The 72089-nt window shown below is 47.2% G+C and overlaps 1 protein-coding gene across 1 annotated transcript; it reads right to left on the bottom strand.

The window, feature by feature from the left end:
• Positions 1 to 24858: 24858 nt before the first annotated feature.
• STK35 (serine/threonine kinase 35) lies at positions 24859 to 67629 on the bottom strand. The gene is made up of 3 exons (XM_049779354.1): positions 67074 to 67629; positions 50152 to 50902; positions 24859 to 26066 (listed from the first exon to the last, which is right to left on the bottom strand). The coding sequence occupies exons 1-2, from the start codon at positions 67612 to 67614 to the stop codon at positions 50190 to 50192; spliced, it is 1254 nt and encodes a 417-aa protein (XP_049635311.1). The 5' UTR covers positions 67615 to 67629; the 3' UTR covers positions 24859 to 26066; positions 50152 to 50189.
• Positions 67630 to 72089: the final 4460 nt, after the last annotated feature.

Genomic DNA, 72089 nt, shown 5'->3' with positions numbered 1-72089 from the left:
CTAGCGCCACCTTCCCGGCCCCACTAATGCGATTTTTATTGCGATTATTTGGTAAGTGAATAATCGCAAATACTGTGATATTTGAAGGCCGGCCGCGAGCCACAAAATGTACAGAGGGCCGCAAATGGCCCGCTGGCCACGAATTTGAGACCCCTGTGCTAGAGGATGGGAAATGAGGAAAGACATCTTCCTCAGTTGAGAGTCTCAGACCATCTATCCTGTCCACTGTCAGGGTATAAGGCTTATCTAGGTACTGAGCCCCACATGAACTAATCCTGGTCAGAATGTCCCTGCAGACCCCTAGCACCAAGAGAAAGAAAAGTTTATTGTTTCCACTTAATTCTGGGGGGTATTTTGTTTCACAGCACAGCTCACTGATACATCAAACCTTCAGCTTGGACCTAAGAGTTTCATTGGTAGTTGAGCCAAAGAAGAATTTACTGGGAGATGGTTGGGAATCACCTATCTGAGTTGAAGTCTGGAAATATGCATTGTAGGCAGGTACAAACTTGTGTTTTGTCCATGGCCAGGGACCTGATGTGGAGAGAATGAGCACTTCCCACCATTCTTCTATCCTCTTACCATTCCACTCAGGAGCCCCAGTCCCAGGTGACTGAGCAAGGTCTCACTTCCAGTCTTGGATGTTTCACTATGATGAGAGGAAAAGGTGGCACTTGTTCAAAAAAAACTTGAAGAGGAGGGTGTAGAGAAGGCCATTGCTCTTCACTGCATTATCCATCAGCAGGCCCTTTGCAGTAAATGCCTGCTGTGTGACAATGTGATGTCTGTTGTTGTGAAATGCATCAACCAAATCAGATCCAGGGGCTTAAAGCACAGGAGGTTCATGCTTTTTTAGAGGAAATGGAGTCAGAATATGGAGGTGTGCTCTATTTCACTGAGGTACATTGGCTCAGCAGGGGAAATGTCCTGAAAAGATTTTTGAGTTGAGAAAAGAAGTGAAAGCCTTCATGGAGAAGGATGGGAATGCTGTTTCTGAGTTGACTGATCACAAATGGCTCATGGACTTAGCTTTCCTTGTACACATAAGCTGAATATACCAAACAAGATGTTACAAGGCCCAGGGCAGCTTATCAGTGCTGCCTATGACAGCGTGAGAGCATTCTCCACAAAACTTTTGTTATGGAAATGCCAGCTCTCTCAGACAAATCATTGCCATTTCCCAGCATGCAAGAAACTTGTGGATGCAGGCATATCATTCAGTGGTGAGAAATATGTTGATGCTATTTTTAAGCTAGAGAAGGAATTTGATCACAGATTTGCAGACTTCAAAGAGCACAGAGCCACTTTCCAAATTTTTGTGGACCTCTTTTCCTTTGATGTGCAAGATGCCCCTCCTGTGCTTCAAATGGGGTTCATTGACCTGCAATGCAACTCTGATCTCAAAGCCAAGTTCAGGGATATTAGTGGAAAAGCAGACATGCATGGGCAATTTTTGAGAAAATTGCCCCCCAGCTTCCCTGAGCTTTCCCAAATGTTCAAGCGCACCATGTGTCTTTTTGGGAGCACATATTTGTGTGAAAAGTTATTCTCCACATTGAACTTCAATAGGTCAAAGTACAGGTCTAGACTTCATGATGATTATCTTCAAGCTATACTGAGGGTCTCAACTGCTTCCTCTCTAAAGCCAAATGTGGTTTGTGAGAAGAAGCGCTGTCAAGTCTCTGGCAGCAAGGAAGAGGCAAAAGATGCCATGTTCAGAAGAACTGTTCATGATCTTCACTCAATGTTCTATTCATGTTCAGAAGAAATAATTAAAACTGTTAATAATGACGTTTGAGGACTTTATTTTGGTGAAATCCTTTATGCGGCCCTGCCTCACTCTGACTTTGCCTCCTGTGGCCCCCAGGTAAATTGACTTTGAGACCCCTGCTCTAGCACAAGGGTGGCGAACAGGATTTTTACCCTCACTCAAAATGGCAAAATGCAATATGTGTTGAATATATTATTGTTAAAATTAGATGCTTTTGTGTGAGTGTTTGTCTGTTTTGGCAGGTCACTGCAGGGTGTGGCTCTCTGACTCTCACAGTTTAAAATTTTGGTTCTTTGTGTCAAACTTGTTTGCCACCCCTGCTCTAGCAGCTTAGTTGGCTCTACACTCAAGGCTTTCAAAGCTCCAAAGGAAGCAAGGGCTCACCTCAGCTTACATGTCATTCTCTACTGTCCCATTGGGCCAAGAAAGTCACGTGGTGGTACCCTAGGAACACACCCAGGAGTGACTGATGCCCATTAGAGTTGGGGGTTGTGATCATTCTGGTTGTCCAGAGGAAGGGGTAATGTGGCAAAAAAAGAAGGGGTTCCAGGGCCATGCCCTTCCAGAGGCAGAACAGAGCATAATCTTTCAGACTTGGAAATCTGAAAATCTCTCCCCACAGCCATGCATGGTTTAAGGCAAGGCTTTTGATTTTTCTTTCCTGATGTGAAATAAACTGATATTATCATCTTTCTTGCAACAAGGAAAAGCTACAGTAAAACATTTGTTGTGCCGAATTAGCGAGTCCTATTCCCCGTGTGGAGCACTGACCTGGGATAATTGCCTTTATGCACAGAAAAATAAGAAAGCGACCTGAAATCATTTGCCAGCGCCCAGAAAGGTCGCCTGCTTTAAAAAAATCAATTACCTATCCCCACTTCAGAGCAAACACTTCACAGATGCATTTTACATTTTAAGTAGAGTTGGGTGCTCCTGACTGATAGCTACCTGAGAATTCTTTGTGGGGACCGGCAGCCAGACAGAGGCCCCCCAATTACCTCGGTTGTGGACATCCCAGGAGGCCAAATGCAGCTACCATCTTCATAAGGAGCACTATTTCCATCTAGACCGCTTCCCCAAAAGTTCAGGGCTGGAGAGAAAGTACAGTGGGTAGGGTACTTGCCTTGCACATAGCTGACCCCTGGTTTAATCCCTCACTTCCCTTATGATCCCCAGAGGATTGCCTGCATTGCCTGATTCCTGCATGAAGAACCAGGAGCAACTCCTGAGCACTGTCAGGGATTGCTTCTCCCCCCAGAAGTCTAAGAAGCCTTAGATTTGGTGCCTCTTCCCTGAAACTTGTCTGCTAGCCCCAGGAGTCATCTAGCACCACCATTCCATGCCCAGCCAGCCATACTCAGAAGTCACTATAAAGGCTTTGAAAGATCATAGGTAATGCGAACCTTGTTCTGCCATTTTCTAGTTATGTTGAAATTGACTCATTTCCCAACAGCTCTGGACCTTGGTTTGTGCATCTATTCAATGGGAGCCATGAGGACATGTCACTGAGTCAGGAAAAGGCTGTTGTTGTAAGTTGTCATAATTCCCAAAGTGGATAGGTGATGACATTTTTAACATAGCCCCTTTGTTCCTGGGATCTGTCTCCTCCCAGCTCTGGCTGAGTCACCCAGAAGAGATTTAGGTTTTAGAACAGTACAGCTTGGGTTCAAATCCCAGCTCTGCAGCCTACCAGCTGGCTCACATAAGGCAAGTCAGTTCGCTGTCTCTGGTTTTTGTTGGGGGCCACATCTGTTGGTGTTCATCTGCTGTGCTGGGAATTTGAACTTGGGTTGCAGTTTGAATTGCTTTACATTTTTGTGCCTTTGTCTCTTCCCCCCACCATACAATAGGGCTGTCCCAGCCACCTTGTTGGAGAGCAGATTTCCTAAAATAGTACGTGAACTTGGGCCCGGAGAGATAGCACAGCGGCGTTTGCCTTGCAAGCAGCCAATCCAGGACCAAAGGTGGTTGGTTCGAATCCCGGTGTCCCATATGGTCCCTCGTGCCAGCCAGGATCTATTTCTGAGCAGACAGCCAGGAGTAACCCCTGAGCAACACCAGGTGTGGCCCAAAAACAAAAAAAAAAAAAAAAATAGTACGTGAACCAGGCCCAGGAAGGTTCTGATTCCTGGGTTGAGAAGGCAGAAGGAAGCTATGGAGGGTGATTTGAGTGGGGAGCTCAGAGTCTGCTCAGCCTATGAGTGGGAGGTGTCCATGGGGGTGTCACCAGCCCACTAGCAAGAAGGCTGAGTTTTAATGAGTGGCTGTGCTGAGTGGGTTTCATGCACAGAGACTTGACCAAGCTTGTAATGGGATTGAGAAGTGGTGCAGGGCAGCCATCTCCAACGAGAAAGTTCCAGAGGCATCTAGAAGGGAAAGTCTCCAAGGCTGATAGGGGAAGAGCCCTGGCTAGGAACCAGAACTTTTCTGAAAGAAACTGCCTCTGAGAAAGGGAGGGGAGCCCCTCTGTGTCCAGAAACCCTGGTTCAGGTTCTCCTTGCTCTTTCCTAAACCCCAGCTCTTTTACTCTAAATTGAGGGTGTCATGTGCAGCTCTGAGGGACCGTGTATCTAGAGAAATCCCTGTAGGGGAGGGCGTGACCAAGAGAAGGTGTCAGGAGCTCATAATTGTTCTACAGGCCTGGGTCACACACACACACACACACACACACACACACACGCACGCACGCACGCACGCACGCACACACACACACACACACACACACACACACACACACACACACACACTTCAGCCTCTCCCTATCTGCAGAACCAGCCAGGGTCTGGTCACTTCTCACACTGTTTCTCCCAAGTTGTGGCCTCCCTCTTGCTCCCTGCTTCTCCCAGTGCCCTCTTTCCCCATCTAATCCCAACAGGGAAGACCAGAAACCCTTTGACAATGGAAACTGGACCAGGTGAGCAGCTCTCCTCATCCCCAGAACATTCTCTTTATTTTATTTTTTTGATTTTGGGTCACACCAGGCAGTGCTCGGGTTACTCCTAGACCTGCCCTCAGAAATTGAATGTTCTCTAAATCCAGGGAAACATTTCAGGGCAGACTCCAGAATAGAGACCAGGGTATGGGACTATTCCTGCTACATTTTTAGGGTTTGTCTACATGTTAAGACTCTAAAAAGGTAGTTCAGCAACAATAATCTAAAAATAAGCACCTTGGGGCCAGAGAGATAGCACAGAGATAGGGCATCTGCCTGCACTTGGCCAACCCAGGATAGCAGTGGTTAGATTCCTGGCATTCCATATGGTGATCCCCAGAGGCTTCCAGGAGCTACCTCTGAACACAGAGCCAGGAGTAACCCCTGAGCGCTGCCAGGTGTGACCCCCCCCCAAAAAAAAAACCAAACAAATAAAAAATAAGCAACTCTTTTATTCTCTTGTTGTATAGATGACTTTTGCTTATTGAAAATATTTTAAGTTTATTTTAAAAGAAACTTTATTAATTAATTGGTTTTTAGGCCACACCCAGTGGTGCTCAGGGGTTACTCCCAACTCTGCACTCAGAAATCACCCCTGGCAGGCTCAAGGGACCATATGGAATGGCAGGAATCAAACTGGGTCCCTCCCAGATCTGCCACCCCCCTTCAGCCCTGTACTGGGGCCTCCCTTTTCTTGGACAGTCTCAGCTCTCCCCAACTCAGATGCCCCCCCTGAGAGGGGCAGCCAGCATTGCTGCGTGGTCCTCCTCCCTCCTACGGTGGCATTTGTCTCTTTCTAAGCGCTCACTTGCCACCCATACTCGCCTTCCAGTGTGTCTGTCCCTGAGCTGGGCTCCAGGCAGCTTTCTAAGATGACTTAAGTTCCCAGGCCTGACTCACAGGGGCCCATCTCCCTTGTCTTCTGTAAGTGGGGTGGAGTGGGATCCTCTTAATCCTGCCTGAGGTGTCAGAAATGAAGATAATTCGAGAAATAAATGAGTTTAGCTAGAGTTTACAGTCAAAGGAGAGGTGTAGATGAAGATCTGAGGGCTCTTAATGTGAATTACTAAACGCAGGCAGCACAGACGCAGAATGCCCTATGGGTGGGAGTCCCGCATTCAGTCTTATCAGTCACCCCTCAATCTTCAGAGATTTTACCTTAGTTTTCTCTTTCCTCGAACATTCCCTTCCCAAATATAAAACTCCCCTTAGGCTTAGTTAGCATTGGTTAGGAATTTGTTGGTTATCCACCCTGCTTTCTATGATTATTTATTCCTGAACAATAAATGTCCTCTGTGGAGGACAATCCCGGCTTTCAGTCCACAAATTGTGAGCTCCTTGACCCCATGCTCTTATGTCTGCCTTGTTTTCTTTCTTTCTTTTTTTTTTTTTTTAATAATATCTTTATTTAAAGGGCCGGAGAGATAGCATGGAGGTAGGGTGTTTGCCGTGCATACGGAAGGACAGTGGTTTGAATCCCAGCATCCCATATGGTCCCCCGAGCCTGCCAGGAGCAACTTCTGAGCGTGGACCCAGGAGGAACCCTGGGTTCCTGTGCTTTATTTAAGCACCATGATTACAAACATGTTTGCAGCTGGGTTTCAGTTTTAAAAATAGAACCCCCCCCCTTCACCAGTGCAACATTCCCACCACCAATGCCCCCATCTCCCACCTCCCCCACCTGAAGACCACTGCTTCAGGCTTGTTCACTGTGGCTGGTCTCCAGCACTGAGGTACTGCAAGGGTCCCTCCAGGTAGCTCAGGCTGGAGGCCCCACAAAAGGTCAAGTGGCAGATTTGGGCCTGGGTGAGCTTCACCTCCTGGGGTCCCCCTGTCCAGACAGGGCTGGGTGTCCAGGCCTCACACCTGCAGCCTTCCATATTAGGGCAGATGACTGTCTGGTCCCTTCAGAGATCATGAGCAGGGAGAGTGGGTAAGGGCTCTGTCAAGGTGATTAGGCAGCACACAGCTGAAGGGCTTATAGTTGGTGGGGGAGGAAGGATGCCCTTTTCTCTGGACAGTGAATAAAGGCCCTGCCTGCCCCTTTCACCCCTGCCTATGTGAGGTTATGCAACATGGGGATGCTGCCACCCCGCATTCTGGCTACAGCCCAGAAAGAGTCTCAGGAGAATAACCCAGGTGGCTCAGCACTAACACATACTGTCAACATACATACCATAAATATGCACACACAGTGAACACACACTGTAAACATACACACCATAAACACACATTGTGAACATACACACCATGAACACAACACGCATATACTATGAACACACAGAACCATGAACACATATTATAAAAACATCCACATTGTTAACACATCCACATGACAAACACACCTCGTAAACACAAACCATGGATACACACACAGACCATGAGCACACACATGAACACATATACACCGTGAAAGCATACCTCATGAACACACACACGAACACTCATATGTGTGTACATATTATGAAAACACAAATATACCATGCACGCACCAGGAACACACATAATACACACATCAGGATAGCAGCAACCCAGCATGGAGTCAGTCTGTAGCCCCCCTTAGCACCTACTCCAGATGTGGCAAGTGTCTTCTAGGGGCTGTGAATGGGGCAGACCCCACAGCTGCCAGTGGAAATAGTGCTTTCAGGGACAGACAGATGCCAGACAGAAGCCTGGAGATGGTGGCAGCCTGAGGAAGAGGAGAGGAAAGGTTCTGGACAGGCAGTGGGGGGAGAACAGCACAGCCAACAGGCCTAGGGCAGGAGAATGCATCCTAGCATATCCACCAATGTCACCAAAACAGGGAGACTGGTGGGGCCTGGGCAAGAGGTTGTCCCCAGTCTGTGAGGGGCTGGTAGGTCAGTGGGGACATAGCTACTTCTCAGTGCTTGACATGGCAGCAGGAGTGGGCACCCCCAGGTCTGGAGTGTAGTCTGATGCTAGAAGAGGTCTCCTGCCTACAACAGAAGCTGTGGCCTTAGAAGAGACCCTGCAGTGTGGTCCGCCATTGTACCCCTTCTCCAGTTTGCACTTCCTTTCTCTGTGCTTTATGCTGAGTTTCCCTAGGGTTGGCATGGAATGGGGGAAGGGGGCTCAAGGAGAGAAGATGCCAGAGGGCATTATAGGCAATGGGTCAGGAGAGGACCCGTGCTGCCCAAGGAACCCAAATCTCAGGCTATCAAGATCCCTCTCACTGGGACATCTAGGGGCATCCGCTTCTTCAAAGTTTATCGGTTTACTGTTTTTTGGGGGGTTGGGGGACATCATACCTGGAGTTGCTCAGAGAGGTTACTCCTGGCTCTGTACTCAGGGATCACTCCTAGAAGGGCTGGAGGGACCATATGGATCTCTGGGGATTACACTCAGGTCTGCTGTGTGCAGAGAAAGTACCCTATCCCTGTATTAAAGCTCATTTACTTGCTGACAAATTCAGAGAGCAGCTTATTGAGCATGAATTTTTCCACCAGATGGGGCATGGAAGTACCTCATCCTTCACTACTTTCCTCCTTTCTCCTTCCTCTTAACCTGCCCTCACCCCTGCACCAAAGAGAAACAGAGATGGAGTATAGGTATAGCTCTTATGAGGTATTCATCCCCTCCCCAAATATCTGCCTGAAAACAATCTATACTTTTCTATACAACAAAACACCCAACACAGGAACACAACAATGCAGTTACCATTGCTGCAAATGCACCGTTGACAACTGGGTGATTAAGATCCAATCAGCAGGCACCCTCCACATATAGCGCCCATTTGTGGAGGGCTTCCATGGCTTTACAATCCCCTTTTGCACTGTTTCACCTAGAATATTTTTCAATGCAGGATTGTCTCAAGGATTGGGAACTTAATTTGTTATGTACCAATTAGCATCTGTTCTAGAACAGTCCTTGTATACCTCCCTTCTTTTTTGGGGGGAGGGGCACACCTGGTAATGCTCAGGGATTACTGTTGGCTATGCACCCAGAAATCACTCCTGCTTGGGGGATCATATGGGACGCTGAGAGATCGAACCGTGGTTCGTCCTAGATCAGTGGATGTAAGGCAAACGCCCTACCACTTGTGCCACCCCTCCGGCCCTTTATACCTCCCTTCTGCCTTTTTTCCCCCTGGGGGAAAAAAAGGGCTTACTCCAGGCTTTGTGCTCAGGGATCACTCCTGGACAGACTCAGGAGATCTTAGGGAGTATCAGGAATAGAACCCAAGCCATTTTCATTTAAAGCAAATGCCCTACTCATTGTACTATGGCCCTCCTCTCTGCTTCCATGTGTATTTGAGAGAGGGAGAGGAAGAGAGAGAGAGAGAGAGAGAGAGAGAGAGAGAGAGAGAGAGAGAGAGAGAGAGAGAGAGAGAGAGAGAGAGAGAGAGAGAGAATGAGTGTGTGACTTTCATGACACTAACGTCTTTTATGAGGCAGCTGAGTTGTCTGGTACAATGCCTCCATTTGGGCATATCTGATTGACTCCTCGTGTTTAAATTGGGGAGGAACATTCTGGATCCTGACACTGCAACAGTGAGGTCGTGGCTTTCTGGGCCATTATGTAAAGAGGGCGTGCACCAGCTGTCCTGTTTGTCAGCGATGGTCAGAGTGATCATCTGATGGGTGCTCCCAACAGATCTCTCCATTGTAAAAGTCTCCCCCTTTGTAAAGAATAATTCATCTGTGTAATGAATGTTGATGCTGAAGGCTGTTAGACTATCTTGCTTCCCCACAAATTTTCAAACAGCGATTTTAACAGTGCCGGTCCCTGGCCCGAATCACTGGTTGGACTGGCAAAAACTGCAATATAGAGATTTTCCTGGATCTGTGATATTTCCTACATTCTTCTCAGAAGAAAAGTTTTCTCTCACCCTCTCTTTTTATTACATTGTCACACATGTAAAAAGTTCTTTTCTTCTCGTTGCTGTACAATGTGTTAAAAATTCAGTATCAATGCTGTTCTTTCCCATGCTCAAATTTTCTGACATTTATCCCATAGGAATTTCATCAAACTGACTCTTATTCTTAAGTTCCCCTACTTTAAAAAAATCAGAGCTAGAGAGCTAGTACAGAGGGTCTGATGCTGCCTTGCAAGCAGCCAACCTGGGTTTGGTCTCCAGCACCTCATATGGTCCCCTAAGTACCTCCAGGAGTGATCTCCAAGAGCAGAATCAAGAATAAGCCCTGATCACAACTGAATCACTAAAAATGTCATTTTATTGACATAGAATAAACTGCACCTATTTAAAGTACTCAATTTATCAAGCAGTGACGTCAGCATATAACCATAAAACCATCAGATAATGATCATGTCCACCCCCCCCCACTCAAGACTTCTTGCTCAGGTTTCTACTCTTCTCTCTATCCCCACACCCCTCAGGCGGCCACTGATCTGCTTCCAGTTACTCTAGGCCAGCTTTCATTTTCTGTTCTATTTATTGAAATAGAACCACACAGTATATCTTCGGGATATTTGCCTAACCTTGGGCCACAAAGATTTCTTCTAGAAGTTTTATTGTTTCAGGTTTTACACTGTGTCTATGGCTCATTTGGTGTTAGTTTGTATGCCTGACAGCTAGAAGCGTAAATTTGTGAAGATTTGTTTAAAAGCACCATTTGTTTAAAAAGCTATAGTTACTCTATTGTATTACCATCAGTTGCATAGGACTGAAGAACTAGCTTGAAGGGCTGCATCATGCTTTACATGATGGAGGCCAAGTTTAAGCACCACCAGTGAATGGTCCCTTGTGTACTGACTAGGAGTAGAATCCTTAGCACAGGGCTGGAAATAATTGCCTGAGCACTACTGGGTGTAAAAAATTAAGATCAATGGTCTAAATATGTGTGTTTCTATTTTGGGACTCAATTAGTCTCTGGTGGTCTATATCTGTCTCTGAACCAATACCATATTATTCTGACAATTCTAATTATGGTAATTGGGGGTGAGAGGGCACAAGTGGCAATGCTCAGAGCTTACTCCTGGCTCTGCATTCAGGAGTCACTCCTGGCAGGACTTTGGAGATCATATGAGATGCTGGGTATTGAACCACGTAGGCCATGTGCTAAGTAAGCATCCTACCTGCTGTACTATTGTTTCTTTTTTTTTTTTTTATTTGGTTTCTGGGTCACACCCGACAGGGGTTACTTTTGGCTCTATGCTCAGAAATTGCTCCTGACAGGCTAGGGAGACCATATGGGACGCCGGGATTCGAACCACTGTCTTTCTGCATGCAAGGCAAATGCCCTACCTCCATGCTATCTCTCCGGCCCCACTATTGTTCCTTTTATGCTAAGTCCAATAATGTGAGATTTAATTCTTTTAAACATTTATGTGTTTATTTTTCCCTTCCAGGGACAGAAATAGACACCTCTTGCCCTGCCCATAGTTGACTCTGATTCAATCTGGTACTGCATGGTTATCTGAACATCACCATATGACCCCAAGCACAAATATGGGAGTTATCCCTGAGCACCAATGGATGTGTCTCCCACATTTTGTTGTGACTTGGAGTTTCACACATTAGCTGTGGGCTCACAAACTGGTTGCAGAATGTAGTGAGCGTACTGGTACAGGGGTAGCAGTGTTGGCACTCTGAAATGAGGGGAAGCAGGGAAGAGGAATGTCGAGGACTGAACTTGTGGCCTTCTGCTTGATGTCACAACTCTACCCGTGTCATCCTTCGGTCCCTCAACTTTATTCTTTATCTGACCATTTCAAATATTTTATATTTGCTTATGTATTTTACTTTTCTTAAACTTTATTGATTAATTGGTTTTGGGGCCACACTCGGCAGTGCTCAGGGGTTGCTCCTGGCTCTGCACTCAGAAATCACCCTGGTGGATCTGGATCAGTGGCGCAGCAGTGGGGTGTTTGTCTTGCATGCAGTTGACCTGGAACTGACTGCGGTTCGATTCCCTGGCATCCCATATGGTCCCCCAAGCCAGGAGTGATTTCTGAATATATGGCTAGGAGTGACCCCTGAACGTCAATGGGTGTGCCCCCCCCAAAAAAAAAGAAAAAAGAAATCACCCTGGCAGTCTGAGGGACCACATGGATGCTAAGAATCCAATTGGGTCTCTCCCAGCTTGGCAGCATGCAAGGCAAATGCCCTACTGCTGTGTTATCTTTCCAGCCCCTTGCATATGTATTTTAAACTCATCTCAGGGGCCAAAGAGGTAGTCAGGGGTTTAATCACTTGCCTTGCATGTGGCCAACTCCAATTTGACACCTCACCCCCACCATTTTTCTCAGGAAGGTATAAGACAGCCAGCCTCCTGGATCCCTGAACCCCCAGGCAACCTTCCAGCTCTGTGCACTATTTAAAAGTCACCAAGATAAATCGGATAGAAAATGTGATCTGCAAACAGGCCACCTGCTTAAGAGATGTGAAAAAGCTGCAGGAGTCAGTGGAGCACAGCACTTCATATGTCCTCACTGGGTCTCTGGGCCATGCCACAGATGTGCTTCCCTGTGTCTGTGCATGTGGGTGTCTTTACGTGTGTATTGTGTGGGTGTGTGCGCACACGGGTGTACACAAGCGTGTGTGCTTGAGCACAGTTTGAGCTTGTCTGAGTGTGGTGTGCATTGTGTGAGCATGTTTGTATGTGTGTGAATGTACTGAGCACGAACGCATGTGAGCATCTGTGAATGTGCACAATCACTGAAAGTGTGCAAGCATGTGGAAGTATGCGAACAAGAGTGAGAATATGCACAAAGGGTGCACATATGTGTGTGCTTGTGTGTGAATGTGTGAGCGCCATTCTCAAACGCTCGTCGCTGATTTGGAAGTTACAGAGCCACTGTAGCCAGTGTGTGGACTTTCTCTGTACAATCTGAAAACAAGGTTTCATTTTTAGGAGCTTTTTGGTTTTTTTTTTTTTTTTTTTTTTTGGTTTTTGGGCCACACCCTGTGATGCTCAGGGGTTACTCCTGGCTATGCGCTCAGAAGTTGCTCCTGGCTTCTTGGGGGACCATATGGGACGCCGGGGGATCGAACCGCGGTCCATCCTAGGCTAGCGCAGGCAAGGCAGGCACCTTACCTCCAGTGCCACCGCCCGGCCCCCTTTAGGAGCTTTTTGTTTTGTTTTGTTTTGTTTTTGGACCAGATCGGTGACGCTCAGGAGTTACTCCTGGCTATGCACTCAGAAATCACTCCTGGCTCAGGGGACATATCGACGCTACGGATCGAACTAAGGTCTGTCCTAGATCCGCTGAGTGCAAGGCAAACACCCTACTACTACGATATCGCTCTGGCCCTAACTTGGAGCTCTTCACTGATTTAGATATTTTTTTTGGGGGGGGTCACACCTGGTGGCGCTCAGGGGTTACTTCTGTCTCTACGCTCAGAAATCGCTCCTGGCAGGCTCGGGGGTTCACATGGGATGCCGGGATTCAAACAACTGTCCTTCTGCATGCAAGGCAAATGCCTTGCCTCCATGCTATCTCTCTGGCCCAATTCAGATTTTCTTTCTCTCAGCACTCTTAGGACTCTCCCTGCCCATTGTCTCCCAGGTTTGTCTCTAAGTTATCAGTTTGGCTGCTCTTTAAATGGCTTTATTTTCTTCCCTCCAGTTTCTGATTGTTCATAGATGGATCATACCTTTTGCATATGGCCAGGTCAGAAAGCACCATCCTAGCTGGAGACCCCAGGGAGCCCTTCTCTCCTGCAATGTTCCTCCAGAGGCCTCTCCTGAGAGGCTAACTTGAATCACTTGACATATTCATTCATTGACTGCATATACCTTCTCATCCATTTTTGTTGCTGCTATTGCCCCGAGGAGCAGGGCTATCACACGTCTGGCTACTGTGCTCACACACTCTGTTGGGGATGTTTGCCAAGGTCACTGTGATGCTCACAGGTATGCCTGCTATGACTCACACTATTGGTCACAGTGCCTACAGACCATTTAATTGTGGCCTCCCAAGGGTTTCACACTTTGGATACATTGCTTGAACACACCTGGCTGTAAGCAGATCACACTCTGTGACCATTAGGGGGAATCCCAGAAAACCAGACACTGGGACAGTAATCATCACACGTGAGCAGCACTAGGATTTGAACTCATGGCCTTGCACTGCATGCCAAGGGGACCACACAGTGCTAGAGCTAAACCCAACTTTCTGGGGTATATTCAGTCCTTTAAATCATCTCTGTGACCCAACCCTGTGGTATTTAAAGGAGAAATTTTGGAGTTTTGTTGCTTAACCTTGACCACTTAGAATGGCAAAGCAATAAATTAGACAGAGCTTACTGGGGTAGGACACTGTCAGGGATGTGAAAGGAGAAGTGAAGGGATGAGATGAACTATCCTGGGAAGTTTTGGGCCCCAAGGGCTAAAAACTGGCCAGGATCTGAGCTGACAGCAACTGGCTCAGCTCCACAATCGTCCACAGCTAATCCGCTTCTATTTCCAGGTCACCACTCATTTGATGACCCGGGAAAATAAAGGTGCTCAAATTAGGTGACCTCCTTTTGCTGCCTACAGGCCTGGCTGCCTGTCCAGAATTCAGAGGACACAGACTGCACCCCACTCATGAATCTTCAAGCAGACTCCAAGTCTCCTGGCCTCTGAGGTCTGTCTGGCCTATATTGAAGTCCTCAGGCTCCATCTGCCTCCTCCCTACATCTGACTTCTCCCCCTGACAATGTCAATCCGTGTTACCATGTGTGACTCACAGTTTGGACCACAGCAGGAATTCAGGAAATATTCTTGTGAATGGGCTGACAGTCTCAAGGAAGTCCATCTTTGGTTTTGGTTTTGTTGGCCAGACCTGGCGATGCTCAGGGATTACTCCTTACTCTGCATTGAGGAATTCTAACCATCTTAGGGTACCATCTGGGGTTCTGGGGATCAAACCTGGGTTGACCTTGCACAGGCAAGCAAGTAAGTGCAAGTACTTACCAGGCAGTATTATCTATTTGACCTGAGTCCATCTTTGAATCTGCTGTGTCCTGTGGGTTAAATTCTGCCTGGTTGCTCCAGGTGGGTGAGAGAGAACTGGGGATTCAAACGAGATCAGGTCAGTGGGTCATCACCTTAAGCCTGTACTATCTCTCTAGCCCCCCAGAGCTACTTTTAAAAATATTTGTAGGGTCCTGAGTGATAGCACAGCAGGCAGGGTGTTTGACTTGCATGCAGCTGACCCAGATTTGATCCCTAGCATCCTATATAGTTCCCCAACCACCTCCAGGAAATATCCTTGAGTGCAGAGCCAGAAGTAGCCCCTGAATACCATTGGGTGTGGTCCCCCCAAAATTGTAAGTAAGAATAAAATATTTTAATATGTTTTACATATTGCTTTAAAATATTTGTCTTCAGGTACTAAATCCACAGAACAATGCTTGGATGGTGCTATCATCTTTTCCATCTAGAGACAAAGAGAACAAAGCCCAGAGGTGAAAAACTTCTCTGGATCATTAGTGGAAGGGGCAGATCCAGAATCCAACCCCAGGATTCTCATCAACACAGAACACTACTGCTTTCAACCAGAGCAATATTATGGAGGGTAAGGCACCTGCCTTGCATGCAGCAACCCAGGTTTGATTCCCAGCATCCCACAGAGTTCACCAAAGACGTCCAGGAGAGTGATCCCTGACTGCAGAGCCAGGAGTAAGCCTTGAGCACTGCCAGATGTGGCCTGAAACTAACCAAATAAAAAGAATATTGTCACTTTATGCTTCTCATAGTCATTCCCTGCTCTAGAAGCCTGCCTCTCCCTCTCTGGCACTCAGTACACATGTATCCAATCAATGCTAAACCAACAGATGAGAGACCAACCCTGCAAACCTCCCAGTTTCTTTCTTTTTTGGGGTCACACCCGGCAGCGCTCAGGGGCTACTTCTGGCTTTACACTCAGAAATTGCCCCCGGCAGGCATGAGGGAGCATATGGGATGCTGGGATTCGAACCAACATCCTTCTGCATGCAAGGCAAACACCTTACCTCCATGCTATCTCTCCAGCCCCAAACCTCCCAGTTTCTAGGACACAGCACATAGAGGCCCACAGCTAGCTCTGAGAAAGGCACATAGATTTCCTCCAGCTAAAATTGGGTTCTTTCTACTCCTTTGGAATCCTGGTCTGAACTATTAAGAATAATACCTGTCATGGGATGTGGGGATGGCCCAAGAGGCTAAAAGAGGTGTTTTGAATGTGGGAGCCCTGGGCTTTCTTGATCCCGAGTAGACTAGGAATAAACCTGATAACAGAGCCAGGAGAAGTTCCCAACACCACTGGGTGTAGCCCCAAACCTAATCATAATACATTTTTTGTTGTTGTTGTTTTTGAATCACACCCAGCAGTGCTCAGGGGTTCCTCCTGGCTCTACGCTCAGAAATCACTTCTGGCAGGCTCAGGGGACCATATGGGATGCTGGGATTCAAACCACCATCCTTCTGCATGCAAGGCAAATGCCCTACTCCATGCTAGCTCTCTGGCCCCATAATACATTTTTACTTATTAAAAATTATATAAGGGCTAGAATGATAGTAAAGAAGATACGGTACTTGCTTTGCACGAGGCTAACCTGAATTTAATCCCTAGCACTTTATCTAATCCCCCAAGCACGTCCAAGCACAGAGCTAGGAGTAAGCCCTGACTATTGGGCACTTATATATATTATTTATTAAATATATTTATTTATTTATTAATAAATTTATTAATTTATTAAAGGGAACCAGAAACACACTTTTGGTACAGCATATATACTGAATTTCCTCAACCCTGGCAACAAGACCACTGTCTTCTTGGGGACCAGATGAATGATCTGGTCCTGGCCTATGGGATAGACATAGAAAGATGGCATGGGAATGTAGGGAAGATTCTGTCAAAGGACGAATAAGCCCTTCGTCTCTCTCCCTCTTTGTGGCTGCCTGGGATGGTGAGAATATGCCAAAGGTTAGACAGCCTCTGGACTAGGAGGGAATCCTGTCAGATGCCAATTGCTTTATATGCTAAAGGAGGGAGTTGAAAGAGCCACAGTTTCTGGTGACCTCACACAGAGACCACTACACTGGCTGGCTGCCTCACATTTTTTCTGCATGTGAGACCCAAACCCACTAACTCTATTAGCTGCTGTTCTCTGGGGTATTTTGGTGCACTGGACACATCCCAGACCTCCCCAGCCACAGCTGCATTATTATTCCCATGTGACATCAGAGGAAGCTGAGTCCTAAAAAAGTGCAGTGTCTGGATTGAATATTGCTGGTGTGGCCCAAAATAAAAAATAAAACTATTGCCAACAGATACCATTTCTGGCCCAATGTGCTGCATACCATCTCTGGGTTTTACACCATCTTCCTAGTCCTCATGAAAACCTTGCAAAGTAGGTACTGGATTGCTGCCATTCTAGAGGTGAGGAAAACAGGCCTAGAGGATAGCTCCTATGTTTGCTGACTCTAAGAGAAGTAATGCCCCAATCCTCTGTGTTCTTAAAATCAACTACCATCTTCCTCTCTGCACAGACAGATAGTACACACATGCTCTGCCCAGTAGACGGTTACCTTGTTTGTTTTCTTTTTTTTTGGGGGGGGGCACATCTGGCAGCACTCAGGTATTATATCTGGCTCTTTACTCAGAAATTAGTCCTGGGACCTGCACAGCAGTAAGGCATTTGCTTTAGATGCAGAAGGACAGTGGTTTGAATCCCGGCATCCCAAATGGTCCCTTGAGCCTGCCAGGAGTAATTTCTGAGCATAGAGCCAGGAGTAACCCCTGAGCGCTGCTGGATGTGACCCAAAAACCAAAAAAAAAAAAAAAAAAGGCAGACTTGGGACCATATGAAGTGCTGGGGTTCGAACCTGGGTCAGCCACATGCAAGGCAATTACCCAACCTGCTATGCTATCACATTCTGGCCCCAATCTTCTTTTTTCATCTGGGGCTACACTTGATGGTCCTCAGGGATAACATGGATCTGTTCAAAAATCACTCCTGGTGGGCATGGGGGACCATATGGGATGTTGGGGATGGAGGCCATGTTAGTTACATGCAAGGCAAATGTCCGATCCACTGAATTCTTATCTTTGTTTTTCTTATCTTTGTTTTTGGGTTATACCCAGCCATGTTCACGGGTTACTCAACTCTGCCTTCTGGAATCATTCCTGGCAGTGCTTGGGGGACCACATAGGAAGATGGAGATCGAATCTAGGTTGGCTATATGCAAGGTAAGTGCCCTTCGTGCTGTACCCAGCTTTGTTTCCCTGTCTTGATGTGGGTTCCAGATCTTTCCTCTTCTGTTTCTGGATTCACAATTGCATGACAGATAGTGGGTGAGGTCTACTTCCTACACTGTCTTTCCTCTCACATGTCCAGAGTCACAACCAATAAGATAGCCAGAGATGGAGCTGACTCTCTGAGCTTGTGCCTTGCATCCACCCCGTGCTGTGCCAGCAACTATCACCATGATGGGTGGGCAGGGGCACACATGTTAAGTTGGACCATCCGTCTGTATCATGCTGTCCACCATGGGCCCAGTTCACAGAAGCCGATTCTAATCGGTTCTGGTTGGGTGGATAGTTTTTACACTTTTAATTGGCCAAAGGAGGGGAAAAAAAATCACAAGAGGAGTTTGTGACCTTGGTGACAAATGAGATAGCCTCCAGACCTGAGTCCAGACTTAATGCTCTGCTGGCACACAGCCTCTCTCATTTTATAGATTGCAACTGTTTGGGTGGAATTGCTATACCATGGGCCCTGATAGCATGCAAAACTAAAATAATTACTTTTTTTTTTTATCCAGAACAGAAAAAGTTTGCTGATCCCTGTTCCAGATAAAGGAAATCAAAGCCCAATTGTATCAACATCCATATATGGTCATTTCTCCAAACATCTGGCTCACTCCTGCTTTTCAGAGGCTGTGACATGGAACATGATCCAACCATGGAGAGAGAGAAGAGCTGCAGGTCAGCAATGGGATGGGGACTTTGAAACTGGGGGAGGGAGGGTGTCTGTGTAGGGTTGTGTCACACCTTGAAAGCTCCAGAGCAAGTTCCTTTCATGGGGTCACAATCTCGCCTTCTCACACCCACTTTTGCTTTTCTACATTGACCTGACGTTACCCAGGTCTGACAAACACTGTGGGCAGTTCAGGCCCTGCAGAGGGAGATGGAGAGCTGATCTCTCTCGACAGGCACTTGTTTCGTATGCTTGCACGCAATCGAGTGAACGCTGCCAGTGGACAGTGTGGTTTGGAGGAAATATCAGACAATGATGGTGAATTGATTCTGTGAGAGGGCCGGTAGGACCTCCTGGATATCTGAGTAGAGACCCGGATACAGCTGTGAAGAAATACAGAGGAAAAAGCTAGCACAGAGTCTGAGCTGCAAAAGGCCTATGAGGTTCAAGAAACACTTGTGCCAAGATAGCTGACAGGCTAACCTGAACAAGGCGCTGGGTGGCGATGGGGCTAAGCAGTGACTTCAAGTGAGACTGATGTTGGAGCACACTGGGAGTAGGAGATCAGGAGGGAGTGGTGGCCAGGATTATGGTGGGCAATGACCTGGGCCTGCCTCCTAGATGCAGAACCTGAGTAACATTTCTCTCCTTGCAGTCGGGCATTCAATAGACCCTTGGTTATGGTACGAGGTCCCATGTTCCTCATCCCTCCTCCCTCCCCCATGTCCAAAGCCAACCCCACCCCCTCATTTCTGTGTCCACCTGTACCACCTCCACTGGGCCTGGGTGAAGGGATGGTAGATCCCCCTGAAGTGGTGCCTCCTTACCTCTCTCTTCCCCGCTCTCTCATAGTTTCATGTAACTTTCCCATCATAAGGAAACAAGTGTCAACTCCAGACTCTAGAAAAGACTTGCCTTTTCTTTTTTCTTCTTCAGAATGTAGAAGTTTATTGCAAAGTAAAGAAGGAAAAGGAACTCCCCACGTGGAGAGGGATTTTGCATAGGACTAAGTCAAATAAGGCTTATGAGGGGGAGGGTCAAGACTTGCCTTTTCTCTAGATGGGATGCAAGATGTGATCTGAGCTCTTTAAAAAAAAAAGCACATATTTAAACAAATTTAGGCTCCATGGTTTATAATACTGTTAACAATGGATGTTTCAACACCACACTGTACACTTGAGTGGCCCCCCAACCCATCCCTCACCATAGTAAGCTCAGTTCTGTACACCAGTTCTCGGGTTCTGTTGCTTTGTTTTTGGGTGTGTGTGTGCACCCGGTGGCACTTAGGAGTTACTCCTGGCAGGCTCAGGGGACCATATGGGATGCTGGGAATCGAATCACCATCAGTCCTGAGTTGGCCCTGCGCAAGGCAAATGCCCTACTGCTGTGCTCTCTCCTGCCCTGGTTCTGTGGCTTTGGGCCATTTGTTATTCCATTGTTTTTTTTGTTTGTTTGTTTGTTTTTGGTTTTTTTTTGCTCTTTTTGCCTTTCTCCCCTGAGCTGCAATCAAGAGCATAGTGATACACCGCCTACAATGAACTATTTGAAAAGAAGAGAGGAATTAATGTTGGCACTGATGAGGGAAAAGAGAACCCCAGTTATGGTGGGCAGGTAAAATGGTGTAACCACCTTGAAAAACAATCTGGCAGTTCCTCACAGGATGTAATTGTCAGAAGAACCAGCAGTTCTGCCTCTTGACACATGCCTAAGGGAATGAACCAAGGCAAATGTTTTGCATATGCACAGTGGTGCATGAGCTGGGTATGCAGTAAGGCAGGAGGCACTTGCCAACCAGGTACAATCTGAAACACCGTATGTGAATGCCAGAAGTGACCCTTGTGCCAAGAGTAACCCTGAGCATTACCATCTGTGGCCCAAATCACACGCCTTCCCAAACAACCAACCCCAACCAAAACCCCAAGCCAAAACCCATGAGAGACATGATGCTTTCATAGTACCCTGGTAATTAAAAAAAAAAAAACCATGAAGACAGAACATTCACTAACACATGAATGAGAGGAGGGAGAAAGGAGGGAGAGGGACAGAGAAGAGAGAGAGAGAGAGAGAGAGAGAGAGAGAGAGAGAGAGAGAGAGAGAGAGAGAGAGAGAGAGAGAGAGAGAGAGAGAGAGAGAGATGGAAGGATGAGGGGGAGAGAGGAAGAGACTCAGCTCACACAGGATGACTCCACTCACAGAGAATGCCGCCAGCAGAGGCAAAAACAGCAAGACAAGGGGCCCGGAGAGATAGCACAGCGCGTTTGCCTTGCAAGCAGCCGATCCAGGACCAAAGGTGGTTGGTTCGAATCCTGGTGTCCCATATGGTCCCCCGTGCCTGCCAGGAGCTATTTCTGAGCAGACAGCCAGGAGTAACCCCTGAGCAACGCCGGGTGTGGCCCAAAAACCAAAAAAAAAAAAAAAACAGCAAGACAAAAGGTAGATGAGTGGTTGCCCAAAGCAGAGTGCTTGGGTGGAGATGATGCCTTTGCTTATTTTTGCTTTTCTGTGCTTTTTTTTTTCCTGATAAAATGGTTCTTGAACCAGTGATGATTATTCAATGTGTTATACACAAAAATAAACCTTGATTTGTCCACAACTTGAAAGAGGTGAGATAACTCAACGCTATTCAACAACAAACGTATGGGACAGCCATCCTTCTCCCATATCCAGAAATCTCCTTGGAAGCAGCCCCCTGCTTCGACCCCCAAACCTGGGCATGGAATGCAGTGCTAGGCTCCCTCTCAGATTAGGCAGGAAGCTGGGTGTTGGACTTATCTTTTCCTCTTACACATTCCAAAGTCCTGACTCTGTCCTGCCATTCTTCCTGGGTTGACCAGCTCTCCTGGGGAGAGGCATGAGCAGTGTGGGAGCTCCATGTCAAACGCAATCCTTGCCAGGGGCTTTGGACTCACAGGCTACAGAAGCCCATAGTCTTCTCTTTGCAAACAAGCCACCACAGAACCAAGCTGGATTCTGGGTTCTGGCCCCTCTTCCCTAATGGAGAGCAAAGTGCAGGTCCTGTCAGCCACCTCCACAGTGCCTTCTTCCAAAGCAAGGTGCCCCCACCCATCCACCCAGCAGCCTGGCTTCTCTGGACTCAGATTTCTGATCCGATGGCCCCACACAGACGGACAGTGGGTGATGGAAGTGTCAGAGCATATATTTGGCTTTTGCCACTGCTATTGCCCATCCTGGGACACACTGACTGCTGCTGGCCAGGCAGCTGGAATGGGTGACAGGCTTTGCCCATCCGTATAACCTACTAGCCAGGGCCTGATTCCCAGAGATCTGGGTTCTGTGAATGAAGGTGCCAGCTTGCTTTTAGAGTTCGGTGCTTTTGCAACAGTGTCCCCCTATCAAGGTGTGGACCCCTCATCTTGCATGTATGTGTCTGCCAAGGCAAGGAGCCGGTGGTGTGCAAGACCCTTCAAGCCATAGGGCCCTGCTGTCATCTTCAAAGTGCAGAGGGTCCTGTCCTTTCCTCCCCATGGGCACTGTGAACACAGGACGTGAGCTGGGTGCAATCCTCACTCCCCAAATAGGGAAAGAAAAACCACAAAACACTCCTGTTCAGATCGCATATGGCTTCTTTGATCCCATCCAATTAACTTTATTCACACAATCGTCCCTTAATTTACAAAGCCTCAGTCATTCATACACGTTAGGGGATCCACAGTGTTCGAGGAACTTAAATACAATGTATCATACCAACCAAAGTAAACCAAGTACAAAAAATATTCATATAAAGTTGTTCACACATAGGTCCTAGATTACCAGCTTCTGTGCAAAAAAAAAAAAGAAAAAAAGAAAAAAAAGAAAAATAGATTAACTTGTATTAGAAACAAACTGTGCCTGGGTTCAAACCTCCCTCACTCAAGTGGACCCCACAACAAACATCGGCACTTCATTGGCCTCTGCTCTGAGAAGCCAGAGTGCAAGAGGTCTAAAATTGTTCCTAAATGAATGTCTTCTGGTGGCCTCACAGAGAAAACTTCGGGGCTTCCCAAGAACCCCTCCAGTCTTGGGGGAGGGGGAGGGGCTGCAGGCAACCAGTGGCAGGGAGTCATTCCCAATGACCATGCAGACTCCCTTAGCCCCTGCTGGCTCACAGGGGCAGTATCTCCTACCTGCACAGCCTGCTAGGACCCCGTGTAGGAGGGGATAAGGTGATACTGTCTCTTCACTGGGCACCGACAGCCCTAAGTAAGGGGACAGTCCTGGAGGGTGGGCTTCATAAGCTCCACTTAAAAGAGTCACACACACTATGAGCAACCCCAGTCGGATGTGCTTGTTGGTTGGCAGGTTGGAGGCCCAAGTGGCATAGAGCTAGGTAACGGCAGTTAGGGTCCCCTTGGCAGGGCCACAAACCCCAACTCCTACTTTTTCAAGGCTCCGGAAGTGTTTTTTTCTTTTTTGACCCAGTCATCTGCTCAGAGTCTGCTTCTAAGGTCACCTGCCAAGGACAGCACAGGAAGGAGGTGCCTACCATGTCAGTGCTTTTACTTGGCTTAGAAAGACTCCAGCAAAAAGAATCATCATATTGCTCCAAACACTGGTTTTAGAGGAGACAGGATATGCTGAGGAGGAACCCCCAGAGGAAGGGAATGATTAAGCGGGGAGTGTGGGCCGGGGAGGCTGCGGGAAGGTGGCACGTAGGCTTAGCACCACAGGGGTCAGGGAGCCAAAGGGCACACGGGCCGGCACCCCACCTTGGCACCTCTGCCTGCCTTCTCCTGGTGTGGGCAGGGCTCTCCTCCAGCTGTAAACAAGGTATTTTCTACAGTAAACATCAAACATGATCCCTTGGAGGCAGCCATGGGGGTTGAGCGCCAGCAGGCCAGAGGCCAGGGCCCCCTTCTCCAGTCACAATGCCTCGGAGATGAGATGAGGCCAAGGACTGCCGCCTGACGCTAGTCCCCGTGCCCAGGAGGGTCAGGGTCGGCCAGTCTTGATTAAACAGACTGTGGAGTCCTCCGGGATAGAGGCAGGACCTCCCTCCTCAACCCCTGCCCCCAATAGTTTGTGTCCTCAGCTAATGCTGGAAGCAAGTGCCGAGTGGAGGGGGACAAGCGTGCCATGGACCTCGAGAAGGGCTGGGATACAGGTGGATACCGGGGAAGGCAGAAGCCACACACTTCCTAAGGGTCTGGTTGGGGAAGCAGTGGAATAAGGCACTGAAGATCTGTCCTGCTGAGTCCTCACTGCAGGGGTGGGATAGGGGAGCAGCACAGAGCACTAGGGCCCAGGCAGAGGCCCAGAACCTCCCTCTGACTAGCTGCTTTTCTTACTCAAGGAGCTGAGAACCACAGTCCTGCTGAGGTCTAGAAGCTTCTAGAACCTGGACAGGCCTGACAGGCCCATGGTGGTGCTGAGATACTAGGCCCTATGTAGCTGCCAGGCCAGGGTGGTAGAGGCAGGAAGAGGTGAGGAGAGGGGGATGACTTGGAGGAGCATGGGGGTGGGGTGCCTGGGCCCAGCCCCCAAAGCATACACAAACTGGGCAGTGCCTGAGGCAGAGAAGAGATGGGAAAATATGGTGCTGGGGCTGGTGGGCAGCCTACAAGTTGGCTACCCCTCCCAGGTGGGTTGCCCACAGCCCCCCAAACACATGGGGACTTTGTGACAAAGAGGATATCCTAATGCCAAAAACAAAATCCAGGTATGCAGTGAAGCTCCAGGATCCCTCTCAGCACGTCAGTCCTGCTGACAGAGAAAGGCTGGCACCAAGCAAACAAGGCTGGGCTAGAGCCTCGCTGGGGCACTGGAGCACAGGAGGGTAGGAGGCACCTAAATGCGGGGCTCTTTCCTGGGGGTTCAGATATAGGGACAACATGATCCCAAGAGAAGACAAAACAAAAGGGAAATGTGAAGGGTGCACATGGACGGCCTCATGGATCCTGGCTATAGAGAAAGGGCCTAGTTCTGCCTGCAGCCCATTTTGAAGGCTGCAAACTTCAGGGGCTGAAGAAAAGGCTAGAAGATGGGGAGCATCTTGTAGAGTTTTATCCGATGTTGTGCCGGTCTCTTCCTACTCAGAAAGAATGGCTGAGAGACTGGCCACTTGGGAGGGAAAAGCCCCCCAGGTCACATGCTACCCACTTCAAAGCCCTCCAACCAACCCCACGTGGGGTTTAGAGAAAATAACAATAAACAACAAATCGGAAACACACAAAACAGAAATCCTTTCCTTTTCTCCGAGACCTCTTCCTACTTCTTCATAAGGGTGTGATAGTCCTTCGGGTGAGCCAGAGAAAAAAAAAACAAAAAACCGCCCACACAGGAAGGGGTACCAGGCCCACGAGCCCTGAAAGAGGCAGACACACAGGGATTTTTGGGGTGATGGAGAGACCTGATTCCCAGACACCTCCCTCTCCCCTTCCCTGACAGCAGCACAGAAGGTGCCAGTGTTGCGGGGAGGTGGTGCCTGATTGCTATGTCCCTATACAACCCTTTCACGAGGACGACAGTGGCCAGTTCAGATCACACTCCCTGTTCTTAGGGCAATAGTCACCATGGGATCCCAAGAACCTGGGCAGTCTCCATGACCCTGACAACTTGACAGGCACATCCGGGAAGCGGAGGCAGAGACTGGAGATGGGGACAGCGTGGCTTTCACATGGTGACAGGGATCCACCGAAGAGCCAGCTGCACTCTGGGCAGAGGTTTGGCACGAAGGTTTTCCTGGGGTTACCGCCTTTGGGGGAAGGCCACAAACAAAAAGGGCAGTGTAAGATGGTCACCTCTACCTGCCACCATCCTTAGATCTGGGTGGCACAAGGGATGAGGGGAAGGGGTTGGTAGAAGAGGGATTAATTCTTCTTGGGAGTCCCAGCGCCTCCCTCCATGGAGGAAGAACAAGACCATGGATGCGTGTGGTCTCCTTTCTGAAGTTCTCAGGCTGTGCCCCTCCTCTTCAAGGTGCTTCTTCGTCTCTGATCGGTCCTGAGGCCCAAGGGCTGGCTGGAAGCAGTTGAGAGTCCAACGGCACCTCCATCTGGTGGGAGATGGCTCAAAGGTCTCTGCAGGTCTCAGTGACCCACCTCCCCAATTCACAGTCCAAGAGAAACCCCAGGTGGTCCAAGGAGGGGCAGGCCCTCTCTGGGTAAGTGAACTGAGAGACATGTACAGACAGATGAGAACATGAAAGGACAAGAACGAATCAGCCCCCAACCGCTCAGAAAAATGCAAAGTGAAATTTATACACAGGCTCTGTCCTTAGTGTTTCTTCAGAGAAACTGGTGCCTGTCCACAGCACGGCTTCTTGCTCTTCTACATCTTAGTCATGTACACTGGGGTGTGGGGGTGGCAGTGGAGGGGAAAGAAGAGACAGTAACGTATTTAGAATTTAGCAAAATGAAAGGAATAGAGGAGAAGCCAAAGAAAAGCTTCACAGTGCTGGAGACCCAGGGGTCGGGAAATCGCCAACAGCCACACCACCACCTGTACCCTTTGCCATCTTCTGTGCAGACTTGAGATTGTGGGTCCAGAGGATCAGCCTGTAAGACAAAGGCAGGGGAGGAGTGGACACTGGTTAGTGGACTAGAAATCCTGCTTGCAACCGTCGTCCAGCCCAACTGAGCATAATGAGTTGTGCTGCGGCTGAGCAAAACACACAACACACAAGCACACGCACACACAAATAATATGGCTTCACTACTGCCCCCTGCTGGAGACACTCGCCATCTCCCTTTCAGATGATGTGACTGAGGTAGACTCCCAGCTACAAACCCAATCAAATTCCCGTCTCCTTTTTGACCCACAAGTCTCAAGCAGCCCCACCACAGAGATGCAATTTTCACCTGTGGCTCCCCCTCGACTATACTGGGCGCCCTTGTCCCCCATGAGAAGCTCTTCTCTAGATTATTCCTAGTTTTATGCAGAAATGCCTGTTCCCTCAGTTCCCTTTTCTCCCCTCGACCCCCAAGCCAGCTGTATGCAAGCAGGGATGCATCCCTAACTCTCTCCTGCGTACTTACCTTGCTTCAGAAACAAGACTCCGGGCAAGCCTCAGAACCTGGCAGTGCTGAGCTGTGTGCTGCCCCCTTGGCCTTACTGCAGACGCTGCAGCGGCGAAGAGGAAGGTTCTGAAGGTGCTACCACGTGATCCTGGTCTCACCTATGTCCTCTGCTCCTTGGTCTCATCACCTGAACCTAATTCCACAGGTGACTCAGAATAAACATATGTGAGACTCCAAGCTGAACCCAGCCTACTGGCTTTCACGCGGGAAGAGCCTTGGGGGACAGGTCTCACCTCAGAAGTCTATCCTCTGCCTTTGAGGCACTTGGTCTAAGAGGTCCCAGAGTTCAAGTTGTTTTTGAAAATGGCCCGGCCCGGGTGGAGAGTGAATATGGCCCACCTGAAGCCAAGCAAGCCTGACTCACAGGAGCTTCCAACACTGGCTCTCTTCTGAGGGACAAGCCAGAGGCGCTGTGCTGGGAGGCCTTGGGAAGCCTGTGAAGGCTGTGGGGTGGGGGATACTGGACAACTCATGTCTTCCATTAAAACAGGGGATGACTCTGAGATCTGTGTGGAGTGATGACCAAAAAGTGCTCGGTGCAGAGCGGGAAACAACACCCTCCATGAGACTGCCCAGGCCCTCTGAGGAATTAGGAAGGAGCTGGCTGGCTCTCAAGGGCTTGCCAGGTGCAGGTGCTGCAGGGAGGCAAGTCTCCCAGTATCTGGAAGACAAGTGTGGGTGTGTGGGTATACATGTGTGTATAATTCCTATAATTCCTCTTCTGAAAAGCTGGTTTAGCAGATAATCCTAAATATGAAAAGGGCTTTATGAATAAAGATGGTCATTGAAGTATTATTTAAGTGAGGAGGCAACAAATCACAAATCCCCAAATAAGAGACTTGAGCAAAGGCTCTATCTGCTCGATGACACACTGCAGGAGAAATGAAAGGGCAGAGGCTTCAGAACCACCTTATGGGAGAACCACTTTCTGGGCTTAAGTGGCAAACAGTGGGCTGTGCCCACATTCACATGGCAACAAGAATCTCTGAGGAGAGGGAGGGAGGGCCCGGCAAGCACAAACCCAGGCAGTGCTGAGTGAGGGTGCGCCCTGACCCTCTCTCTGGCTTTGTCTGTAATATGGCGTGCTCCCATCCTACCAGTTTTGCTCTGTAATGAGAACAGTGTCGTGCTGGCAGACTCTAGCTCCTCACAAGCCAAGTGCTCCAAGAGAGCCCACTTGGACCCCGGGCAAGTGAGCCTGTCAGACTCGGGGTCTCAATGAGTTCAGTGGGACAGTCCCGGCATGAATGGAAAGGACCAGACTGCTGAGGCTTGGCCTTGCCCTTGACATGCAATTTGTCTGCTGTGTCTGTGACTCTATTTTCTTTTCATGTGGGCATCACACCTGGTGGTACTCAGGACTCTTTTCTGGCTCTGTACACGGACTATATAAGGATGTGAGGGATCAAACTCGGGTCAGCCAAGTCAAAAGCCAGTGCCCTTTTGGTTTCTTTCTTCCTCTTCTTACTACTTAGGCTTTTGGCAAGATCCTTCATCAAATCCAACTTATCTAATTCTCCAAAGTATGTTCATTCGGGTTGCACTTAGTGTGGTCCCGTAGGCTCAACACCTCAGCAGCCCTCGCCAGCCCTGCTGGAAATGAGGCACACCTTCACTTGGCAGCGAGATGGGAGGGAAGACCCAAGTCCGAGTCCATCCCACCACCCGCACACACAGCTCCCGCTTCTGACATGCACCAGCATGACATACAGAGCTTCCAAAGAGACAAGAGCTTACTTGGGGCTTAAGTCCCTCTAATTCCTTCCTCTGGAACACAATCTCCCAGAAAGGGACTCGCGGTAGGCTGGCTTCAGGTTCCTCTGAGCATGTATGGGGTCTCAACCCCAGCTTCTGCAAGGATGGGTGTGTCACTGAGACACTTGGCAGCATGCAATGATCAGACATTAATTCTGGGGGCCAAAATTAGCACAGCAGTAGGATGTTTGCCTTGCAAGCGGCTGAACTGGGATGGACCCAGGCTCAATCCCTGGCATCCCAAACCTTCCAGGGGCGATTTCTGAGCGCAGAGCCAGGAGTGGCTCCTGAGCACCACCAGGTGTGGTCCAAAAACTAAAAGAAAAAAAATTAATTCTGATTTGACCACGTCAGACATCTGTGGTACTTCCAGTAGCACTTGCCCCAGCTACGTTTCTGGGGCACAGGGTCACCAGACAACGAGCAGAGTTCAGACAAGACGGGCTCCATGTAGTCTGTGCACCACAATGCATAATTCCCATGATAAAATGCAAGTAAATGTAAACAGGCTGTGCTTATGGGGTCCATCTTCTACCCCCATTTTAAAACTGTATTTGTTTGTCCTTTGAAATGTGTCAGACTGGTGATCACAGAATTCCAATACACAAATAAGTACATCCCTGAGAGTCACACTATGTTCGTTCTTTCCTTTGTCTTCAGTTTGAGGGTTGTGCACCACATTTGGCAGAGTCTAGGATTACCGTATGGTGCTAAGACCGAACGCAGGTCTCTCACATGTAAAGTATGCCCACTTAGCCCTTGAATGATCACTGTGGACCAGTGAGGTGACTTATAATGGCAGGTTCAAATCTGAGCCCTTCTCTTGACTGGAGTCCTCCCCTCTTACTGGAACATGGATGCGTGGTTAAGGGCATTTTGAGGATCTACTGAAATGAAGAGGATTTGTTCAAGGAAAAGGCCCTTCTCAGCATCTAACTTGTTAGCTGCATTACTGGTGTAATCTGGTTCTGAAATTCAACTCTATTTTGTTGTTGTTGTTATTGTTTTGGGGCCACACCCAATGGTGCTCAGGGGTTACTCCTGGCTTTGCACTTAGAAATTGCTCCGGGCAGATTCGAGGGACCATCTGAGATGCTGGGAATTGAACCCAGGTTCGTCCTGGGTTGCCCATGTGCAATGCAAATGTCTTACTGCTGTGCTATTGCTCTGGCCCCTCAATTTAGTATCAAAGAATTCAGGAAAGTGTCAGCCCTGTGTCAGAGGTGGTGATGGAAAGTGGTTTTACACTGGCTTGTCACTGAGTCAGGTAAGCCTCAGTCAGACCATTACCACAACAACCCCAGGATAGCAGCCAGATGCTAGCTAAGACTGGGAGACTGCTCAAAGGGCTGGAACATCTGCTTTTCCTGCAAGAACCCTGGGTTCAATCCCTGAAACTGCATGATCCTCGAGCACCACTAGGTATTTATCCCAATAAAATAGAATTGGAAGATGATGACAAAGATATCCTTAGAACCTGCTAATCTGCTCAGGCAGGCTTCAAGATGGGGAAAACAAAGCATCTGAAATACTTCTCCGTGGTCCATACAACAATCTAAGTTACCCAAAAGGATGGCTACACCCCATGTAGCCAATGTCACAGACCCACGGGGGGCACATGCACCAGAAGCCAGTTAATAGCAAATTGAATCTCTATCTACAGTGCAAATTTCTGCTGACCAGAGGAGACAGTCATCTGGCGATCACTGTGGGGTGACAAAGGGCAGGTCTCTTCTCAGGAGGATTAGCACAGACTGACTCATCCTTGACTTAACATACCAGTTAGCTGCTGGGCTGTCAGCCCTCTGGGGTTCACAGCCCCGACACTACTGTCAACTCCAATCAGTGAGATGAGGGTGGGAAGGCACAACGGCAGCTACACTTACAGTAGTGCTGAGGCCAGGCAAAGCTGGGGTTGCTGTGCAGTGCCAGCCCCTCAGCATAGTGGATGGGGGCCTTAAGAGTGGGTACAGAGATAAACAGCATCACATCCTAGGGAAATGAGAATGGGGTCCCTCAGGCTTGGGAAGGCCTGAGGGCTGAGCTAGAAGGCCCAGCTCTGATCAGCACCGGTTTTCTCAATTTAGAAATGGTAGAAATGGGGGAGCATCCAACTTTGTAGTGTGTGTGAGTGTGTGGGGGGATGACGGGCGGGGTAGAGTGACTATGCAGGTACCTAATATTCGGTGATGGCACCCCAGTGCATCAATGGTGCTTACTGACCAGGCATGGAACAGCCATATCCGTAGCAGCTGTGCTGAGGTGCTTCTGATCATATCCCCCAGACTTTAGATTCTTTCAGGACAGGGCAGTCTTGTGTGTCTCAGGTGGCACAAACTGGGGGACTGCTGGTACTTGGCGGTAAAAGATGAGCAGGCCTTCTGCACATTCCACTTAAGGGGGAGTTTGTTCTTCTAGAGCAGGGGTCCTCAAACTTTTTAAACAGGGGGCCAGTTCCCTCAGACCACTGGAGGGTCTGACTATAGTGAAAACAAAACTTATGAACGAATTCTTATGCACACTGCATATATCTTATTTTGCAATGAAAAAACAAAACAGATACAAATACAATATGTGGCCTGCGGGCCATAGTTTGAGGACCACTGTTCTAGAGGACAAATGTGAGACTTGCAGGTCCAGGGCACAGTCAATGGCAGAATGAGAATGGGCAGACATAAACCTAGGAGGGGGCTCAGAGCAAACAGTGGTCTACTTAATCTCAAGGCTGTGAGGAAGTTGCACCAGGACAGTGGCTGCTTCTTTACAGTTGTTTGTACAGTGGCAGTTGTTTAGGTTGTTCTAAACACAGGGGCTCCCCCTGGCCACTACAGCAACCACATCACCACAGCTGCCTGCTCTGGAAGATTTTACTTTTGATTTGCCCCAAATGCTGAGGTTCGGAGACCAGGAGAGATCCTAATGTGGTGCATGTTACATGGATGAGCATGCGCAAGGCCCTAACTCCAATAAGCATGGCAGGTATATGGCCCTGGTAGTACCCAAGGTACTGTAGGCCCTGCTGGGCCAAACACTGCTGGGTATGTCCCTGATTAAAAACAAAGTGAGGGGGCCGGAGCAACAGCACAGCGGTGGGGCATTTGCTTTGCAAGTGGCTGACCCAGGACGTAACCTGGTTCAATCCCTGGCGTCCCATATGGTCCCCCAAGCCAGGAGCAATTTATGAGCACAGAGCCAGGAGTGTCACTGGGTGAGGCCCAAAACCAAACCAAACCAAAACAAAGTGAGAGACAGGAATGATAGTACAGCAGGTAGTGCGCTTGCTTTGCTCATAGCCAACCAGGTTTGATCTCCAACATCCCACAGGGTCCTTCAAGCACTGCCAGGAGTGATCCCTAAGTGAAGAGTTGATGGTAACCCCTGAGGTTAGCTAGGTATGACCCAAAAACAAAAAAGCAATAAGGTTTGGCTATCTCTAGGAACTAGTAATAAGCAAGACCGCCCATATATCATCCCTCCTCTCCAACATCACTCCTGGCATCTGGGACATGAGGAGCCAGTCACGGGAGGGCATTGCAGTCTGTTTTCTAAGCACCATAGCTGGTAAATTGATACTGGGTAAAAAAACACTAAGATCAAATAAGTGGGGCAACTGTTGGTTTCCAAAAACAACTCTGGTAATTGGCTATAGGCTACTGGGATTCCCTAATTCCCATCTTCAACTTATGAAGTATGACAATGAAATGAAAGCTGCCAATGGCCTCAATTGGTCCCCAAAGAGACTGAGGTTCAGCTGCAACTGCTGTGATGAGCAGACGCCACTCTGGGGAGCCACAAGGCTGAGTGGGGTGTTGGGGGTTCTCCCTTGGGGCCCTATGCCAAGAACAAGAGGGCTATGGGGCAACTCAGGGGACAGGTTGTGCTTCCAGCTGTGTGCAGGACAATTTGTGGTCACGACAGGCAAGAGTCCAACAAGGTCAAGCCCGCAATGGTCTGGGTGCAGGGAAACATATGGGATCTGGTTACAGCAAGTGGCCGAAGCAATGCACTGGGGGACCTGGAATTCTCCCAGGGAAAGGCAAGGGCACTGCAAATTGTTAGTGAGAAGTGAAGTGAAAACAAATGATTAATCTGGGAGGATCTGGCAAAAACAAACAGGATGGGGGGCTCTACCCAGAGATATCATTCACCCAACTCTCACTGCAGGCTGCTGATATTGCCTCCATTTCTTGTGCTTCGGTCTGTACCACAGGATTCCCTGAGCATCCTTTTACAGGGAAGGGAATGGGGATGGCAAATTTGCCAATAAGGAACTTGCCCAGCCTATAGTAGAAAACAGGCTTTGAAGTTCTATGAGCACCACTGTCTTGATGATATGGAAGCACAGGCTCCTAACTGCCTTCAGCAGCTGTCATCCATTCTTCCTTCCTTCTTCCTTCCTCCCTCCCTCCCTTCCTCCCTCCCTCCCTCCTCCCTCCCTCTTCCTTCCTTCCTTCCTTCCTTCCTTCCTTCCTTCCTTCCTTCCTTCCTTCCTTCCTTCCTTCCTTCCTTCCTTTCTTCCCTTCCTTCCTTCCTTCCTTCTTCCTTCCTCTTTTTATCTTTTGTTTTTTCTTTTTTCTTTTTTTTTTTGGTCACAGGGACAGCACTCAGGGGTTACTCCTGGCTCTATGCTCAGTAATCACTCCTGGCAGGCTTGGGGGACCAAGTGGGATGGCGGAATTCGAACCACCATCCATTCTGGATCACCTGTGTGCAAGGCAAATGCCCTACTGCTGTGCTATCTCTCCAGCCCCCACACCATCCATTCTTGAGGTCATCTTAAGTCCATTGCCACTGGCTCAACAGAACCAGCTTGCTCCCCAAGTAGATTTGGGAATACGGATACAGGACTGTTGCCCCTGGACTGGTTCTCTGCTCACCCTGACTCATGGTGACATTGGGTGACGTTCCTCACACCTGGGAAGATTCAACAAGATCTGAAATGGAAGGAGAGTGCAGATGAGCCTGGTTCGTGCACACTAAGTCACACTTCCAGATTTCCAGGGGCTGGGAGGCAGCAGCTGAAGGGTCATGGGCACATGCCTGACTCCCAAGTTCTATACTTGGCGCTCAATGCTCCCCCAGCACCCCTGATGGCCTCAAGCACTGCTAGGCTGGAGCAGTGTTACCTCACCAGCCAAGTTCTGGACGCAGGCCAGGTGTGGCCCTGACCCTGATTACTGTTTGGGAGGTTTCCATCCCTCCACCCTGCAAAAAGCTCCAGGATGCACACCAGCTTGTTCCCACGACCCAGAAACAAATACAGTGATTGCTAAGTTACTGGCAAGCTACAGAAGATCAGTCATTATTTGCTAAATGAATGCACACATGCCCCCTACCCAGATCCAGACTGATTTCCGGGAGATCGGAAGTGGGCACAGCCACTCCACCTGTGCCCAAAGCCGTGGGTGAAGGGGGCTGAAGATGGCCCTGAATGCCCTTCCCAATCAACCTCCTGTCAGATTCAGCAGGGTCCCTTATACCCAGAGCCTTGAAGGCAACTGAGATCAGAAGCCTCTCTGCCCTGCCATCCTTTCCTTAACCAAAAATAGAAACTGGTTCCCCAATTTACAAATTAAAGTGGCTCTCAAAATCAATTTTATAAAAGCGAGCAATCATGGTCCCGATATTACATAAGTACAAAAAATAGAGCAAGGGATGTGTGCATCAGCCAGCTGCTTTCTCTAGAAGCACCGCATACCATGTGACAGGACATTGCACAGGTTTTTTCAGCTCTAAAAAGTAAACACAACAACAAAGCACTGTGTTCCTGGGCGCTGATTAGAGCTGAGAGCATATGCGGATTCAGACACAGAAGGGCCAGGCACATCAGTCATCTAATGAGAAGCTGACTGCAGAGCACCAGGCTGGGCAGGTAGCCCCATCACAGGGGTCATGTGGTGTCTGCGATCAGCCCCAAGACATTCTGCAGCCTCCAGTGACCCCACCTCTCAAAGCTCACCCCAAAGAGCCCCCGAGGAGGGGTGTATCAAAATACTTCTAAGTGGGCCAGAGCAAAGTATAGTGAATAGGATACTTGCCTTGTACATCGTCCATGTGAGTCGGTGCCCCATCACCCCATATAGTTAGTTCCCTAAGCCCAGCCAGGAGTGATCCCTGAGCACTGCTGGACATGACCTACACAAAAAAATCAACATAATCCACCCCATCTATGCACCCTGGTCCCCCACTACCCTCTCCCACTTTGCTGTCTTTTAAATAACTCTCCCGTCCCTACCTAAGGACTCCCAGGATAGCCAAGTGTGTCATCATTGAGTCATATTTCCTTTGCCTCTTGTATCGGTCCTTCAAATCCTTCCCAATCCCCCACATGTATCTGGAAGGTACCATGGCCGAGCAACCCTAGTGCTGGGAGTGGTGCCTAGCTCCCATGCCAGCCTGCTCCAGTTCTACTTGGCACTCAGACAACACATTTCTGGAGAGAAGATGCCTCCAGCTCAAGCCCTCATACCACATGATTTCCCCCAAGTACAGTAAAGTGCAAGCCCAGAGCACTGAACCAGGAGTACCCTCTGAATATCTTCTGCTCTGGTACCCCAAAACCCAGACCCGCCTTCTGATGATTTCCGTGACCTATAGTAGCATCCACCTCTTCCCACCACCTGATCTACATACAATAGCTCTGAAGACAGACCTGTGGCTAGAGATCATTGACCTACAGAGCCGGGCATGATCAGGTCTGGGCTAGGATCCCTTCTCTTCTCCTCCTCCCCTCTCTCTCTGTCCTCACCATCTCACCCCTCTGCTTGGCACCTGTCTTATCCTTCATGTTTTAGTGTCAGAAAGAAATACTGAGCACCCGAGGTCAGAGCGGTGGCGCTAGAGGTAAGGCGTCTGCCTTGCAAGCGCTAGCCCCCAGGAAGCAAGGGGGTGCAGGGTCATGCCTCCCCTACAGAAACAATGCCCAAAGGGAGAGACCTCACATGTCCACTGCCATTCAATGAGAAGCAGGAAGGCAGGTGAGTGGGTACCTGACCTTTAAGGAGAGGGGGGCCTCCCTCTCCTGAGCTAATTCAAGCAACCAGGAAAGATGGTTAGTTCAATGCTTGGACCTGATGTTGCTTAGGGAGCCCTTTCCAGTGATGCTAGAAATAGAAACTCATCACCCCCCCACCCAGACATGGGCCCCCAAACCATCACTAGTCTGAGACTCCCTGGTGTTCTAGATGTGAATGCCTAGATCAAAGTCTCCACACTAAGTCATGCATAAGTCTAAACCAGGTCTAGAATCTGGCAAGACCTGGGTCTCAATTCAAGCTTCCCGAGGGCAGTGAGTGGGGGTGAGAGCAGAGGCAGCAGCTGGCTGCATGTCTAACACCCAGACATGAAGGACCATTCCTTGACCATTGCCTGACCGGGCAAAGTAAAGATGGTTTCGTCATCTGCATGGGCAGCTTCAGTCTCACTCAGAGGAAGCACCATCTCCTACCTGCCAACTCTGGGCAGAGGCCAGGCTCTTTGAGAGGCCTCAGCACTCAGCTATCTCAGGGCCACTGTGTTGGCAGGTGGGAGTTTGAGAGAAGCCAGGAAAGCAGACAAGAGTTTATGGCCATATCTAATATGTGAGTGGGCTGAGGTCAGAATCCCAACTGACTACACAGAAATTTCTATCATGACACCCTCAGTTCATTCCATGGAGGAAAGTTTGAGTTGGAAGAGCTGTAAGGGGGTTTGTCTTGCACATGGCTGGTGTGGATTAAACCTCCAGCATTTCTAAGGTCCCCGAGCCTGCCAGGGGAGGTTCTTTTTTTGTTTTGGTGGTTTTTGGGTCACACCCGGCAGGGCTCAGAAATCACTCCTGGCAGGTTTGGGGGACTATATGGGATGCCAGGATTAGAACCACTGTCCTTCTGCATGCAAGGCAAATACCCTACCTCCAATGCTATCACTCCGGTCCCAAGGAGGTTCTTGAATGTAGATAGAAGTACTGAGTACCATTGGGTGTGGGTCCCCCCAAAAAAGTATGAATGGGTGGGAAATGGGAGTTTGAGCTCTGCCCTTCCTAAATGAGAGTACTGGAGTCCCAAGGCTTTATGCCCTGTCTCGGGAAGGGGGCTTGGGGGGTGCCCAGCCCCAGAAGCTGAGCTTCTCAGTTGGGGGTATCTGGATTATGATTTTGGGCTAAAGTTGCAAATAACTTTAGGGGAAGGTGAAATCAGTCTGTTGTTTGTTTGGGGCGTGGCAGCTTCGCTGCATGTCTGCTACCACATGCAAACTATGGGTTCCTTCCAAACAGCAGTCACATCCAAGCTACTGGTTACTAACAACAAATGAGGAATCACTGTGACTTCCAGTCCTCTTTAGATTTGGGGCAGGGCTGGGCAGGCCTTGCTGCTGAGGTCGTGGACACTGCCAAGATCTGAGAGCATGTCACTTGGAACCCCAGCAGTCTGCCAAGTCTCACTCTCTGGGAGGACATGTCCTGGACATGTCTGGCTCAGGGTGATGAGGGGACAACAGAAGGGTGCTATGTGTGAGACTTAGGGGTGTTCTTTTTCCTGAAAGGAGGGAAGCAAGTGTAGTGAGTCAATGGGCTCACACTGTCTGACTTTTTACAATGGATAGTGTCAACAAAGGTCACCACCCAACACATGAAATCGACCCCCCCAAGTCCTGTCATTAGGAGTACACAGCTGCCCACACACAAGCACACACGTGCACAGGATGACCTGCCCCAGCTTCTCTGCGGCTTCCCAAGGCAGCACAACTGAAGCGGAACAACCATTTATTCCCTCTTGACTGCCGAGTGCCCGGGGCTCCAGCCCATTCCTTCAGCCACGTCCCCAGACATCACTTTCTTTTACAAAGAAACAAAATACAGAATTCTGACCTGTGTGCAGCTCAGGCGTGAGTTATAGCTTTCCCCTGGCACCTCTCACTGAAAGTGAAATTCCTTTCGAGTTGGGAGATTCATTGCAGTATTTTATGGTATCGATTTCTTTTAAACTTGGCTGGCAGCTTTAAGGTCTGCCCGACTTCTGAATTCCAGCTATGCTGGAGGACTCAATACCCCACCCTCAGGAAACAAAAAGGAAAGCTGGGAGCTGGCACGTGGCTGCCCTCTTTGGTCATTACCGTCCCCAGCCCCTGCAACCCATAGGGGAATCTCATTACTTATGTGAATAGCTGAGTCCTGAGCTGAGAGTCTCAGTGTCTGCCAAGACCTGATAGGTGCCTCCTCATTGGTCACCTTGTTACACATTGTTCCCCAAGCCTCCCTCCAGGAACCTTAGACATCTCCTTCAGAACCATTTCCTCCACTTTATCTGGGTCTGCCTCTCCCCCTGGCCTCAACCAGTCCAACTCATGTCCACTGATAAGATGAAGCAGCTTCCGACATTCCACACGGGGCACGTACCTGCCCAAAGCCTTTACTAAACTTGCTCTGGGCCCAACTTCATCAAGGAAAGCTACAGAGACACCATCCTAAGTGTTAGGGCTCTTGGGCCGAACCCACTCGGTTTGGGGCTTAAGGGAAAGCCAGACAGCTTACTTTTTACTCCAACCCTCACATCTGCCAAGAACCAAGTTAAAATTCACCTACAACAGTCTAATGCCAGAAGCAGCAGAGGGTGAGAGGATGTGAGAGCCTGAGGTCAGGCCCTATTGTTGGACCGAAATCCACTTCAGTGTGGTGTCCCCCTAGGTCAGTGGTCAGCAACCTGCGGCTCGAGAGCCACATCCGGCTCTTGACACTTTTAATTTGGCTCTTCTGTGTGCAGAGCAGCCACTCCAGGAGTCAGCAATCTGCTCCTAGCCTCTGTCAGTGTGAACCCCATGTACAGCCCCGGTGGCCAGCTCCAAGAGTATAAAAGAGTATAAGATGATACCCAGTATCAACCCTAAACAAAGGTGTTCCCCCAAAGTCATCCTTTTTTAAACCTCTTCCTTTGATATGTAAAAGCCCACTGAAATGTACTTTTGTCTCTCTCTCTCTTGACCTGAAGCCTCCTGGTATTGGGAATTGGTTTTAATAAAGAAAGAGGTGTTCTAGCTTTTTGGACTCAAGGCAGAGAGTACAAGGTAAAATGCCATGGACTCCATGATCATCCTTTCCTGGCTAGCTTGGTTTATTATTTCTTTCCTGCTACCCTGCTTCTTCAGACCAGGTTGGGTAGGGTTTAGAAATATAGTGCCTGGAGTGATCTTAAAACACATAATCTATTTTTGCACAAGAGTGGGCATCTTCCATGAAGGGATTATCAACCCAGAGTTTTCTTTTCCGTAGATTCTCATGTTCAGAGTACTCATGATTAAATTGTGAGCTAATGCCCTTAAATGCTGTTTTTCATATTGATTATGACTTTCTGCATAATATAAGTGCCAATCAGAAATATTTCACAAGAGTGGAAACATTTCAATATCTCCTCACACACAGCAATCCCAAAATTAGATTCTTTTTTGAACACATCCATCTTATGTCTCACTGGAAAAACTACTTGTGAAACTCCCCTGCAGAGAAATATTAAGTTCATAAAGAAAATGAACAACGTTTGCCAAATACACAAGCTTAGCTACCCATTCCTTGTCCAATTGGGGCTGTACAAAGTCAGAGTTCTGCTCTCACAGGAACTGCACTACTTCTTCCCTCTTGCCAACAAGGTGAGAGAGCACCTTTCCCCTTAACAGCCACTTCACTTCATCATGGAGAAGATGCTAGTAGTGGGCATCCATACTCTTACTCAGGGTGATGAATAGCCTGGATTTGATCACAATTGTGAATTTCACAAATTATCTTTACTGCGTCATCTGTCAGAGTTTAGTTCAGCAGGGAGTTTTTTTGAATTCAGTCTATCATACAATGAGTGGATACAATGTACGGGTGTGCAACTTCTGTTTTTTGTAACTACACAAAAACACTGAGCCATGCACAGTACATCATCTGTACATACATCAACACATCAGATTATTATTCTGAGTGAAATGAGTCAGAAGGAGAGGTGTAGACACAGAAAAATCATTTGTGGCATATAAGAATAATAAATGGCAATATGGTAATAATATCTAGAGAAAATAGGGATGAGGGATGGGAGGACTAGTCCATGATAGGAAGCTTGCCATAAATAGTGGTGAGATTAGTCAGAATACAGAAAGGTACATTATGACATTGATAGTTGGAACTTATCACTCTGGACAAGAACTGGATGCTGAAAATGGATAAGTGGCATGCATGGTACCCTTTAATTAACAATATTGCAAACCACGGTGTCATAAAGGAAGTTCTGCAAACCTCAGTGTCATAAAGGAAAAGAGAGATAGAGAGAAAAAAGGAAAATGCCTGCCCCTGGCATAGGCAGAGGAGGGTGAAGTGGGAGAAAACAAGGGACATTGGTGGTGGGGAAAGTGCACTGGTGAAGGGTGATATACATTCTATGATTGAAACTCAAGTATGAATAATTTTGTAACAAATATGCTTAAATAAAAATTATTTTTAAAATGTTTCAGGCACTCTATCAAAATTCCTTTATGATATATCATATGCCTTTAACAAAGTACCATTTTTATTTTTGTGTGTATTTTAGCTTGGTTTCTTGCAGCACACACTAAAGTGTCAATAGGTTTTTTTCCTTTCAGTGAAATCACTACTTTTCTCTGGAACACTGTTTTTGTTTTGTTTTGTTTTGTTGGTTTTTGGGTCACACCCAGCTTTGCTCAGGGGTTACTTCTGGCTCTTCGCTCAGAAATCGCCCCTGGAAGGCATGGGGGACCATATGGGATGCCAGGGTTCGAACCACAGTCCTTTTGCATGAAAGACAAATGCCCTACCTCCATGCTATCTCTCCGGCTCCTGGAGCACTGTTCTTGCTTTTAAAGATTGTTAAAAGGTTTTTCTCTTTTACCTGTTTCATCTCCATATTGTAGGATTTCAAATTTTCAGCACATTTTGGAAACATTTTTAAATGTTTTGCTTCCTTATTATCAGAAATCAAAGCATTTTTCCTTGAGAAGGGTGTTCACTATCCAGAATTAACAAATGATCAGTGGATTCAAAAACTGTATTTCATGGTGTATGTTACTTCACATCTAAATCAGCTTAATCATAAACTACAGGGGAAAGGAAACACAATTTTTTCAATGTTAGAAGAAGTTATTTCATTTGAAAACAAAGTATCTGTTTTTGCTCAAGATTTTGACAGAGAAACTTTGATTCACTTTCCAAACCTGTTGAGACATCGCCAAGAAAATAAGTCCGATATTGACATTACCTATTTTAAAACAGCACTTTTAAATATGAGGGAAGCTTTTCTCAAGAGGTTTCAGGATTTCAGAAACAGCAAAGTGACGTTAGCCTTTGTTAAAAAAAACCTCTGGATGCCACTGTAACGGAACTAAATTTTTCTCCCTTTGAAATCGGTAGCTTTGCATTGGTAGCTTTAAAAAACAAAGAACTATGGAGCTCGAAATTTGGACGTCTTTGTGCTAATTTAGAAAGTTTGGAAAACACCACCAAAAACCAAAAAAAAAAAAAAAAAAAAAGTTTGGAAAACACAAATGTGAACTTAGTTCATAGCACAAGTGGTCTGCTTTGAAAGACCTGGAGAAGATATGTTGATTTTTAACACCTGGAATAGTATTCCTGACTCATATAATCAACTAAAAAAGCTAGCATTTGTTCTTTCCTTGTTTGGGTCTACATATTTATAGGAACAATCGTTTTCAAGAATGAATCTTATCAAGAGTAAATTGAGAAATCATCTCATCGATGAGAACCTGGAATCGTGCCTAAAATTAAAAACAACATACAAACCTGACTTACTCAAACTATCCAAGGAAATGCAAGGCCATTGTTCATATTAGTTTGTGACTTTGTCAGTCATTGTCACAATGTAATTTTCTCTACATTGTAAAGCAAATTTTATGGAATGTAACGTTATCGATAAATAATATCTTTCTAAAGTTTTTATTACTTGTGTTATTTGTATCCTCCCGACCTATGTGGATAGTTGCATACAGAATATTCTCACTACTTTTCTCTGGAACACTGTTCTTGCTTTTAAAGATTGTTAAAAGGTTTTTCTCTTTTACCTATTTCATCTCCATATTGTAGGGTTTCAAATTTTCAGCACATTTTGGTTATCAAGAGGAAACTAAAAACAGTGTACCATCATATGTATTTTCAGTTTTAAAAATGTGGCTCTGGGAGCAGGAGAGATAGCATGGCAGTAAGGCGTTTGTCTCTCATGCAGAAGGTCAGTGGTTCAAATCCCAGCATCCCATATGGACCCCTGAGCCTGCCAGGAGCAATTTCTGAGCATAGAGCCAGGAGTAACCCCTGAGAGCTTGTGGGTGTGACCCAAAAACCAAAACAAAACAAAAAAAAAAATGTGGTTCTCAAAATAAATTTTAATCGTGGTTTTCCCAGATTTGGCTCAGTTGGAAAAAAAAAAAGGTTGCCGACCACTGCCCTAGGTGGTCTTTGGGTCACTGACCTACCCCTGCTCAGGGTTTTTTGTCTACTGTCCAGCTCTTGGTTATGTGGAAGCCTTCTCTCCCCAGTTTTGCCTTCCCTGTCTCTGTCTGAGACTGTCTCAGTATAACCAATGAGTCCCCTGTAGAGGCAGGCCTCAGCTCATAATTAATGTGGTTACAGCTCATAATTAATGGAGTGGAAGGTTTTCCTGGGCATGAACAGTGTCAGAACTGGGGTGTCTGCATCAGGGCAGAACTGTACCCTAATTTCTGCTGAGATATCTGACATTGCTGGAGGCAACCCCTCTGGGCAGCTCAAAAGAAAACTATCCGAAATGGCTTTTAAACGGATTGGTGGGGCTGAAGAGATTATACAGGGGTTAAGATGCCTGTTTTGAATCAGTTCCACAGGGTCTCTTAAGTACCACCAGGAGTGTCACCTGAACCAAGGAAGGAAAACTCCTGAACACTATCAGGTGTGCTCCAACTGTCCCTCCCCCAAGTAAAACAGAACAAAATGTATTATACAGGGCAAAGGGAAGGGTAGATACCTTCTTGTCTAATTTTTCTTGGGGGAGGAAGGGTGTCACACCTAGCAGTGCTCAGGGGTTATTCCTGGCTCTGAGCTCAGAAATCGCTCCTGGCAGGCACAGGGGACCATATGAGATGCTGGGATTCGAATCATCATCGGTCCTGAATCGGCTGAGGGGCCGGGCGGTGGCGCTTGAGGTAAGGGTGCCTGCCTTGCCTGCGCTAGCCTTGGACGGACCGCAGTGCGTCCCATATGGTCTCCCAAGCCAGGAGCGACTTCTGAGCGCATAGCCAGGAGTAACCCCTGAGCAACACCAGGTGTGGCCCAAAAAACAAACAAACAAACAAACAAAAAAAAAGTCTGAATCAGCTGCATGCAAGGCAAACGCCCTATCACTGTGCTCTGTCTCCAGCCCCTGTCAATCTTAGTGATTCCCAGCACTAACATCTGCTGGATGAAAAAATCACAGAACAGCCATGCAAAGAATGTAGCAATAATATATGTAAAGTACTTAATTTGGGAATGACACTGAAAGTGCCAGGCAGGATCTTGGCCTGCACAAAGCTGGAAGCAAGTCTGAGAAGGATGAAATGTTTCTGTTGGATGGAGTGTCTTCTGTCCCTGGGAAAGAGGAAATGAGTAGTGGAAGGACCCCAACCAGTAGGCAGCTCTACATACAGCTGGGTGATTATAAGGTTGGGTTGAAACATCCCAAAGGAATGATCTCTGGGCTAGGTGGGGCCTTAAAGAGGGAGTGGTGGGAATGTAGCTGACCTGGGGCATAAATGCTTTGATGTCCCGCAGAAGTTCAAGAAACAGACTATCCCTGGAGTCCCCACGACATAACTAAGGCAGATTCCTTTGTTGATGCTGGCTTCAGCCTCCAGCTGCCAATAGTAGGAGCAAAGGCCCCATCTGGGAGCCACCTGGCCTTTGTAACACCAGTCTTTCCCCGACCTGGAGCAAAGCTCCCAGAAAAACACAGTAGCCAGAGGCCCCTTTCCAGTTCAAGGCTGCCCTATGGAGTCACTCTCAGAATCAACCCTCTGGGAGTTGTTGGCTAGTTAGCCCGTCTTTCCAAGCTGCATGAAGTGATGGGAAAACATGCTGAGGCTTTCTTCTATTTGGCTTGGGTTTAGTTTTTTGGTGGGGTGGGGGGCTTAAAGGGTTGGGTTTTTGGGCCACACCCAGCCACACTCAGAGGACTAAATGGGATGTCAGGGCATGTGATCCGGAGTCAGCCATGCACAAACCAAACACCCTACTACTCTCCTTAAACCTACTAAGTGCAAGGCAGTGTCCTCATCTTTAATGTGGTGCTCATAGGGTTTGGTTATGAAAAACAACAGAAATGCCTGGTTCAAGGAAGCAATATATAGGTTCAATAGCTCTGGACTTAAGACGTGGGTTCAAATCTCACTTTTGCTTCTATGACCTTCAGAAGTCACTTGAAAAATGTAAATAAAATAATGATCAAAGGAGACTCAACACAGAGCCAATTATTAATGATCATCTTTGGCATGTTGCCCTCCCTTCAGAGCCTGACTCTGACCCGGAGAGGGGAGACTCCAGGAGTCTCACAGCCCTAGGAACCAAATCTCCCCATGGGCTCCTCCTGCATGGCCCACAGGGAGGGACAGGATCTCCTGAGCTTCTGGTAAGCTCATACCAGGGAGGGGCCTCAAAGCCTGATCTAGCTAGGTCTGGGTTCCCAGACTTTCAACAAACACCCCTGTTTAATTTAGCCTTCAGGGACGGTTTTGTTTAAAACAAACCACATTAATCCTGTTCATCCCTCCCCCCATTTTCCAATAATCTTTCACTAAACTGACAATGTGATTCAATCTGGAAATAATTCTAGCAAAAGGCAGACAAAAAAAAATCTTGATGGGCCACTCCAGCTGCATCAGGCCCAGACAAGATATGGAGTGTCAGATGGCTCATAAAGTTTTGAATTCCTGAAGACTGTATAGGACCCAGCAAGGTTTTTAGGAACACCCCTCCCCCAGAAACACCAATTTTATAAAACCACAAATTTCATAAAACCAAAGCTGAAGCATGACTCCAAGGGTTGATGCGGGTCATCCAGGATGGTAGCCCAAAGCATGTCTGTGCATATGTACATGTCTGTGTCTATATAACTTTGTTTATTACTTTAATAAGAAATCTCATCCATTTTTTCTCAGGTGTTAGACAGCCATCAAGATAATATAGGCAGCAAAGAATATTTTCTATGACCCTTTGGGTCACACCAACATCTGATTTCCCTCAGCAGGCTTGAGCTGCCTACTCCAAATACACATCATCCAAAGGACCTGGCTCTAAAAAGCCCTAGTAACCAAGGTTTGTGTATTACCAGCAAACTTGGCCATGAATGTAGATGCCCTCATCCCACAACACCCGCCCAGTAAATGTGGGTTGTGGCACCTGGAACATCAGTTTGGCTGCTTTCCTGCTATGGGTGAGGATGTGGTCTGCTAGTGGGAACCATTAGGAATTACTACACATCTTCCTAAAGCGACAAATGTGGGTGAGATGAGACCCATGGTTGAGTAATATTTAAACACAAATACTCTTTTTTTCTTTTTTTCTGGAACAAGTAACTGTACAGAATTGCCCTGAGCAGCTTTTGGTGGTTTTCTTTTGGTTTGTTTTTAAGTCATTTGGTAATCCAGAAGATACTAAAACTTATTCTTCTGAGGGGCATATAAACAACACAACATAGAAAAGTGTTTAATACCTAACTCAAACAATGACACTGAGGCAGTTTATAAAGTGAGTGCACCTTCATAACCTCTTGAGATGCTCCCAACAATCTCAGTACAACAAACGAGCTACTAAATTTAAAGATAAGATCACAGCAAAGAATGGAGCCATAGCGGTAACACAGCAGGTAGGGAGCTTGTCTTGCTTGCAGATTCAATCCCCAGCATCCCATATGGTTCTCAGAGCACTGCCAGGAATAATCTCTAAGCACCACTGGGCATGTCCCCAAAACAAAAGTTTTGTTTTAATTAAAACAACAACTACAAAAAACACTGCACTAGAAATGACTTGTTTAAGGTCACACTGATAGAAATGGAATTCAGTTCTGGAGAGTCCACTAAATCGAAGTTCTTAATTTTTTTTTTTTTTTTGCCATTTGTCCATTTGTATCCCCTTGTTTGCCCAAAAATAAAGCACAGGCAGTATCCAAGTACTGCCAGAAACACCTCAGATTCTTACACAACTGAATTTTGGTAACTGCATGTTCAGAAACTTTTTATTGTGCCCAATACTTCATAAACCCCAAATTCAGTTGTGTGACCCCAAATAGACTTCCACTAGATGAAGAAGCTAGGCATTAAAGAGCATTCTTATCACAGGAATCCCATGGTTTCAATGCATGAAAGGAAATTCCATAAATGGAAATTTGTTGTTATAAAATTTGGAAACCTGTGCTGGCAAGAGTACACAGTAGCACAGAGGGTAAGACACTTGCCTTATGTGTGGCCACACTTAATTTGTTCCCCAACAGTGCACAGGGTTCACAAGCACCATCAGGAGTGAGAGAGCAAGTAACCCCTGAGCATCGCTAGGTGTGGTCCCAAAACAAAAAACGGTATTGGAAACCATTTAAGACTCAACTTAAGTACTACTCTGTTATCTGCAATCTTTTTTGGGGGGGGGAGGGGCACACCCTTTTGATGCTCAGGGTTACTCCCGGCTAAGGGCTCAGAAATTGCCCCTGGCTTGGGGGGACCATATGGGACGCTGGGGGATTGAACCACAGTCCTTCCTTGGCTAGTGCTTGCAAGGCAGATGCCTTACCTCTAGCGCCACCTCACCAGCCCCTGTTATCTGCAATCTTTTTTTTTTTTTTTTGTTTTTTGTTTTTTGGGTCACACCCGGTGGTGCTCAGGGGCTACTCCTGGCTGTCTGCTCAGAAATAGCTCCTGGCAGGCACGGGGGATCATATGGGACACCGGGATTTGAACCAACCACCTTTGGTCCTGGATCAGCTGCTTGCAAGGCAAACACCGCTGTGCTATCTCTCCAGGCCCGTTATCTGCAATCTTACATCACTGAGGTGTTTCTCGTGGTTCCTACACTGCTTGACAAAAGGTCTACTGGTAAGTTAGCTAGGAATAAGGTTTTGTACTTTTATTAGTTAAAAAGAAAAAAAAAAAAAGAAGAACACCACTCTTCTTTGTGGCTCTAATCATCCAATCATCTACTTTAGTATAGTAGGCATTTCCCACCCCCTATTCTCAGACTCCAGAGATTAAGCATGATGTGCTCTGGGACAGAAGAATCAAATCTGTCCCTACACTTAAGACCCTAATTAATTCCCTTTCCTCTGGTCTCTATAATCTCATACCATTGTTCTCCAATTTATTCGCTGGCAACTTTATCCTCTCGAAGGCTTCCAGGGCTAAAAACCCATTCTCCTTTCTTTGCTCTCAAACCTTTCACTGAATCAAACAGAAATTCTTACTGGCTGACTTGAACATTCCCCCCAAAACCAAATCAAGGCCTCCCCTCAGTATTGTTCATTATTTGGATTCTGGATTAAAGGGATCTCCTGACAACTCACCTGTCGCCTGTTACCTTATGTTGATTACAGTGGTGACCCTCTCAGAAAATAAGATGAGAAGACTGAAAACACAGAGTCATATCCCACCCAGTAAAGGCTCAAATCCTTGGAATGATACTCAGGACCACTCCAGTTGGCTCCCAGTTTGCCACTCTCCATTCTCCTAATGGGTCCTCTCTCTCCAAAAATAATCACAACTTGCCCCTGAGCTCTTTGTAATCATTACCCACAGCAGGTCACTTTCTCAAAGAGGACCACTCTGCTCTTTTCTAGCTTTCTGATCTTTACCCAGCTCTGGTCTTCCTCTGCTTAGAATTGAAACACTACCTTATGTATTGTCTATCCAATAGAATATAAGCTCCACAAATGTAAGCATTTCAGTATGTTTAGCTCAACATCTTCTGTATCTTAAGCAGTCTTTGGCAAGTGGTTTCCCACTAAATATGAGTATGAGGAATTAGCCTCTCCAACTGTAAAGCTGCATTGGAGATGGGGAAAGGGTTTGGACTCAACAGTTCATCCAAACTCGAATAAGATCAAAATTTTCTTTAAACAATTTATTTGACTCTTCTGACCAGCTACTGGTCATCAAGATCTGGGTCTAGACCCATAAATACATATGCCTTTTAAATAGAAGAGGGGCTGGAGCAGTAGCGCAAAGCAGTAAGGTGCCTGCCTTGTTGGTGTTAGCCTAGGACAGCCCACTGTTCAATCCCCTGGTGTCCCTTATGGTCCCCCACGCCAGGAGCGATTTTCTTAGAACATAGTCAAGAGAAACCCCTGATCATCACTGGGTGTGGCCCAAAAACCAAAAAAGAAAAAAGAAAAGAAAATGGAAAAAAAGGACAAGGAAGGAAATGGCCAAGGGAACACCAAATGACCATTTACTGGCTATTAGCTGCCAGGGGAGCATAGCAATAACTCTGTTCCTACAGTTATCACAAGATTACCTATTTCACTTACCAAAAAAGAATCGCTCCTATTTAGCTAATGCCAAAATAGCCCAGCACAGATTTCGAATACGGATGTCCAAATGGGAGTCTTGATCTCAATGAGTTGTGACAACTCCATAATGCTAACCCAAATTCAGGTCCTTCTACCCCAAGGCAAACTTGAATTCTAAGAGGTTTTCTTAGAAGTGGAAAAGATGGGCTAGAAATGGGAAGAGACAGCATGAAATACAATTAAAACGCTGTCTAGCCAACCCAGTTAGGGTTCTAACATGATACTCCACCAAACTGAGTTTTAGGGACTAATACTCTTTTATTCAAGGGCAGCAGAATAAACTGGCCTGGCACTTGGAAGGTACTCAATGTTTGCAGATTAAAGAATTGTTAGTGACTCACTCCAAAGATAATTTCAATGAGAACATTACGGCCATAGCCAGGTTCAACTAAGTATTGACTAGTTCTAGCTAGAAAGGGAGAGACCAAGGACCAACTGAACTGACTTGGTAGGTGAAGGGCTTCTTCCCGGTGCCCACTGGCATCATCCTCATCCATCACCTCATCTCTTATCCACCACTTTGGAACTCAAGTCAGTTCTATAAATCTAGCCAGCCAGGCAACTATCACCTAATCTCGAGATTTCATCAAAATAAAAGGGCAGTTTAAATTCAGCTCAACTACTAAAACTTAGGAAAGAAGGAGGGAGGAAAGGGGGACATGCGAACAGCATATACCTGCCCATCCAGAATACTGGATGAATGACTTAGCACCTTACAGGGTTTGAAAGGTGAAACACCTTTGAAATGGCACACGTAAGAACAGGCACATATATTGGTTCTCTCATTCACACGAAACTAGGCCAGGGGTTTCTGTTTAGGAAATAACAGGCACAAGTGGGCTCCCAGCATTCAATCTTGTGTTCAATTCAACTTGCACATGCTACAGCTATTTGGAGGCTGGAGAAGGGGCTGGTCCATATTAACTCTGCTCAAGGGGCCATGTGAGCTGGTGATCGAACCAGGGTTGGTCCCATGCAAGGCAAGTGTCTCCTCTTAACTCCACTATCTCTCCAGCCCATACACACAACAGTTCTTGTTGAAACAGTCCTTGTTCTCCTCTGGTGTTCAGATGACCCCAGATTCCTATGTTGGTCAAGTTCAGGATCTTGGTTTCTTGAATTTCTAGTTCTATTTCTCTCACTTACATCTCAGGCTCTGTTCAGACTGAATTACTACAGCTATTCCTGGTAGAAAATACCCATTTTTGGATATTCTACCTCAGCTGTTTGTTTGGTTTTTGTTTGGGGGCCACACCCAGTGATCCGCAGGGGTTACTCCTGGCTATGTGCTCAGAAATAGCTCCTAGCTTGGGGGACCATATGGGACACTGCAGGGGTCGAATCGCAGTTCACCTAGGCTAATGTGTGCAGGCAGCCCCTTTACCTCAGCTCTGTCCACACTCCTGATTACCTCATGTTCAACATTCTTCACTGACCCAAATGGATGGAGTTGTTCAGCTGTACTCAGGGGCCTAAAGCATTAGGTTCTTTATAGGGTGCTAGTTGGTCAACCTAGAATGCAATTCCTAGCCCATAATCTCCACTCCTGTCCCTAGGAACCATTCCTTTAAAGTTCGATTAATTGTTTTTCCATACCTCTCTCATCTACAATAAACAAAGATAAATGTGTTCATATGCAGGTTTCTGCATCCTATTACACTAGAGCCAACCACACACAATACACAAAAAAGCCAGCACTAAACCTGTTATGTTCCATATGAGCATATTCCCTCGCACACCATAGATAGGACCCACAATGGCGACCCTTCCAGTACCTAAAGGAGAACAGTTCCATTATATACCAAGATATAAATGATAGATATATCATAATGGAACGAATGACCAACTCTAGTCATACCAAGTATGTATAACAAGTGGGAAATGCTCAGTTAAAGAGGTATGACCTAAGCTGCACAGGAGTGGGTCTGAGTAGGAGGAATATATGACGGATAGTTTTTGCTCTCTGGTAGAAAAAAAAAGTTGTCTATACATCTTGCATGTTTCTAAAATAAGCATTTATTCGATGAGAAAATGTGTTTCTTAAAACTCAAAACTTGGCTCAGACACTTCTCTACTCACTCAAAGAGCCACATAAATCTCCTTATCAAAACTTGGGCTGTGGGTAGGGGAGGCCTTTAGGTGATGATCTGTTGGTTGCCTCCAGCCCCTACATTATTTACTCCCACCTCCATGATGCCTACACTCTAGGGCCTATGAGGAATAATCCAGTCCAGGAAGTGTTCATACAGAACAAAAGGTTCACTCACCTAGTTTAAAAAACACCCAAGATGCTTTGCCCTGAATATTAAGCAGCACATGTGACCTGGTCCATTCTGGTTTCAAGTTCAAAGGCATCAGGCCGGTCCTGTGGGTTAGCAGCTAACATATCTTTCAAGAGCTGCTTGATCCCCTCAGACATGGAAGTCCTGCGTTTCTGGGGGATGTGCAACTCCATCTTTGGGTTTTCTAGCAGCGCCTCACCAACAGGGACGATCTCAGTCCCCTGTTTAATATAGGTCCCCAGGAGCTCCTTCTTGGTCTCAGAGTCAATGAAAGTGATTCTTTCTATCATTGCCCAGATGATAATGCCCAGGGCAAAGATGTCAGCCTTGGCTGTGTAGTGTCCCTCCCAGACTTCCGGGGCCATGTAGAAGTCTGAGCCGCAGGCTGAGGACAGCCAGTATTTATTCACATTCACATTTTTGTTGTCTTGATTGCCCTCCTTGCCTCGGGGGGCCAAGCCAGCACACACCTTGCTTAGGCCAAAGTCTGCCACCTTGAGGATGGGGTTGCCAGACCGCTCTGTGATGAGGATGTTGTCTGGCTTTAGGTCCCTGTGCACGATGTGGTTTTTGTGTAGGAAGGCAATGGCGCTTGTGAGTTGTAGCATGAAGCTTTTGTTAGTGGCTGGGTCCGGCCTCCGGGACAGGACGTACTGATTCAGGTCTCCACCTTCACAGAACTCCATGACAAACCAGAGATAGCAGGGCTCCTCAGCATAACCCAGGATCCTTTCTCCTGAATCAAAGGAAGACCGGAGAGAGCTTGAGTGAGATGGACACATTCACACTGCTTTTAGGCTACAGGAAAGCAGCATATTAAGAGTGACAGGTGCTCCCATCCAAGAACAGGGCCACTGGCACCCAGCGGCCTCTCCAGTGGGACCGTCTTGACTGACTCTGAGGGAGAGTCAGCTATGACCAGATGAAATCTGGCAGGTGTGACGCAGAAACTGGTGTGCAGCACCTGGGCTCAGAACTCAGTGTGCCTTGGCAAGGACTGGTTTGCTGCCGCCTGGCTCAACAGCTGGGAGGCCATTCAGTTCACCTTTCCCAGTTTCTACTGCTGCCACTTCATCTGAGTGGCCACATGGAATTACTTATACTATGCCACATTGGCACTTGGCATCAACCTCCTTGGAAAGAGGAAACAGTCCCTCCCTATTTAAAAAAATCTGAGTCTTACAGACCTATAGTGAAGAGTTCAAATCCAAGTGACCACAAAGCTGCCAGGTTTCATTCTTCTGTACCCTCACACCCCAACCCCACACCTCCCAGGGCTGCTGATAAAACAAAGTGAAGCATGGAGAAAACACACACATCTGGGTTAAGGGACCTGCTTCCCTGGCCGCATGCTCTCTTTCAGGGTGTTCTGCGAGTCCATCACAGGCCAAGCACAACTGAGGTATAGCCTATCCCAGTGATGGCTAACCTTTTTGAGCCCGAGTGTCCAAACTGCCACGCAAAACCAAAGAATTTCCTCAAAAGTGCCAGCATGTCAATTAAACCTTAATAACAAGATTTTAGTATCTAAAAACTATGCGGCACGCACCACATATCTTAACTGTGGACCTTCCCACGTGCCAGCTGCAAGGCCTTCATGTGCCACCGCTGGCATGCGTGCCATAGGTTTGCCATCTCGGGCCTATCCTCTGCACTGCAATTCCAGTGAGAACAGAGACACGAACAAATGCAGTGGAAGCCACGCATCAGTACTGGGCCCAACTCAGTCACTCTGAGGATGGCTGAGGAGGAAGGCAGAAGCCACCAGGGTTTGTTGGGAGGGGGAAGACAGAGTGACCCTTCAAGATTAGGTAGCTGACTGGTCAACAGGGAGAAGGGAATTCTAGGCAGTAAGAACAAAGGGTTTGAAGGAAAGTCTAGGGGAGGCGCTTGAAGTAGATCTTTAAGGCGGAGTCAAGTCAAGTGGGATTAAAGCTCCAGCTCCTTTTCTCAAGGTCTTCCAAATCTTAAGGGCAAGAAAGGCTTAACTGACAACTCCAAATAATTCCCAATATTTTATATATATTATTATAACATATATATTATAAATTTTATATAATAGTATATATATTATATATTATATATTGGTTTTGGGGCTACAACCAGTGACACTCAGGGGTTACCCCTGGCCATGCGCTCAGAAACCGTTCCTGGCTTGGAGGACCATATGAGACTCCAGGGTATCAAACCGAGGTCCATCTTAGGTTAGCACATGCAATTCAAACATCCTACTGCTTACACCACCACTCCGCTACCAATTCCCAATATTCTTCACAAATTAATGGACAAGGAGCCATCCCAAATAAATTATTTGATGACAACTGTCTCCAATGCTAGGTCTATGTATTATTTGGCTGAAGATAAGGTGGCAAGACCTTGGGGACAAAGGGAGTCCCCTCAAAGACTACCTGTGATTGAGCCAGAGCTTTTTAAACCCTGTACAAAGGGGAACAAAGGGGAGACAGAATATAGAGTCCCTGTTAGGCTCATCACTAAGGTTGTACCTTTCTTATACAGCTTCTGCCACTGTTCCCAGCCACTGTCTCGACTTGACTAAGAAATGGTGCTGCGGAATATGACCCACAAGTCTGGCCTGCAGTTGCCAAGAAACAGCTACCAAAGCCAATGGTTGGAAGTCTGAGGTTGAGGCATAAAGATGGTGAGATGAATTAGGGCGAATCTTTAGGTTTCTGACCATGATTAGACAGATCTAACTTTCCCTGTAATCATATAATTTGTTTATGCATATTACAATCAATGTAATACAGGAAGAACCAGTTTAGGATAGATTTTTTTTTTAATCAGCTGTTTCTCATCTCATAGTCCTCTTTATTTTTTTCTTAAGGTTGTCAGCTACTTTGCTAGAGGCTGTTGATCTCAGAACACTGCAAAATAAAGGAGGGATCTGAACATGAAAACCCAATCAATCCAGAATCTGAGGGAGAGAGCCATAAATAGAGCAAGAAGTGTTTGCTGGTGATAGAACCAGACAGGAAATGATTAAAAGACCATCAAATTCCTTCTACAAAAGCAACATCAGGAAACAGTGAAACTTCTAGTGGGGAAATAAAGGGTGGGGAATAATAATGACTTTTATATACAAAGTTGGTAACTAAGGAAACTGAAGTGAAAAAGTAAACAAGTCTGCAAAACAGACTGCAGTCTAAACCCAGGTTATGGGAATCCAAGGACAAAAAAAAGGGTTTGTCCTGAGTGAGAGGGTGGGGCATTTGGGACAACAGCCTGGGGAGTAGGTTAAGCCCAGGAGATGCTTAGAGGAGGGTGCTGTTTGTTGAGAAAGTTCTGGAGAGGAGGAAGCAGACATTGAGCATGACAGAATGGAAAAGTGGTGAACACAGCTTCTTGTCCAGCAAGACAAAAAGCACTTCTTTGCACAGACAAACTCCTCTGGGCTGATTTCAGAGAGACGTCTCAGCCTGTGCCTCAGAGGAAGCCCCAGCTACCCACGGCAAACCCTGAGAGCTTGTCAGAACCCCAGCTACCATCCCACAGATGTATTGGCCCACCTGGGATGGAGGGCCCATGCCTTTTCTGTCAAAAAAAGCAAGCTATAGTGACTAATATGGAAGGGCCTGAACCAGAAGGCACAAAGTCCAGGTCAGGTCCCAACTCACTGAGAAGATGCATGCAAAAATGGTTGGCCAAGGGGACAAGTCCCTGAGCCTTACAGATTCCATTTTCTCATTCTATCAATACAGTAACCCACTGAAGGTATCACCTACATTCAAAAGAAAGCATAGGGGAGAAAAAGAAAGTACATGGCATAGGTAGCACAGAGGCTTCATATGGCGGAGAAAGACTATGAGGAATAGGGCCCGGAGAGATAGCACAGCGGCGTTTGCCTTGCAAGCAGCCGATCCAGGACCAAAGGTGGTTGGTTCGAATCCCGGTGTCCCATATGGTCCCCCTGTGCCTGCCAGGGGCTATTTCTGAGTAGACAGCCAGGAGTAACCCCTGAGCACTGCCGGGTGTGACCCAAAAACTAAGACTATGAGGAATAAAGTGAGCTGATTCCAATGGGGGGGGGGGGGGGAATCACCTACATCTGCAGTTTTAGATGCATATATGACTGATATATTCACCCACCCCACAGCATAGGATGGCACTAATTATATTGATTCCAGTACTACATGCCATAAAGTTTTTATGTTAGGGGAAAGGTGGTATTGAAGGAAATAAAAAAAGTGTGATCACATCACATTGCTCGAGCTGTAGGAGCTAAAATCCATTGTGACCAGACCAGGTCATTCTCTAGAAGGATCTTGCTACCCTAGGATTTCTGCAGGCACCATCTGAATAGACATTAAGGCATAATCAACCTATTAAGCACCTATTTCATGACCAGGAGACTGAGGCCGAGAAATGGTAAGTAACTTGCTCAAGAGCACTGGCACGATTCCACACAGCCTGTCCTTCCAGTAGTTAGGCTATGTCAGGCCCCATGGAGCAAAGAAATGTACATTATATCAGGCAGAGATAGTACAGCAGGCAGGACACTTGTGCCCTACATTTGACCAACCTGGGTTCTATCCCCGGTACCCTTTCTATAAGGAGCAATTCCTGTGTGCAGAACAAGGAGTAAACACTGAGTACTGCGGAGTATGCACCACCAACCCTGGGAGAGAAATGATTATTCAAGAGAGGCAGGCTTACGTACAACACAATCTGATTGACTTATCCCTCAAGCCCAAGGACAAATACAAAATAAATTTCAAAACATAGCCTATACCACACTTAAGGAAGAAAATGAAAAGCAAAAAGTCCCCTTTCATTTCTCATGAGAATTAAGTAATGTGGAAGATTCCCAATAAAAAGATGGCTGGCTTTATTCAGAAATTTGAAACCAACTCTCAGTTTAAGGGTAAAAGTCAGTGCATGCCCATCTCTTGGTGGGGAACACCCCTCAAAAGGGATCCCACATGTCCAAGATTTTAGATGCTGTTTTCCAAGCCTCCTCCAGAAGCTCCACTTCCATGTTCTGGTAAATTCCATTTGAACATTTCCTGAGCAGACAATGTTGATCAGACAGGCAAATCATTAGAAACAGAAAGACTACAGCTTTGAGAACAAGGAAAGCTGAGAATTACAGCCTAGGGTGGTCCCTGAGTAGTCTCCCAGGAGGAAGAGGCTGAGTTCATTCATAGCAGGGTAGTGTTATATTGTCACAAAGGACCCAAGTCTGGTGCTAACCCAGAAGACATATAGTGAGCCTGGAGAGAGACAGAAACTACAATCAAGTCCTAAGAAATGGTCAATAGTACAGCAGGTTGGATACTTGCCTTGCATAGGGCCAACCCAGATTGGATCTCCAGCATACCAATATGGCTTCCCTGAGCACTGCAAGAAATAATTTCTGAGAGCAGAACCAGGAGTAAGCACTGAACATTGCACAGTGTGGCCCCCCAAATTAACAGAAATGGTGTATAGTTGACTAAAGGATCTGTGAACTTAGTTTGTAACCAAATGCAGCTGACTTCCCATTCTGGATCTGAGAAAGATCACTGCTTACTGAATCTAAGAAGTCAATTCTTAAAACACCCATTTAAAGTGAGACATAGGTTCCTGACAAAGCTTCATCTTACATGGACTAAACTGAGCTCTAATCTCAGAGAGTTAACAGGTGAAAGGGCTCTTCTTAGTGTGGATGAACTAAATTTCCTCTAGAGGCTGGAGATTATGGAGACCAGCCTTAAAAACTCACCAGAAAGCTCTGAAACCTAAAGTGACAGCCCTCAGGGAGTCATTTGCTCCTCTGTGCAGCTCCAGGCAGTCAGTCCTCTTTCACTTCAGTCTCCTCAGAATACAAGCCTTACAGGTTATGGTCTGGTTGGAGGCTAGGACCCAATTTCCACCATCTGTGAGGTTCCACCACACCGCCATAGTGCCACCAGCAGAATTCCTTAAATGTTCTATCTCCCACTAACTCAAGAGCTTAAGCATCCAAGGAGGTGGTGTTCATCAAGAGGCAAGTCAGAGGTCAACGTACAACATGCAAACATTTTTGTTTGTTTTTGGGTCACAGCCAGCATCGCTCAGGGGTACTCCTGACTCTGCCCTCAGAAATCGCTTCTGGCAGGCAAGGGGGACCAAGGGAAGCCGGGAATCCAACTGAGGCCCGTCCTGGATCAGCTGCATGCAAGGCAAATGCTCTACCACTGTGCTGTCTCCCTGGCGCCGGATTTCACTTTTCAGCAAAGGACTAATAGACCAAAATGTTCAGAAAAGACAGCAACTCAGCAGAGAAGCAGGTCTTAAAACTGCTTGATCCCATTTGACATAAAAAAAAAAAAAATCCCACTTAATTTATCAGAATACCAAAAAGACAACAAAGACAAAAACCAAAACTAACCAAACAAATGATCAAGAAAGCCACCTCTACCAGCAACACAAAAGTGTACCAAGAACAGATATTTTATAAAGTATGATAAGAATGAAGAAGGGGGGCCGGGTAGGTGGCGCTGGAGGTAAGGTGTCTGCCTTGCAAGCGCTAGCCAAGGAAGGACCGCGGTTCGATCCCCCGGCGTCCCATATGGTCCCCCCAAGCCAGGGGCGATTTCTGAGCACATAGCCAGGAGTAACCCCTGAGCGTCAAATGGGTGTGGCCCAAAAACCAAAAAAAAAAAAAAAAAAAAAAAAAAAAAAAAAAAAAAAGAATGAAGAAGGGAACCAACTTCCAAAACTAGCTGATGTTAATGCACCACTTGGGTGAATGCTTTCACATGTCACATACTTCAACAAAATTTACTGAAAGTCAAAAATAAAAAACAAGGGGCCGGAGAGATAGCATGGAGGTAAGGCGTTTACCTTTCATGCAGAAGGTCATCGGTTCGAATCCCGGCGTCCCATATAGTCCCCCGTGCCTGCCAGGAGCAATTTCTGAGCACGGAGCCACGAAAAACCCCTGAGCACTGCCGGGTGTGACCCAAAATCCACAAAAATAAATAAATAAATAAAAAACAAAAACAAAAACAACCAAATAAAAGCCATAGCATATTTAATGTGAAGTGATAAAAGCATGGTATAAAATTATGATACTGTTTAAAATTAAAAAGAATACAGAAAAATCCAGTCTGAATTTGTGCGGCCCTTGGTTTTAGTAGTCATACATTAAGATGCTTTATTTAAAGATCAGACCTGAGATGCTCAAGGTCCCATGTGGCATGTCTGGAAAGACGCGCACATAGACCTTGTTCTACTTTCTATCTCAGTGACCTTGGGCTATGGAGTGTCACTACAAGGCTGGACTGTGTCAGCACCACAGGCTGTGCTCAAAGTATTTTATAAGTTAGACAAATGTCACCATGCACTAGAGAACAGACCACCTTGGGGGTGGCTACTGGGGCAATATACACAGCCAAAAAGGAACCAGCAGAGCTACAGAAAGGAGGGGTTAGACAGAAAGGGGAGTAGACAGGCCTGGGATAACACTAAACCCTATCCTCTGAAGATAGGGCTATGTGACCAGGGGAAACCTCGTAACAGCCCAGGAATCTTCCAGAAACTGAGAAAACATCTTAAAGGGCTGCAATAAGGCTTACTATGACAGACTCCTGCAAGGTATAGGATACCAGAAGAGCCATTACTTGGGATAGTTACATTAATGTGTAAGGACATCACTGAACAGCCAATCTGGGCACAAGGCAGATCAAAAACATGGAAAATGAAGAGCACCTAGATAAAAATCTAGACCCTGATCCTGTCAGTGGTTTGATTTTAGACTAGTTACTCATCACTGATGGATCTTGATTTTTTTTAATTTTGTTTTTGTTTATAAGCCACACCTGGCAATGCTCAGAGGTTACTCCTGGCTCTGCTTTCAGGAATCATTCCAGGTGGTGCGCTCTGGGGGCCATATAGGATAGTGGGGATCGAACCCAGGCTGGCTGAGTGCAAAGCAAGGACCTTAATCCACTGAACTGTCTCTAGTCCTGGAGAGTTTTTAATTAAAAAAAAAAAAAAAAACAAAAACAAAAAAACAAAGCCAGATGAAATCCTAACATCAGAAAATTAGAATGTGTAGCTTAAGACAACCTAGATGAGAATCTAGACTTCACAAATCACTCACAAAGATCTACTAGGCTCCAAGAAAACCGCCAAATCTAAGTTAAAAAGAGGTTTTTGCTCTATTAGGAAGTTAAATTCTGCCTGACAGTTTACACTATAAAGACTTACCTAATGCGAAGCCCAATTAACCAAAGCTCTCAATTACTAAGGTCTATCCCTATCTCCTGGGGCCAGTTCTTAGTATCCCCAGTGCATACATAAGATAGTGGGTTGGTAGTAAAACAGACTGAGAGTTTGTCCCCAAACATTCAAGGGTAGATTAGAAAATAGGAACAGGGTCCCTGGCAGCCAATACAAAGGGAAGGCACCATCAAAGTCAGCAGGGCCACAAGGACTGATTAAAAAAACAGAAGCTATTTTTTCCTAATATATCATTATGCCACTGACAACAAAAACCCCCAAGACAAAGCAGAAGAGCTTAGAATTTAAGGTACCTGTCCCAAAGTATAGCACAGCCTGAAAGCAGACTGAGGGATAGGAGCAATAGTACAGCGGGGAGGTTGCTTGCTTTGCATGCAGTCAACACAAGTTCAATCCCAGGCATCCCACATGGTTCCTCAGTTATGTCAGGAGTGATCCCAGAACACACAGGGGAGAGAAAGAGGGAGAAAGAAAGGAAGAGTTGGATGGGGTATGGGGAAGGGGAGGGAGAGAGATCGATCCTGACTTGGCTATTTACTGACATATTTGACATTGGAAAAACTATTGATCTCAGCACCTTGGGGGTCTCTCCTGTTAAGGTAGCTGTAATCAGGATTGATGTTATTAGGCAGGAAGTCCTCAGAATGGTGACTCACATCAAAGTTCCTGTCGCATCACAAATATTCAGGTTTAGCTCTCATTGACAGCAAAACTGAGATAAAACCTTTGGTTCCAAGTCAGTATTCTGTGTTTCACTAATTCTCAGCGTCCCTAGTACGTTCTTTTATCTATGTCCAAGTAGACAAAAATCATTATTGAGAGTACCTGGGAGAGCGCAAAAACCCTGGGCCCCAATCTCTAAGACAGTACTGGGAATTGCTCCCTACGGGCTCAGCTCAGGTTTCCCAGAGCACTCAACAGGGTGGGTGGGGGTGGGAGTAAGAGTGGCAGACCCACAGCCAGACCCCTTTGAGGCCCAGCCTACCTCCAAGTACTGCTCCCCAACTCAGCTAAGTGAGTGAAGCTGCTTCTTTACACAGGTCCCCAGACCTGTGCTTGGAAGTGACTGTTTTCTAGCGCAGTTTCTCAGCCCAGGTCTAACTGTATTCCCACCCTCAACCTTCTTTCCTTTCCATGTCCCCTGTCCTACCAGTTGGCTCTCATTTACATCATTTACACCTGGGTCTTCTCTGGTCATCCTGGGGGCCTATAGGAGGTCAGGCAACCCTAGTTGGGAAATGTTAGTCTACTCTAGGTTATGTCCTCTTATCATCTCACAATGGTCACTGGGACACGTGTCCTCCACGTGGAGGAAAACTGCAGAATCTCTTCTAATGCAGCGTCTGGCAATGGATGGAGGCAGACAACCTCACCCACTCACCCACCCAATATCCCCAGGGTCAACCACAAACAAAAATAATTGGCTTTGGTATTGGTTTATTTTGGGGTCATACCCTGCGGCACTCAGGATTTACAATCCTGGCTCTGTGCTCAGGCAACAATATGAAATACCGGGGATAGAAACAGGGTCGAGGGGCCAGGAAGGTGGCGCTAGAGGTAAGGTGTCTACCTTGCAAGCACTAGCGTAGGATGGACGGACCGCGGTTCGATCCCCCGGCGTCCCATATGGTACCCCCCAAGCCAGGGGCGATTTCTGAGCACATAGCCAGGAGTAACCCCTGAGCGTCAAACAGGTGTGGCCCAAAAACCAAAAAAAAAAAAAAAAAAAAAAAAAAGGAAAAGAAACAGAGTTGACTGCATGCAAGACAAATGCCCTCCCCACTGTACTATCGCTCCAGCCCCAGCAACAAGTAATTGGCAAGGCACAACTAAGTAAAGGGTTTTTATCAAGATGGTGGCTAGGCTCCCAACTTTTCTAAAGTTCTCAGCACTTGGTTTTGAGCCTTCAGAGTTTAACCTGACCATCATAAGTTTGATATATACATAGTTCTATATGATAAAGTACCAAATTTTTTCCCCTTTTGGTTTTGGGGAGCACCTGATTGTGCTCAGGGATCACTACTTGGCAGGCCTGGGGCACGATATGGAATGCTGGGGAATAAATCCAGGTTAGCCACATCCAAAAGTAAGTGCCTTATTGACTATACTATCAATATGGCCTAGTAACAGAAATTCTGAGTGACAATAATTGGGCTTGCTTGCAACCTAAGTGGCAGGAGTCTCTAATTTAAGGTATATTCATTCAAGGCCCAATCTATTAGCAAGAGAAGAAAAACAAACTGTTGAAGTCTCCACTCTTTATGAGAAGTTAATCCAGCAAGCAACTGACAGGATTATGAATTTTGTTTGTTTTGAGAAGTGGCCCACACCTGGCAGTGCTCTAAGTACCTTGTAAGATGCTGGGGATCAAACCCAATTTTGCCAGTGCAGGGAATGCACCCCACATGCTGTACTATCACCCTGGCCCCCATGATTTTCTTTTTTTTTTTTGATTTTTGGGCCACACCCAGTGATGCTCAGAAATCACTCCTGGCTTGGGGAAACATATGGGACACTGAGGGATCTAACTGTGGTCCATCCCAGGTTAGCGCGGGCAAGGCAGATGCCCTACCTCTTGCACCACTGCTCCGGCCCCCATGATTTTCTTTTTTATTGTTTTTGTTTTGGGGCCATGCCTGGCAATGTTCTGTGGTTACTCCTGACTCTACTACACTCAGGAAACACTCCTGGTGGTGCTGCTACAGAGACCATATGAGATACCAGGATCAAACCCAGGTCAGCTGTATGTAAAGCAATCATTCTACCACATGACTTTCTCTCCAATCCTATGAACCTATTTTTTAATTTCTTTGGTTTTGGGACCACACCCAGCAGCACTCAGGGGTTACTCCTGGCTGTGTTCATCAACTGCTCCTGGCAGGCTCAGGGGAGACTATATGGGATGCCAAGGACTGAACATGGGTCCATCATAGGTCAGCAGCATGAAGGCAAATGTCCTACCACTTCCGGCTCCGAATCAATTTTTTAAAAGAATGGGAAACTGGTTTAAATGCTACTGCTAACTCATCTGGGACAAGTCCTCTTCTTTTACTGGGTTTCAGCTTTCTCCCCTGTGAAATCAGATCAGATAACTGAGGCCACTACTGACTCTAAAACTCTACATTTTGGGGGGCCAGAGAGAGAGCATGGAGGTAGGGCATTTGCATTGTATGCTGAAGGACAGTGGTTCCAATCCCGGCATCCCATATGGTCCCTCGAGCCTGCCAAGATCGATTTCTGAGTGTAGAGCCAGGAGTAATCCCTGAGCTATGCCGGGTGTGACCCAAAAACCAAAACAAACAAAAAAACTCTACATTTTAACATAATGCTTCTGAGTAAGGTGTTTTGGGTTTACATTCAGAGAGAAAGGAAGGACATAAGGTACAGCTGAAAGTTTTCAAATTTGGACAAGGCCAAGAACTGCATTAAGCTGTTTAAGATTGGGGCCAGAGAAATAGTACAGGGAGTAAACTGCTTGCTTTCCATGCAGCAGACCCAGGTTTGATCCCCAGCATCCCATATGGTCCCAGAGCAAAAAACCAAGAGTAATCCCTGAGCACCATTGGGTGTGGTCAAAAAACAAACAAACAACAAAAAGATGTTTAAGTTTGGAGGTCAGAGCAATAGTATAGTTGGTAATGTGATTGCTTGCGAACTGACAGAATCCAGTTTGATCTCTAGCATCATATATGGTCCCCCAAGCTCTGCCAGGAATGATCTCTGATACTAGACTAAGCTAGGAATAAGCCATGAGCACCAACTACCAAGTGTGGCCCTAAAACCAACAACAAAAGCTGTATACAATTAGGGCCTGGGGAGAAGGCTCAAAAGTTAGAGTAAATGTATGGCCCACAAGAGGCTGTTTGTCCTCTGAGCACTAAGTCAGATGTGCTCCCACCCCAACCCCGACCAACGAAAGTGTAAAATTATTGTTTTTCTTTTTGTTTTTGGGCCACACTCGGCGGTGCTCAGGGGTTACTCCTGGCTCTGCTCAGAAACCACTCCTGGCAGGTGGGGGGGGGGGGGGACCCATTTGGGATGCTGGGATTCGAACCACCGTTGGTCCTGGGTCGGCCGCTTGAAAAGCAAACATCCGCCCCCCCCAGTTTGTTTTTGAAGGGGGCCACACACGGTGATGCTCATGGGTTACTACTGGCTATGCGCTCAGAAATTGCTCCTGGCTTGGGGACCACGTGTGAGATGTCAGAGATCCAACTGAGGTCTGTCCTGGATCAGCCGCATGCAAGGCAAGCGCCCTACTGCTGCACTATCATTGCAGGCCCTGTAAAATTATTTTTGCATTAAATAATTCCAGGGTGTGTGTCACACCAAGTGTTCAGGGGTTACTCCCAGCTTATTGCTTAGGGTTCAGTACACTGGGCCTTAATAATGTCTTAGAAGTACATAAACGCTTTCTGAATATTCACTAGTCAATGCTAAAGGGAAAGCAATCATTTTTTAAATCTGGTCCAGCTGTAAAGTCCACTATCTCTTTTTTATACCTAGCCACATGATTCTAGGCACCCTTGGTTCAAAGGCCACCTTTTCTGCTAACTTCTGGCTAATTCTCATCATTCTTAATGCTGGAAGAGCCCCCATTAATGAGCTAAATTGCCTTTTCTCTAGTGACCTTGATTAGCACTGAAGTTGTCAGCTGGCCCTCAAACTTTTCAAGAGAGCTCCACTGGGGCAAAGTGTTGTTTTCCAGAAAGTACCGCTTACAGGGACTCAGCAAAATTAGGTGCATCTGGGTCAGCTGAGACTTTAAGACAGATTAACATTTTTTTTATCTACTTCATAATTATTTAAAGTTGCAGGAACCAATGGGCAAAACGTGACTGAAGGGACCCTTGCAGAACATGATTTGATCCTTAGCAGCAGAGCATAGCCAAGAGTAAGTTCAAAACAACAACAAAAAAAGTGATCAGAAGGACTTGAATGACAAGGGCAGAATCAGATTTTAAGATTTCTTCTAGTCCTTGGGCCTGAGAAATATAGTACGTACAGCAAGTTAAGGCGCTTATCTTGCACGTGACCTACCACCTAGGTTCAATCCCCAGCAGCACCTCAAGCCCCACCAGGAGTTGCTCCCTGAGAGCAGAGCCAGCTGTAAACTGAGTATAGGGACAGGTATGGCTCCTCATCTCCCCAAACCTCCCCAGTTTTCCGCCTAGACCAACACTTCTGAATTATCAGATTATAAAGCTGAGTTGGAGAAGCAGCTCAAAGGGCTAGTGAGCATACTTTGCATGAAGGAGTAATTCAGACAGGTCTAATTCCTTTGGCAATGCCATGTCTCCCAGAATACCCAGAATGACCCTCCAACAATAAAGTGAGAGTAGCCCTCTATGTGCCCATTGCTAAGTGTGGTTCCCCCGCACAGTCCCCCTATTCCTCTCCCTACCAAAAGATTTCTAAAGTTTGGAAATCAGATGATATCAGGAATAGTTTTACCTGGACTAGTTAGTTTGGCTTTTTGCTTTTCAATTTAATATGAAGAGCAAAAATAAAAAGCTAACTTACTATGTAAGAAACTAACACTTGATATATATGTACATTTGGAAAATCTATGTAAGGACCCCTCAGGGCTTTAGGCTCTTGCAATGAAAATCAGTTTCCTAAGATCCAGCAGGGCATTCCCCTGAACCACAGTAGAGTCTCAAATACTGAAGACTCCCAGTAACTGAAAGGGACACAATATGTGATCAAAAGCAAAAGGCTTCACTTCTCTAGGTCTTGGGAAAGAAAATAGGAACATTTCTGTCACTGTGGTTTTGGCAACTCAGGAAGAATTCTGAGTCCCTGGTCAAACAAGTTGGAAAACTTGGAGAAAGAAGGTTGTGAATCTTGAAGAGAAATGGAAGAGGATTTGAAATGTAGCCTGAACCTATGGAATTGAATCCTCCGTTGGAGGCTCGTCCTGAGCTTGCTTTCTAGGAGCAGATCTAATACACACCAGAATTTTGTCTGTCTGATGAGGGGTATGGGGTGATGTTTCCCAAGCAGTGCTCAGGAGCCTGATACTTGGACAACTGATCCAAATGGCTCAATGCTATGGCCAGTGACAGGGGTTCTGGGGGCCACAAGGCCCACCACCAGTATTCAGTGACTTATAAGACTAGGTTTAGAAGCATCAGGTGGGGTCCCAAGACATGAGTCTTTGCACTTGAAAGATCTTTGCCCTCGGCCCTTGAGCTATCTTCAGTACCTCCTACATGAGTTGTAAACAATGTGTAGCCCTTTTTGTGGTGTTTTTTTTTTTTATTGGGGGGGGGGGTCCACACCTGAAGGGCTCAGGATTTACTTCCAGCTCTGATCTCAGAAATCACTCCTGGCAGGTGTTGGGGCACAGAACAGAGGCCAGCTGCATGCAAGTCATGGACCCTGCCTATGGTACTATCTCCCAGGCCCATTCTTTCATGTAGTCAGTTCATGACAAAGCTAGTCTATCCACTAAATCCCTGTACTAAAAAAACACTATACTGTCACTTTATTGAAGAGCTTTATCAAAATCCAAAGTGAAGAAAGTGTGAGAGACTTCAAATCCAAGTTGAAAATTTAAGACTAAGCATTAAAGAGTGGCAGCAAATCCCCACATCCCAAGGCTGTGGTGTAGTAAGGAGGTCTGGACTATTCATGAGCCACAGTGTAGAATTAATTCAGTCTGAGAATGGAAGTGAGAGCTTATCAAATACAGGTAAGCTTAAAGAATCTCAAAAAAAAAAAAAAAAAAAAAAAAAAAAAAAAGCTTAAAGAATCTCTTGGAGGATCATTCTCAAAACAACGATATTCACACCCTTGGGTAGAGGGTAGGCTTCTCCAGGAAGGTTGGGATTGGGATGAAAAGAGAGGAGGGCTAGTTTGAACAAAGTCTCCAGATGAAATGGATCACGCCCTTCTCTATTTAGGGTCAAAACAAGCAGCTAGGTTTCTTCCGAGGGGCAAAGAGGAGCTGAGTGCCAAAAGCTGGAGGGAGGGGAAGGAAGCGGGAAGAGGCCCTATTTAACTCACTCACTCAATCCTACTATATTCCCCCTTCCTCCCATAATCCTATCAGTTCATAAAGGTCAGACCAAGTTCTCTCAGGAGAGGAACACAAGTACCATTACAGCTTGAAAGGAAGCCTCACTTCAGGGCAGGTCTTGGTGCACACTACCTGAACTAGAAAAGTCTGTAAGGAAGTCAGAGAACCAACCACCAGACTTCCAACAGCAGATTTAACTATTTGCCTCTAAGCTCAGTTTCACCTTCAACAGAAAGAGGATTGTCTTGTAAAAGTTTTGAAAACATCTAGGGAGATAAAAGTCAAAGAAGACAATCATCAGAAGCCTCTCCCAGGGGAGAGAGAGGACCCACATCTTTCTAGCCTACCGGCACTCGCAGGAACACCTTGGCTACTAAACAAGGTGCACAGGAGCTCTAAACCTAACTGCAGCGCAAACTCCACCACCACCACTCAACAAATGGGGCTTAGCCCTCCCGGGAGGGCAAAGTCACTTTTCCCTAGAAATCACTCCTAAATCAGCCTCCAGGGCTAAGAGAGAAGGATTAAGAGCCAAAGGACTGGGAAAGATGTCAGATGAAGTTCTGTGCAAACTCTGGGCCCACCTGTGAGGTTATTATTTTGTGCGCCCCAGAGGGCAAAGCCAGGAAAATAGAAAAACTTCATTTCATTTACTTAACTACCTGGGGGGTTGAGGGGTTTGGGGGGGGGGGGTCCTCTGGGGTAAAGATAAGTAATCCAAAGGGAGGAAGGAACTGAAGGGTGTCAGTACTTAAGATCCAAAAGGGAGGGGAGAAGGTGGGGCACAGTAAAGTTTCTTCTTCTGGCTTGCTTTTGAAAACGGAGGGGGAAAAAAAAAGCAAAGAGTCCCTGGAGTGAGTAAGTTAGTTGTATCACCACCAGTTCTGAAATCCAACTAACTCTCTGACTCCCCAAAGGACCTTTCAAATTCTGGGCCCATAGTAAATAACTCCCAGTTATGGAGCACTTCCTGAGACCCCATGGCGAGCACTTTCACCAGCGCCTGTTGGGAAAATAGCAGCTAACCAAGGTGCTGGGGTGGAATCTGAGGACTCCCCAACCGAAAAACTTTCAAATTCTGGGCCCTTAGTAATATAATAATGACTCCCAGTTATGGAGCACTTCCTGAGACCCCCCACGGTGAGCACTTCACCAGTGCCAGTTGGGAAAATGGCAACTAACCAGGGTGCTGGGGTGGAATCTGAGGGACTCTCCAAGTGACCTTTCAAATTCTGGGCCCTTAGTAATATAAGAATGCCTCCCAGTTATGGAGCACTCACTTCCTGAGACCCCCCCCTACCGTGAGCAAGCAATTCACCAGCGCCTGTTGGGGGGGGGGAGCGCAACTAACCAGGGTACTGGGGTGGATGGAATCTGAGGACTCCAAGTGACCTTTCAAATTCTGGACCCTCAGTAAGAATGACTCCCAGTTTTGGAGCACTTCACCAGAGACAGCTGGGAAAGTAGCAACTAACCAGGGTGCTGGGGTGAGTGAGTGGAGGAATCTGAGGATGGGGTGTCCCCCTAAAAGAGATCCCCTACCCACCCCCTCTAGGCTAGGCCCCGGTGAGCAAAATAAAAAGAGGCTGTGGGGTGTCAGTTGCGGGATGTCAGGTGCGGGGCGGTGGGTGACAGCCAGGCAGGCGGCTCGGCCTACCTTTGAGCGAGGTCTCCACCAGGCGCAGGTAGAGCTGCGAGCGCTTGTTGCCGTGGCTCATGCGCTGGGCCAGCCCGTTGCGCTGCAGGACGCACTCCTCGAACTGCACGACGTTCTGGTGGCGCCGCTTGAGGCTGGTGAGCGCCCAGAACTCGGCCAGCGCCAGCTCCACGTTCTCGGGCGCGTCGCAGCGGATCTTCTTGACGGCCACCCGCGCCCCGCTGCGCCCGGCCACCGCCTCGTACACCACGCCGTAGCTGCCGCGGCCGATCTCCGCCAGCAGGCTGTAGCGCGGCGGCGACGGGGCCCCGGGGGCGTCCTCGGGCCCGCGCCGCCGCCGCGCCAGGTAGGCCTCGCCCGGGGCCGGGGCCGGGGCCTGCGCCGCCGCCGCCGCCGCCGCAGCCGGATCCATGGCCTGGGCCTGGGCCTGGGCCGCCGCCGGCCTCAGCTTCGCGCCGGGCGCCCGCGGCACTGGGCTTCGCCTTTTGCGCTCGGGGCTTTGTGTCCCTCGGCGCGCGCCGTCCTCCCCCCGCGTCTCCATGGCAACGGCCGGCGGCGGCGGCGGGAGGGGGAGCGGCGGCAGAGGCAGCGGCGGCGGCGGCGCTGCCCGGCTGCTCCCGGCCTCATCCCTCCGTCCGACCTTGGCGCGCCGCGCGGCGGAACGCCGAGGGAGGACCTGCGGGCGGAAAGAGAAGCGCTTGCTGGGGCGAGGCCCGACTTCGGAGGCCGCCTCCTCCGGCGCGCTGAGCGGCGGCCGCGGTCCCTTTAAGACGGAAGTCTGGGCGCGCCGAGTTGGCCGCGGCCCGGGGGCGGGGCGAGCGGGAGGACGGAACCATGAGGCGCCACACGGCGGGGGGAGCCGTTGTGCAACCCTCCCCAGGCGCCCCGCCCTTTGCAGCCCGCTCGCCGTTTGGGGGATTAAAAGCGTCGGCTTGATTCTTCGACTTCTGTTGGAAATGGTTCTTGACATATCCAGGCCGCGCGGCCCGGCCCCGTAGGTCGTTATTTAGGGGTTCCCCCCGCTCGTAAGCCACTTTGGTTTCTCCCGGTTCAAAACAGTTCATTAAATGAACCCGGAGCGGAGCGGCCCCAGAGGTCCAGGGACCCAGAAGTCGGGGCTACTCACCCGGCGCGTCCTCGCCGTCCCTGGCGTCCCGCTCGACTCCCCCGGAGGAGGCGGGTCCCGGTCCGGACGGGCCGCCCCGCGAGCGGCGGTGGCAACGGCGGCGCCCAGGCTCCCCGGGACGTCCCGCACGCGCTCGCGCCAGCCCAGCCCTCCTTTGCTCAGCCGCCGCCTCAGCAGCTCGGCCCGCGCTCGGGCTCGCGGCGGCTCCTGGTGGCCCATCCCCGAGCGGCGCGTCGTGGCTCGAGGCGAGGCGAGGCTCGGCTCGGGAAGGCGAGGCCGGCGGGGGCTGCCCGCTAGACCCGCCCACACGCCGCGCCGGGCCCAATCACAGGCGGCGCCGCCGGCCCACGAAAAGAGGCGCCAAAGTTGGAGGAGGAGGCGGCGGCGCTCGAGGGACCGGGAGCGTTCGACCGGGTCTGCTCGCAAGGGGCATCATCGATTGGTCACGGGTTCAGAATTAAAACAACAACAACAACGAAAATAAACCAAAGATGGGTTTCTGAATAGTGATACTCAAAAAACAAGGCGGGGGGGGGGCGCCAAGCCCGGCCCCGCGCCGCCTCCCGGATCGCGGCCTGTTGGAGCCTAGTGGCACCTTCCCGGCCCTATGTCTGGGGACCACTCGCCCCGATTGGGGGTTTTCCGCTCGGCCACACCTGGCGGGGCTCCACCTGGGGAGGGAGGGGTTGAGGGGCTCCATGGGGGTGTTGGGGATTGAACCTGGGTCAGCAGCCTGCAAGGCAAAAGCTAGGAAGCAAGTGTGAAGAGCAAAGTCCCTTTAAAGTAAAGCAGTAAGGCAGATGCTGCTCCAGTGGAAGGGAACTGAAAATGCAAAGGCCTGGAGACACAAAGTGGGGTACCAAGGTCAGGAGGTGCGGTTGGTGGCCAATAAGTGGGGAATGGTGATAGACAGCGTGAGAGAGATGAGGTCACAAGGAAGGGCCCTGTCAACCACAATGAGTGCTTTAGAATTCTTGAACATCTGCAATATTTCAAACACTGTGTAGGGGTAAACCAGATAGCCGAGGCTCATTTAGGCGTTTGTTCCTAGGAACTCTTCCAGGGTAAGGCGTAAAATAGTGATTCTCCTTTCCTATGTCCGTACAGACCAAGGACACAATACAACCATCAGCCTTGGGTGTGGTACTAAGCGTAAGTACGGACCCTGAACTGGCAGAGAAATGCTGGGTAAAGTCAAGTCATGTAGAAGGGATGGAAGCTGGACCTGAGAGGCAAGGACTGCTCTAGCAGTTTGGGTGAAAGGTTGGGCTTAGTATGAAGACAAGAGGGTTGGGACCTGCTGTGGGACTGTGGCAGAGAATTGTGATGATAGTGGGGGCAGATGGAGTTAAGGAAAGAAAAGCGGGACAAGGGTTAAGGAAAGAAATTGATACAGGGATGTAAGGGAGACTTTGAACCGTGGAGATTATAAAGGGCAGAAGCTTGAGGTGGGTCTCTCCAAGGAGGAGATACTCTGATTTGGGGTAAATGGGAAGAGTTAGAGGGAATCTATGTCATTGGCCTAAATTCCCTTGCCACAACCAAGGTAGAGTCCTTTAAGAAACTGAAGCTCAGAAAAAATAAATAAAAAAGAAACTGAAGCTCGCTATGCTACCTAACCCTGTAGACACTATATAAAATACGTAATATTATATATAATATAATCATAATGACCTAGCATAGGCCTCAGAAGATTGGGCATCCTCCATTCACCCCTGAACCAGGGAAGGTATCTACGAAACATCCAAGGTTTTTTATAACAGCACCTGGAAACAATCCTCTACCAGGGCCACTGCTCTGACATCGACCTGCTCAAAAGAGACTTCCCTTAACACTAAGAAGACTTGACAGGGTTACAGGACAGGGTTCTCTGCATTGCCCTTTAATTGTGAGGTGAAATGAAAGGATACTCTGCACCATCCTGACTGCAATATAGGATATGCAGATTCCAGGATCTTTAATACAGAAACATGATACCAACAACAGAGACTGTGAAAAATAAAAGTGTGTTGGCACTACAGACAATGACCTGGATTGGACAAACTAGTTTGCCTGGAGCCTAGAGTTGGTCTTATGCCAGGAAACTTCAGGGGTAGGGTCTCCTTGTATTTAGGCCAAAGCTTTTCCGTTCCATGTCCCTCATATTTTGGTGGGCCTATGCAAATAATAATTGCCACTCTAACACCATTTTTACTGTGCTTCTTTGACTCTAATCCTTAAGAGAAACAAACCATTTAAACTTTTGAGGTTAACTTAAACTAATTGCATGTGCATGGAAATGTAAAAAAGACTTTGCCTTCAATGTTTAAGGAGTTACATAAGTGTTATGTCTTTAGATTACTTTGTATGCTGCTAAGAAATATGTACTACAATCTGGGGACTTGAGGGACAAAGCAATTGTACATAGGTTCTGTTTTATTTTTCTTAATGTTCTTTGACTGAAAGTTCAAAGTTAAGATATTAGCAATGGGACTACTGAGAATTCTGTTTATGGGTGATTGTCCTTCCACTGTAACTTTACCTTGTCCTCTTTCTTTGCATCTTTGTTCTTATAATTTAAAATAAAAAAAAAATAAAGAAAAATTCCAACATACACAAAAAAAGAAAATGCAAATGCACTTTTCTAATCTAAAAAGAAAAAAATGTTTCATTTTCCTTAGGTGTAAAATTACTATAAATTTTATTTAAAAAGTGTGAATTAGTATATGATAGTGTCTTCTTTAAAATGGCATTTTTAGTTTTTCAGGTTTATATCATATACATATATAAAGAGATGACTCTTCATCTCATCTTCATAATTTCCCCTACTAATATCTTGCATTACTGTACTATTTCCATTAAAGTTAATGCATGAATATTAATACATCATCATTAACTATAGCTGTTAATTTATATTAAAATTTATACTTGATGTCCTAAAAGATATATAATAATATAATAACGACACTGGACACAAGGCTTGTGGATTAAAAACTCTTATAGTCCAAATGAGTGGAAAAGCTGAGATGTGTGACCCTACCCACCATCTCTGTCTTATTTTAGCATCCAAACTCAATCATTATACCAGTGGATCTCAAGCTGTATCCAAGGGACAGGTTCAACTCTAAGCTGTGGGGCTTACCTCCAGCAGAGGGGGACAGGTGAGTTCTTTTTTTAAAATTGCATTTTGGACCACACTTGGCAGCATGCAAGGGTTACTCCTGGCTCAGAAATTAGTCTTGGGCCTGGAGAGATAGCACAGCGGTGTTTGCCTTGCAAGCAGCCGATCCAGGACCAAAGGTAGTTGGTTCGAATCCCGGTGTCCCATATGGTCCCCCGTGCCTGCCAGGAGCTATTTCTGAGCAGACAGCCAGGAGTAACTCCTGAGCACCGCCAGGTGTGGCCCAAAAACCAAAAAAAAAAAAAAAAGAAAGAAAGAAATTAGTCTTGACAGGCTCCAGGGACTAGATGAGATGCTGGGGATTGAATCAGGGTTTACTATGTGCAAGGCAAACTGTACTATTGCTCTGACCCCAATGGGTGAACCTTATATAGGGCTTGAACATTTGTGTTTCTAAGAGATCCCAATGCTATCGTCATTATTAGTACTGAGGGCCACACTTTGAGAACCTCTACATTACATATTACTTCCCCCAGGACAAAACTCAGAGCTGAGGTGATTTTAGAGGACTGGAGTTCTGGCAAAGATTAGGAGGATAAATTAGAGCCATTACACAGAAAACTAAGCAGATAAGCCAGGAGGTGACTATTAAACCAAGGAAACAAAAACAATTTATAAAATAAAACATTGTAATCATCATAACATACAGTGCTCGGCTGGAAATAATATAACTTGTCATTGTAATGTAAAAACAGCGCATTAATTTAACCAAAAATTATGATATAATTAC

The sequence above is a fragment of the Suncus etruscus genome, chromosome 9 (assembly GCF_024139225.1).
Source record: "Suncus etruscus isolate mSunEtr1 chromosome 9, mSunEtr1.pri.cur, whole genome shotgun sequence".
Classification (NCBI taxonomy): Eukaryota; Metazoa; Chordata; class Mammalia; order Eulipotyphla; family Soricidae; genus Suncus; species Suncus etruscus.
This window is presented reverse-complemented; position numbering and strand designations above follow the sequence as displayed.

Bases quoted from the DNA above. Each gene is read 5' to 3' on its own strand.
- STK35 (XM_049779354.1), bottom strand. From the start codon at position 67,614: ATGGAGACGCGGGGGGAGGACGGCGCGCGCCGAGGGACACAAAGCCCC. The intron at 50,903-67,073 runs GTAGGCCGAGCC...CCTTTGATTCAG, and splicing joins GGTGGAGACCTCGCTCAAAG to GAGAAAGGATCCTGGGTTAT.